We start from the raw sequence: 72,089 nt of genomic DNA, 5'->3' as shown, positions 1-72,089 counted from the left end.
TCTAAAACTTTTCTTAAAAAACCACATTTCGCTTTTTTGATTTAGATTTTGTACAGGTTTAAAACTTGGCAAAACTTTAGTCTCTCACATTTTTACTGTTTAATTTTGCTTTTTTGTTCCCAAATTAGACAATATTAATTAGAACATTAGAAATTCTTTGTAAGTTAATGTATTGAAAAGCGAGCGGGTTATTATCCATTGTTACTAGCAATATAAATAATTAATCACCAATCCACTACCACCATAGTAGTTAAGATAAGAAAAGTGATAATTAATTTTATTTGCGATTCAATAAACAACCGCCTATAATGTTTCAAGTACCTGATTTTTATGGCGCCAATAAAAACGGGGTGGGATTTGAAACTTGAATCGCGAAAAGCTAATATCTCAAAACACAGAGAAAACCATCGCTACAAATTGCATGTTGGCAGCTTTTTTTCCTTCGCTCTATAATTTTTATTGCGCGTTTAATTTCTACCAATTACTCGAGTTGTACTCCATTTTTTGTTTAATTTAAGCAAAATTAAGCGTGATTGGAGATCTAATTACATCCATTTTTTCAACGGCTATATAACGGGTGAGCCCGGACGTTCTGAATCACACAGTTCAGATAGTCCTACTGTTAGGAGCTAAATAGAAATACAGTTTATCTTTTTAAATCGTAAACTACAATCAGATATGTACGGAAACTTCAAAGGTGCGAACTCAAATCAAGGATTTACGTACAACAATGTTGACCAACCGCAAAGTTACAACCAAAACTTTTCAAACAACTACTATCAACCCGAACCGTTTTGCAACGACGTCAACTTCAATTCCGCCGACAGAATAGTCAACGAGGATTTCGACGGGTTCAGGTCAGATTTTACTTTGGAACAGCTGCAGCAAAACGACACCAATCAGGTCCTGGAGCCCCTGACTGGCAACGACGTGGTTTATCAGGAACTGACAACCGTGAACACTTCGAAACAAAATAACAGCCGCGCCGAGTTAGCAAGCGAGCCGTTGCCTAGTGACCGAGTGATTTGCAGCGAAAGTCATTCAGGCAGAAAAAGGCCGTGTTTTGAAGATGCTACAACACAAGTGAGAAAGTATTTGTATTTTGCGTTTAAACAAGGTGTTTGTTGTGTGTTATTTGTTTTCTTTTCGTATTACTACTTGTGCTCTAGCTGTTTGCGTTTAAGAAAATATTAAACTGCATGCGAGTCAACTTTAAATTAATATTATATTTTGTGATTAAAATAATCGTTTTGTTATATTTTATAATTATAAAAAGTGTTGTAATAATATTTTTTAGCAGAATGCGAGCAACAGTTCAATTTTTGGAGAAACTAACCCAATTTCAGAAAATGAAGTACCAAAAAAGAAAGGAAGAAAAATAAGAAAGTTAGTTATAATTCAAAAGTCATTTTTTTCTATAGTAGCCTTATCAAATAAGGGAAAAAGTAAGACAAATTATTTTTACTTATTAAATTGATCTGAAAGGTATTTTATACAATATTTAAAAGCATTTACTAAAGGTAAACATTTAATTATGTTAGTTTAGTGAAAATTAATATTAAAGCTTCATTTAATGTTCTATTATTACAATTTAAAGTTTTAATGAAACACAAAATTAATTGCAATATTAGTTTGACTTATAAATATTAAGTTCGATTTAAACTTGTTTATTTTAAAATAATTATTTAAAAAATAAAGCTAATGAACTTTATTAGTTCTAATTGAATACTACGCAGTGTAAATACAAAAAAAATCAACGATTCGCTTTAACACTGACACATAATAAAACTTTTAACGTGTATAACACTCTCAGTTAAAAATATAAAATTAGTTTGAGAGTGTTGTATTTTAGCTTTTAGACAAAATTTTAATGATTTCTACAGACTGGTTAAAGTTTTTTCTTTTATTCGTTTAAAGTAATTAAGACATTAAACAAAAACTTTAATTTTACCCGAAAAAAAAACACAATCAACATTGGTTTTAAATAAACTTCTTTCTTTGTAAACATACATTTACAAAAAAAGTGAAAAATATACTACTTTGCAAAATAAAAGCGAACCACTGTAAGCATACATATATTGTTTACTGAACGATAAAAAGAAAAGCGCCATAAATTTTTGGTCTAAGAACCTCGCGTACGTAAGAACCGTTTGTAACACCACATGCTTTTACTATCTGTTACGGGCTAATAAAAGCTAGTTTATTTCTGTTTTAAACCTCAACAAACAAATAAAAAAAGATAATAAAATAAAATAAACAATAATATTAATATTTTTTTCTAGCACACGCACAGTGTACACGACCGACCAGCAGTCGAACCTGCACTCCTTCTTCTTCTTCGTCACCCACAACCCCGACACCAGGGACAAGCTGTTCCTGTGCGACGTCCTCGGAATCGAAGATCCCAGGATCGTGCAGGTGCGTTTGTTTAGTATCTTACTAAAAAGCTAATGTTGTAAGTGTACCTTTTGTTTTTATTGTTGAATTTAAATTGATTAATACCAAAATGTCGCCTTAAACACCTAGTGACTAGCGTGTGTAAATTGAATAACATTTTAAGTCATCTGCCTTTTAAGATTGTTGCAAAACATTGCAACATACAAAGTTGGTTAGAAGGAATTTTATCTTGTTATAAGGTGTTTGTAGGCACACTCGTATCATTTTCGCTATCAGTCAATGTTTGCACATTCTTTAAAGCCGCCCTGCAGAATGAGTTATCAAATAAAGTGACTTTTTTTGTTTATATAACCTCTTATAATCATAACTACAGTACGCGAATAAAGAAGCTAATTTTTTTAAGAACTTTTATTTACTTATTATGAAATAAAAGTTTGACTTTTTATTTTTAAGCATATTGCTTTGGTTTTAAACAAACTTTTTTTTTGTTTAAAAACCATTCTCGATTTAAATGAACAAAACGTGTTTACTTTAGATTTTCAATACTTTTTACTAATCTAAAATAAACGAAAAATTTTTTAACACAATTTTTTCTCCCAGGTTTGGTTTCAGAACAGGAGGTGCAAGTACAGAAAGGAACGAATAACCAAGGAAGGTTTTTTTATTTCCGACGCCTGCATCATGAACAGATACCTACCCGCAGGTGAAAAGTTGTTCTTATATTGATTTTATATTAAAAAAACTATGTTAGTTGTAGGCTTTTATTGACTAAGTAAATATTTCTCATTAAAAGTCTTACCAAAAACACTCTCTGTTAATATTGAAGTTTGAATGATTACGTTTTTTTTTTAAACTTAGTATATTGATTTTCAATATTTTCTTACAAACAGGATGCACTTTGGACCTGCACAGCTACCGTCAGTTCATCAGCAGGCCGCGACAAAATTCTCTGGGATCAGCTCAATCGAGCCCCGTGCCAAATATGCACGCACCAAATATGTCACCACAAGAAGACGTCTTTGATTGGTTAGTGCTTGTTTTGTAAATTGTTTACATATAAAAAAGTGAAGTTAAATGCTTTATTTTAACAAATGTTCAAAAGCTATAAATTTAATAATAAAAGCAGATGCTTTTTAGTCATTGTTATAAAACAAAACAGTAAACTTAAAATTTCTAAAAATAAAGTTTATAATTAAATTGAAAAACATAAAAGTAAAAAACTGATAACCTACAATTAAAATAGGCATACGTTATAAGTTAAACAACATTTGATTTTATTAAAGTTAAGGTTACTACTAAAAAAGTACTTTTATAAATTTAAATAAATTCATTAATGTCATTAACTTTTTAAAAAAATTGCACTATCTACCAACCAAAATAAAGCTTAAAAAACCAGCAAACTTAATATGATTATTTTTAACAAATTAGCTCGAAACGACTGTTTTAAGTTAGTAATATCTGTAAAATTACGGTGAAGTTTTTGAAAGTCTAATATTGGAAATACCAAAATGTTTATGACGATTACGTTAATAATTAATTTTCATAATAGTTTTTAAACACTTCTTTTATTTCTTGTTCTAACACACAGTACTAAACAAAATTTTAATCTCAGGTGTAACCCATTGTTCAATATTCACAAAGAAACGTGATACTTAAATTTCAAAACTTGTTTTTCGGTCGAAAACAAATCTTCAAGGCGGGAATGAACACGTGTTTACTTTGGCCTCGGACTAACTTTGTTTTATAAAGCGATTATTCTTGATTGTGTTAAAAAAATTCATATCGTTAAATGGTATAAATTGGCTTCACAAAAATTTAAGTCTAAATTTTTACACATCATAACAGATGTACTTTTGTTATGGAATATTACTTGTAAATTTGAGTTTTATAGTGTTTGTAGCATATAACTGAAAAAAAAAAATTTTTTTATTTGTTTGTTTTTATAAATGTTGTTGAGTAACGAAAATACTATTATAACGAGCTTGTTGTTTTACTTGAATTAAAAATAAACATTGTGACTTGTACTTCTTGTCGTTATTTCATGCATACTGTTATAAACAAGAATCAGTTTTTAAAAAGTCATGTTTTGTTATTATTTTGTACTAGTGTTCTAAATAAAACTATTTTGACACTTCAATGAAGAGCGGATTACATTTATAAGGAACATCTAAATTACTTTTTTTAATTCATAGTTTTAAAAAAGATTTCAGTACTTTAACAAAAAGTTAATAATTTTAATTATATTTGTAGTTAAACACTAATCTTCTAACGTATTATTTTCAGAAAAAATCTCAATAAAAACGTTTATTTTTGATTACATATTTATCGTTTTGAATATATATCATTATCTTTTAAAATACAGTAACCTCTCGGGTCTTTACGCACTCGTGACGTTACGCACTCTCGTTTAGTTACGCATTTCAGAATTCTATAATATTCAGAAAATAAAAACTTACATTTTTTTTAATATTGCACAAACTAGGTTTAATGTATATTTTTGGATTAAAATATGTTTTTGAATGCTAACACACCTCTCTATATCTTTAGACTTTGTAAATTTATGTTCCTTTACTAATTGATAAACAATTAGTTATACCTCAGTATATCAGAAATTTTGTTAACAATCAGAGATTAAATCAAAATTCTGAAATAAACATGACTGTGTTTAATAATAAAAGTATAATAAAATAATGAGAGTTTAAAACACAAAGAAATAATACAGCAGTCTTGCCCTATATATTAATAAACACCATTTTATAATTGTAAAGAAATGCTTAATTATAAATTGAATTTGCCAAGTAAAAAAGAATATAAATATCACATATAAATAAAGATAAAGATAATTTCTACTTATTATTGAAATAGTAAAACTATTTCTACTCGTATTGTTATTTTATAGAAATTCAAATCCTTTTTTTAATATATGTGTAGTTTTATCTGTTGTTTTCATATTTATAAATTAAGTAGACAAATAGTTAAAAGTGGGAAAGTGCCCAGCTTCTTTTAACTAGAAGCAATATTAAAAAACTGCCATTATAGTGAGTATATTTGGTACCTCTCGTTTCTTTACGATTTCTCATATCTTTACGCACTTTTTCTGTGGACACAATGTGCGTAAATAAACGAGAGGTTACTGTATCTAAGTATATACGCATGTAAAATATCTGATCCTATGAAATGCAGTCAACTAATAGTAAACTTAAAACATGTTTTACAATTAAACCAATAGGCTTACCCGTCTTATTTTATTTGCAACAAATATTAATATTAAAAATAATCTTTTTTATTTTAATGTATTTTAATTTTTCTAGGGCTATGTAAATTTTACAATAGCTTTATGAACTAATAAATTTATTTATAATTATATTTTCAATTAAGACTTTTAGTTTTAAATAGTTTTTCATTACCAAAGCAAATACATTATTTTATCAGACCACGATAATAAAAAAGAGTGAATGATGTTATTCAACTACAAAGTTATTATATTTTTATTTTTTCAGGTAAATGTAGTCTAAAACCAAACTAAAAGCATTTCTAATTAATCAAATGAATTAATTAAAATGTTAAATTATAAAAAATTAAACTGCTAACAATTAAAAAGAAAAATTCCACGAGTTTTGTCAGCCTAAATAAACATGTTCTAAACAGTAATAAAGGACATCACTAATCAATAATAAGAGTTCAAAGAAAACAAATCAAAAAACTGACTTGATTTTGTGTTTTAATCCTTTGTTTAGATTTTTAAATTTAATTTTGTATTGATTGTTAAAGATAACATAATCGCAAGACCTTACAAACTAAAACAATTAACCGTAATTTTGTACACTTTTTTTGATAAATGTATGTAGAATTTTTGTTTTTGTTATAAATTTGTAGTAGAACTATATTTTTACTTTATTTATTTACTTTACACCATTTATTTTCATGTGTTTCATGTTTTAATTTAAAACTTACTAAAAGTGCTGAAAATTCCTGCTTTCCGCGCTTTCACAAACCTCTTACGGTCAGTTCACTTGACATTTCTCCTTATTTAATTGCATTCATTTATTTTCATTTTCGAATCATAAGCGCCAACCCCTGCACTTTAAGCTCGATTTTATTAACTTCTTAACCGGCAATTCTTTCCTCGCAGTAACTATCTTTTCTCCGTCCTGCAAGTCAACAGTTTTGTTTTCATCAAAAGTTTTGCTTAATCATTGAGTTAAAATGATTTTTTTAGGTTATTAATTTTCCTTCTTAATCATGATACCAGTTAGACAAGCTGTCGCTAAAAGTAAAGACTTTAAAGTGAAAATATTTGTTTATGATAAATCTATATATTATTCATTTTATCTTCTTTGAACTCCTTAACTTCTTCTAGAAGAGACTGTTTCCACTACAGCAATTTTTGCCTTGTTTGTTGTCCTTTTCATCTTTTTTCAACGCAGCCTTCTAATCTTTTTCTTTGTTAGTCAGGTGCTTAAACCTATGAATCATCGTCCATAGAGCTTATTCTATCTGAGGTGTTCTCTATGTTCAGACACTCTAGGATGCACTTTTGAACTGAATACTCTGTATTCAAAACTAAACTTCCCTCCAGATTGATATATCTTAGTTACATCCTTCCTGTTGATTACGCAACTTTTGGCTGAGGAAGACTACTGTACTTGCTTTTGCTTAAAGGCTCGTGAACGTTTAGTCGGCTGTTCAATCACTGCGCTTTCGAAATTAACGAAGATTTTTTTTACTAGAAAACCTCACTGTAAACTTACTTATAACGTAAACTAAACAAATAAATTACAGTACAAAAGACTGTAAACGAAGTATGAAACACTAATTAAAATAAACGTAAACATACGTAAAATAATTTAGCAGTAACAAAACTACCATAAACATCTCTTTAAACTTCAAGTAAACGTTAATTATTAGATAATTACACACTTTTCATTGGGTTTTAAATGCATTACTAAACAATTAATAAAAAGAATTATTTAGAAATTAACAAAAAAGCAATATAAAAAAGCAACACGAAAGTTGTTCTTAACTGCTCAGACACTACACTTAGTTCTAGATCGAACTTGACACTACAAATTAGTTTGCGTAAATTAAACTGCAATTTGAAATCTACCCCTTGGTTTTAACTAGCACGTCTTGTTTGTTTGAAAGTAACTTTAGACTGAAATTTTGCATGATAGAATTATTCCTTTTATACTAAAAGTTTTGTTCGGGCGAAAATTTTAAGAATATTTGTAATTAGTTGCTGGTCCAGGCATAAATATATGTTTCAAACTTTAGTTTGAATAATTATTGAAACGCTTAAGCTCGGTTTTCAGTTACTTTATGAAGCTTCGTTTTGTCTACGCTAAATTTATTTAAAGTTTCAAATAACAATTTGTTAGCAACTTACGTGTCTTAGCTTTCAGGCACTCGAATACTTATTAGTTCTCATTAATCTTCGTAAGATTTTTGTTGTATTGATATTACTTTTAATAACTTCTTTCTACCTTCTAGCGCAGCAGCTTCTTTTGTCATTATTTTGATTGCTTCTAAAGCTTCAGAAAAACAATTTCCATCCAAAACCATTTTCTTAGTTAGTTTTGTTAAAGCATTTTAGTAAAGTTTCCACGCTAGTCTTAAACTCTTAAAACCGTTAACCGATTATATTACATTATCTGCTTTGAATTTATATGAAATATTTTAAAATCTGGCTTTGGTGACAGAGTCACAGTCTATAGCTATTTTCTGTTAGTAGGATATTAGTTTATTTTGATTTGATATTTTTAGCTATATTTCGATCATGATGTTCAAAAAAAAAATTGTAAAGTACATAGTTTTAAAATATGTTTTTATATATGATGTATTTCTGTATGAAAAGCTACCAGACGATAAATATGATTTTTTTTTTGATAAAAATCTGTGAAAAAAACTTGGAACAATTTTGATAAATGTTTGAAGCATGTACAAACTTTAACTATTTTTAGAAAAAAAGACAACATTTCACTTGCAAAACTTGAACAAAACTCTTTTTTTAATTCGTGTAAAATACTTGACAAGTTGTCGTCAGTCAAATTATACTAAACTTAAGTAGAATACAAACAAAAATTTTTAAGTGTAAGCAATCGTAATGTTATAGTAAGTGCTATAAATTTTGCTTACAAAAATTAATTTAAATTACAGTTTAAATGTACAATTCTAGTTTAAACTTTACTAAACAAAATAAAATAATTTCTAAGAAGTTAGTTCGTTATTTTTTTTTATATAATTGCTAAAAATAAAACATAATAGGATGATTCAAAATAGCTTCACTTTAAAAACTTATTTGTTATTGACAAAATAATAACTTTTTTTTTTCGACAGTTTACCGTACATCAGACTTAAGTATCAATCATCTATTAACGACAGAAAATTTTGTTTCAAACATAAAGAACTAAATAAATTTAGTTAAATATATTAGTTATAATAGTTTAAACTAAATGGTTTAATTAAAAGCTTAAAAACTTTTTATTTTATTTTGTAATCAAAATACTTTTTGATACTTTTGAGAAACATTTTAATTATATTTAGCAAACAATTTGTTACTATAAATCAATAAAACTTATTTAAAATTTATCAATTTATCAATTATTTAATTGTTTTATTGTTTTAAGACTTGTACTCTTTAACAAAATTATTCTAAAAGAAAACTATATTTACAATACATAAACTAAATATTAAATAGCTTTAATATTACAAAAAATAATTTATTTTAAAACTAAAAAGCGCTCAAAATGTTTAGTCTTAGAACCTGCTGCTCGAAGAAATCTTTCTGAGTCGCTAGCCATGGATACCTTTTAAAGTTTTATCCAGTACATATTTACTTACTAATGAAATTATTTTTAGACATTTATATCTATTGCTTTTTATTAGTATGCACTGAAAAGTTTATACAAAAAATATTAAAATACAAACAGATAATGGTTTACAAAAGCTGTTTATAAACAATATTGGCTAAATTTGTTTTTAGTTAATAAAACATGATTAAACTAAACTTAATAACACTTTTATATATACAAACTATAACAAAATTTAAGTTATATCCTGATACTATATATTATGTCTATTAAAACTTTTATGTATATATATATACATAAATTTTTTGTTTCGGATTCAATTAATTACTTTATTCATTGATTTTAAGTTGTTTTATTTAAAAACAAACATTTATACTAATCTTAGAAAAAAAAGTTCCAAGAAAACCATATTAACGGTTAAAGCGTAACTTAATGTAAAATTTTGTTTATAAATGATTCACTTGGTTGTTATAAAGTAAATAAGTAATATTTACTTTGCCAAATTTTTATAACTTTAAATCTTAATAGTTGATATACATAAAACTTAAATATACAAAGTTTAAATTACTTTTATTTATATATATTACAGAGTTTAACAAAAATAAAAAGTTTAGTTTGTTTTAAATTAGTAAAGAAAAATCACATGTGGTAAACACCTATGTGAAATATACTATAAACAAATGTTGATAAAATCTTTTTTTATGTTTAATCTAACTAATTTATTTTAATTTGATTTAAAATACATCAGTCTTAAATCCTTCTCTGATAAACGTTTAATGTAAGTCCTTTAGGGAGTATTTTTAAATAAATTCCTTGTTCAATAAAAACTTCGTGGTGTATTAGAATATTTAATAACATAATTTCGACATACTATAGGTGTAAAACATCTTATTTTTTCATATAGTCTAAACATATAGTCGAAATAACTTACAGTCTAAACAAAAAAATAATGAGTACATATAGTTATTAGTAGGATGGAAGTTAGGATTTGTGTTTAGTATCTACCTTTAAATAAAAAAATTATGATTAAAAGTTTGATAAAAGATTATCTTTATTTATTTCATTTATATTGAGAAATGTCTATGCCGAAGTAGCTAAATCAAACTATAAATAATTTTATAAGTAAAAATTTTGGTTTTTCTGATTCACTGTATTTACCAAACAACTTGGAATGTTCAAATTTAAAATTTTAATAAACAAATATTTTAAAATATACTTAACTCTTATAAACTGTTATTTTGGATTCAACAACTGTAAATTGATTTAGCTTTTTATTAACAGCTAAAATCTAACTCTGTGTGAAAAAACAACCATGTGAAAAATAATATAAAGAAACACTGATAACATCGTCTACACGTATTTAGATGACATCCATTTGTCTTAATTTCGTCTGTAAGCCTTTCGGGAAGTTACGAATAAAAAAGATGTTAATCGTTAAAAATACCCATGGTTCTTTTATGATACAGAATATTCTCGGCTTTAGGGTTGTGCTATAAAAAAATGTAAAATTTATTAATTTTAAACGGTGTTTCAATCTTGATGTTAAATTTTTGTTATCTAATAATTTCATTTTGATGGTGACTGAAAATAAAAAGGAAAAAAAAATAGAGCATAACTGTTTAATTAATTTTTTATAACACGGTAACTTTATGATGAGCATTTTTTTTTATTTTAATAACATTTAGATTAAAAAACGGTAGAATTAAGAAACAATAAGATAAATAAAATGATTAAGTCTTAATTAAAATGCTACTTCTTAATATTTGCAATTTTAGTTTTATAATGCATAATTTTAAATATGATCTAAAAAAAAGTTCTTAAATTTTATTACTCTACACGGTTTTCAGAGAGGTTCAGTGCTGTTATATTATAAAAGTTTAAACGTAAGCTTTTGATTCAATTACGAGATAGAAGTTTGAAACTAATTGGGAACTTTTGGTTAGTTTAAAGTACATGATTAAGCTATTGTTTATATAAACCAATTTTGAAATCGAAATTTATAACTGACTAAAGTAAATTATGTTATTATATTAGGCTAGGTAGTTTTAATACAGTAGTGGTAGTCAACGGTCAGTTTTTGACAAAATAAATTTTATTTTTAGTAATTATTTTTCACTTTAAAATAAATTTATTCTTAAACATAAGTTTTAAGACATCTTAAGTTAGTAAAAAATACTACTTTCTTATTTTAGTAAGATTTTAGTTAGACTTAAGTATTTTAGTCTCATAAATAAAAACCTTAAAAATTTAAACCAAATAAGATTTTCAATTGACTATTGATTTATAAAAAGTTTTTATTTTGATTTTAAGCTAAGTGTAAAAGATTATCAGAAAAAGCTTAGACCAGGGTTTCCCAAACTCTTTTACTAAATCGCCCCCTTTTTAGAAATCTGAAAAATAATCGCCCCCCACGATTTTAAAAACTATTTTTTGTCTTGAGTACAAACTTTTGAGCCTAAAAAATCGTGTTCGAAATGTAATTTAGTCTGGTATTTCTTATACACGCACTTTTGGGATGTGTTCAAAGTAGTTTACAGGGCTTGAGAAAATAAGTTACTGTTTTTTTCTTATAAGCCCAGTAAAGTGTATTAAAATACTTAAATATTAAAAAGCCTTGTGTAATCAGTAATCAATCCTGATGAAATATGAATTGTTTTAAAACTAATTAAACTTTCAGGGTAGTGGTGGACAACCGTTGTAGTCTGCAATTCATATTTACTAAAAAATCTTTTCTAGTTTCAACTCGTAAAAAATGTAATTGCAGGCTGCATAATTTAAAAAATAAAAAATATGAAAATTAAAAAACTCCAGCAAAATTGTAATAAAATGATTTACTATTATTGTGATCTAGGAAATACTAAAGTATTTGAAAACCAAATTGAAAGTGTATTTCAAAATCATAAGCATCATAAAACTAAATTTTGTTTACTTTGCACAAGTAGTTTTCAAGTTACTTAGCGGGTCGAAGTTTGATTGGATCTGGACCTCACGTTACCCATTTGAAATCTTAACTGAAACCTGACATTATAACTATCTCTCATTTAACGAAATTCGGACATTTAGAAGTGATTACTAAGTAACTTATTTAAGCCGCACAAAATACTTAAATTATTTTATAAATAGGCATATTCTAAAACTAAATACCAGAGATTAAAAAACTACAAAAGAATGAACAGCTTTTACACATAATTTTACACATAATGAAATAAATATTGAAACATCATTGCTTATATAGTTTTAGGAAGTTTGACCGACTGGTTTATTATCTCATGAATAAGGGTTATATCAATAGCTTCTGTTAATGTAGTAAAACTACTAATTTCAATGCTAAGATATATTATAAGCAAGTTAGTTGTAAAATTAAAAATATAATTTTCAAATTTTTAAACTATATGTTTTGTAGTAGAACACCATTAAATAGTATTTGACTCGAATAACCTTAAGGAAACTAAACCTTAATTTTAATTTTTTTTTTCTTTATTTAAATTCAAAAAAAATCATATGTTTTACAGTTAATTCTGTGAACAGAAAGTAATCAATTAAAAAATTCTTTTAATTATGTTAAAACTTTGTTTTGTAACTGTAGCAGTCTTTTTGATGGATTATTTAATATTGTTTAATTTTATTTTTTCTCTATTTATTAGCCTATAATAATTTACCAGAAGAAAATAGTGAAAAAATAAAAGCTAGTGTTGAACTATTAAAATAAACAACAATAATAAATCAAGCTAGAAAATAAATTTGAGTTTAATAATCTTTTAAATAAAAAATTTGAAGTCATTTCAAATAGAGACATCAAATCTATACTCTTTTAAAACCAAAAAATAATTTTTGAAATAAAAACATTAATGGATATCAAGGTGTTTTTTATTTATACAGATTTAACAAGTAATAACAAAAATATGTCAAATAAATTTCTTTCAAACAAATACTTTAACTACTATGCTATAAAATCTTTTAGTGTAATGTAATTCGACAAATATAAACTACAAAAATAACCAGGTCAAAACAAAGCTATTAACATATTTAAAACATAAAGCATTTTATAAATACAGTAGACTTCCTCTTCAGTTCGCACTTTGAACAAAATCAAAAAGTTTAAACTCAAAAATTATTGCCACTTTTTTTACAAAATGTTAAATTTAAATATGTTATATGCAATAACGTTATGAATAAACATGAAATCAACTAAAACATAAAACAAACATTCATAAAAAAAATGAAATCTATAAAAGCTATTATATATTGTGCATTTCTTGTTTTATTAATAGTTAGTTAGTAATAGACTTTATTTAAGTTAAATTTAAGAAAATGTAAATTTGCAGTTTTTTTGGGTAAAAAGTGCGAACTCAAGAGGAAGTCTACCGTAATTAATATTTATTAGGCATTATGCAAACCTGTTATAGAATAAATGACTTAAAAGAATTTTTTATATAAAAAATTTACTTAAATATAAAACAAACCAGGTTAAATAAGAAGTATTTTAAAAGATCAAATAAATTAAAAAAACCTACATAAAATATTGTCTGCTACTGAATTCTAACATAATGCGAAGGATGAGGTTCATGAATGCTTGCAAGTTTTTCTAATCTGATTCTAAATCAGTCAAATAACGCTTCAAGTCACCTCCTTTACAAATATCTAGATTAGATATTTTGCTTAAGATGTTGATAACTAAACTGAAAGCTTTCTCAACAACATAGCTAGGAGGAAAAACTATACACAATAATCTAAATTCCTCTCAAATGGTTGGACACTTTTGCCTTAGTTTTTGTTGAGTCCAAAAGCTTTCATATCGTTCTTTGGAAAAAAGTACTTTAAGTTCAAGGTCAGTTTGTAAGTCTGAGAGGGTTTCCTGTGAGTCGTTTACTTCAAAAAGATCTGCCACGAAGGGATCCATATTTTTATCTATATGATAGCTTTTTGGTGTCAAATCGAAATTTTACTACTTAATATGTTGAAATTGTTAAAAATTCCAGATTTTTTAGATTTTTTTTTGTCTAAATTGTCAAATTCCAGGTTTTTCTAGGTAAATTGGCAACCCTGTATAGTTTTTTTTCGAAGTCTTACTTAGTGACTTTTCGAAAAACAATTGGAAATATCATGAGGTGATAGTTAATATAGAAAACATAGATTTTTACAAACCATTTATGATACTAAATAACATATATGTAAGGTTAAAAAATAGTGAGAGGAATTCCGATCGTCTATGATCTATGCAATTGTTAAATAAGAAAATATATGAATGAAAATATGTAATTAACTTGAAAGTAGGAGTCATAAGTACTTGAGTTCTTTTTCTATATTTTACATAAACACAATAAACTTTTATGTTTAAGTTTTACCTCAGGGTCAAATATTTAATAGCAAGCTAAAATTAGTGAAATAGCAAGATAAAAAGTAAAATTTTTATGAAAACCCCAAATTTTAAAATCGCCCCCTTTTTGCCCCCTTACTATTTATCGCCCACCCTTTCGCCCCCTTACTAATTATCGCCCCCCAAATTACTAAAATCGCCCCCAGGGGGGCGATATCGCCCACTTTGGGAAACCCTGGCTTAGACAGTCAACATAATGAAAATGTACGTAAACCAAAACCAAAACTGTTTTGTAACTTTACGTTTTATTTTTTTATGTAAGTTGTTTTTGTACTTGAACAAAAATAAAAATGTTTAATTCCTTGTTTGTTATTAAGTAACTAACTTAAAGTTAGTTGTCTTTTGAAGTTATCTTAAAATAAACTTAAAAAGATATCTTATTGGTGAAAAATCTATAAAACACAATACTAGGTAACTGTTTCTTGAGCTGAAAATAGACTTTGTAATGGTTTTACAAGTACTAGTAAAATTTAACATAAATCCTCATTTATGAACTTTTTAAAAATTTACTTAAGAAGTTAACTCAGTAAAAACTTATTAATTTCATATATTCTCGAAACTTGTAACATTTTGATAAACCATTATATGCAAACAAAATTCTAATTAACTAAACTCCATTTACTGAGAGAAAAAAACTCAAATAATGTTTACAATTTGTATTTTTAAAGCACGCTTATCGAGAATTCAGATTTTTTTTTACGGGAATACGGCAACCTCAGTTTACATTATTACGTTTTTCTTAAATATCCTCTCATAACTAGCTTTACATGGCACAAAAAAATACGAGAATGATGCAGAAATTTGTTAGTATTCGCCAAGCACTCGATAAAATTAATTGCCGTAGAACTCTTTTGTAAAATGTCAACTGGTCTTTGAAAATTGTACGGGAGTCTTTTACAAGGTCTGCAGTTTTGTATTCTTTGAACTTAAATTTTTTAATACTTTGTTAATGATGACACAATAAAATATATTTTACTGAAAATATTTTATCAGGGAATTCTTTTATAAAAAATTCAATCTTTATCTTCACTTTTTTTACAAATTTTGTTCATAATGACTTTGTTAGGGATATACTCGTGAAGTTTAATTTTATAAACGAACTAGGCACACAAATTGTTTATTATTTTTTACTGTATACTGGATCTAAGATTTTAAGAGCTGCTGATTTAAAGAATTTTAAGATCAGTTGTAATTTAAATTTATTATATGTACAAAAGAATACCAACACGCAAAGTGTTTTTTTAATGTTATGAAATAAAAATATTATTTATGAAAGAACTTTATTTAAGTCTCAAAATTAAAACAATTTTTATAAAAAAAAATTTCTTACTGTGGAGAGTTCTATATAAATAAAAAGTGTCAAGTTTTTAAATAATATTCAATATTTTTTGCAGAAATTTTACAGTTTTAAAAATCAGAAAAATACTGCCGGTTTATTGAAACAGCTTGTTGTAAGTTACAAGAAAGTTGACAAATCACTTTGTTTAAAGAAAAGCAAATCATTTTTTAGTTATACGCTTTAAAGCTGCCCTTTTAGTAATTTTAGTAAAATATTTTGGAAAAAGAGTATATTTTTCAGGAAGAATTACAACGAAATTAAGTAATAGTTTTTGCATTTCAACGTGTAAATTTCCTTGAAGTTAAAGTATTACAATATTGTTACCTATATGTAGTAAATTTTAAATAGTTAAAAACAGCTAAGTTGTTTAGAAAATAATAGTTTTAGCTTTATTCCGCGAGAAATTCTTAAAAGTAAAGCCCTCATAAAATGAAAAAGTGAAGCACTATAACACTTGTAATTGAGCCATATTAGAAAATCTTGTTATATAACATTAACAGTTACCATTATAAGCAACTAATTCATAAAACGAGTAAAATATTTATAAGAAAAACTTAAACCAAACCTTGAACTTAAACTATAACTTTAAAAAAACAAGCTTTTCAAAAACATAAACTTAAAAGTTTCTGAGTTTTTTTTAGCTTTTAAAATTGTAACATATCTAACGTTTTACGCAGCTCCATAGTTTTATTAGTTGTTAAGGTTTTTAAAGGGTTTATCATCTGAACAAATTAAGCTTTTTTTTTCAGAACACAAGTCAGGTAACATAACCAGCAATGTGTACAACATTTATTTGAAGCTAAAACTTAGCAGACTTTAAAAAAAGCTTTTTGTGGTGTGTAAAGTATTGTTTTATTAACTTTTACTTAGCCTTTATCTTTATGTGTTTTTTAATAATTGTTAGACACTTAACTTGATTATTGAAATCTAATATTTAATTTATGCTTATGTAATTATGCAAAATTATATTATACAAGCTATCAAAACTAAGTTTTTAAAAGAAAGTAAGTTAATAAACTGTCAGTAAAACTTTTTATTTGCTTAACCTTATGTTTTTTACTTTAGTTTTTTTAGTTAGTATCGATTTTAAACTATAAAGTTCACCTCAAACACACCACTTTTAAATTTTGAAGTTATTTATAATGTTCAGTTCTTACAAAATAAAAATTTATGCTACATTAAGAAAAACTACATTAAGTGATCGAGACAATACAACTATGCTTGTCCTTTATGATCTGCAACTCTTCAAAACATTTACCAAGGTGTCTCTTCCAATGAAAAAAAATTTCTGGTCTACAGAGCAGGTATACTTGTTTATGACATTCATGTCAAATATTTCTAAACACCTTATTTAATATCAAAGTATTTAGACACTTTTTTGTTGGTCTCTGCTTATATGATTTTTAAGTTGTGTAATTGTTTTTATGTTATTATCAACAAACAACTTTTCTTTTTTAAAAAGTTCTAAAATACTAACATTAAACGTTTTAGAGTTATTGCCTGAAAATTAAGTTGTTAATTGATTTTTTTTATATGCTATAGTTTGTATAAGTTGATCTAGGTTTTAGTTCTTAAACAATGTTTTTGAAAGTTCTTTGAAACAGACAAAGGTTGTTCAAAAGTTTAAATAAAGCAATTGGTATGAACTAATAGCGTGCAAATGAATAAAGTATATACCTTTTACCTACGATACTCTTCGAACTCTGCTTTACTGCCTGTGGCTTTTCTAAGAGTACCAAGTTTTGTTCTTGTTATTCCTATATAGAATATTTTCATCAATGATGTTGTATTCACACAAACTCATTACAATTTTGTTCATTTCTTTTTTATTCTTATTGATTATTTCCCTAACTTTTGGTTCATATAATGGAAGTTTTATTAAGTTTTTGTCTAGAGCATCATTTATTATTTTTATGTAGTCATCATAATCAATTACAATCGTTTTACCATCTTTATCAGAATAGCCTGTTACTATATCTTTATTTTGTGATTTTAATTTTAGTTTTCTCAGAGATATTAATTGTTTCTTCTTTTGTACCTTAGTATCACATCATTTTAAAAATTTCTAAGCTTATTTTTAATGACATGTATGTAAGATTTTACATTTCCAGATACTTCATTATTCTCAGGTTTTGAAAACTTTTGGACGTTGAGTTTGTCACTAAAACTGTAATTAATATAATCTACTACGTTCTTTTTGTTTTCAAAGAAATCTTTTCACTATAACGCTCTAATGTGTTTCAGTAAATTTTCACGTTCTTTTTGAACAATTTTTTTTTCCCACTTTGGAGTAGGGATAAATTGATTTCCAAAGAAAGTCTTTTCTTTGTCTTTTTTATTTAATTTAATAATTGTTACATACTAACAAAAATATTACAATCATTTTGTTGTTAAATTTATGATAGTATACTGTCTTAACAAAGGGGTTCTCATTGTCTTACACACTGGAAATAAAAATGGTTTAAAATTTATCTAATCGTTTTAACTTATATCATTAGCTTAAGAGTATGTTTTACATTTGTTTAGTATTCTGAACTGTTTTGTTTCGTTCTAATATAAGTTCCGATTCGAAAATATAGCTTAGTTGAGGACCTTTTTACATGTATTAAAGCATAAAGTTCTAAAAAATATTCATTTAGCCAGGTATCATACAACATTTTAGTTAATATTTAGAAGTGTTATCATAAACCAAGCACTAAAATATTTGCTTTATAAATTTAGAATTGAAATGCTAACAACCATCAAAACAGGTTGAAAAAAAATTTGGTAATGTATAATTTGTTATATTTATAGGGTTTGAAAAAATCACAAAAGTACAAGTTTGATAAGTTAAAAAGTAGTTTACTAATTCTGTACTATAATCGCGTTATCAGTGATGCTGATTAAAATAACCTTTTATTTATACTCATTTCTTGAGCTTTTTTAGTATACTTAAGTTAAAATGAGCATTTAAACCAAGAATTATTAAGATTTATAACTAAATTATTAGATTGTGAGAATTAAATTAATACTGAACATCTCTAATGGAGTGGTGAAACTTTGTTTTATAACGGATTCTTTTCACACAAATATTTATGTTTAGATTTCAATTCAACAAATAAATATTTCAACAGGTATTTTTTTTGTGTATGTGTAAGTTACTTAAGATTAAATAATTATTAATTAAACAAATGCAATGTTTTAGCACAAAAAATCTTTATATCTAAACCAACACCTTATGAAACTTTTTTTTTTGTTATCAGACTACACTGTGCTTTAAAACTTATATTCTCAAATTTTTTATGAATTTATAGTTAAAACATAATAAAAAACAACAAAAGTACAAGTGCGTGTATAAAAATATGTTTATTTGGTGTTTGACACAATGAGAAATTCATTGGACACTGCTCGAAAAATACTGCATTGAACATACTTTATTTAAAAATCACAAGTAAATTACAAAATTAAAACAAATATATCGAATCTAAGTATTGAAGATCAAGTATTGAAGAATAGCTACTGCATTTGAACGTTTTCCACTCATAAGTTTCGGGCTGCTTGTTATTCAAAATAATATAAATGAAATAGTTAGTTTATTTTTTTGGAGAAGTTTTGTTGTGTAAACAGTTTTTAACAATTTAAGAACTAGTGTAATAATATTTTCAAAGGGTTAGATGTTTAAATAACATTGACAGCAAAAACTTTCGGAGGAACTTATTCGTGCTGGTTGAGCTTGCCGAGCCTCTCCTTGTGCTGCTGGATTCTCTCCTGCAGCCTCTTGATGTCTTCCTCGTGCTCCCGGATCTCCTGGTCGTGGTGCTTCTTCAGAGCTTTCAGCTGCTCGCGCTCGAGCTGCCTGAAGTACTGCGCCTGTTTGTAACATTGTTTTCAGTTCTGAAAATTTCTGACATACCAAAATATTATTTAGTACATAAAATTTTCTAATTTACCATAGCTCCAAAATAAATAAATACTACTTGGTAAGAATAACCACAGTACGTACTTTTATTGTATAAGCCAAAGCTAGAGTGCTGTTTTTACACAAAGAACATGACATACATTTGCAAAATTACTGCTTATTGTTTATTACAATGGTGATTTTTATAAAACTATAGGATAAACAATTATATGACTGTATTAAACAATTTAGACTATTAAAAAATTTAACAATTTCAGTTTACCAAAACTTAGAAGTTTATCCTTTTAAAATAGTTGAAACTAATAATGTCTGCTTGTCAGAATTTTTAGCTTAAGAACAAAAATGTGAGTTTGTGAGTGTATGGTCAATTATTTTTATATGGTATATGGTTGTAATGCATTTATAATATTAATCAAAGTACTTTTAATACTTGTATGTAAATTTTAATTTTTGTAATAGCTTTATGATTACTTGATAATAACATAATTGAAGCTAATGTTTATAACAAGGTGGTTAAAAGTTTTTTGAAAAAAAAATTCAGGCTTTCTAAATTTCTTTTAGACTTTTTAAAAAACTAGTTTTTTAATCCATTTATATAAAATTAAACTTCAGTAAATATATCATGTATAGTATATCAACATCGAAAATACAATGTTAAGCTACATTTAGGGTTGCCAAAGGTTTTTTGATCATTTTTTCTAGGTTTTTATAAGAACAACGTTTTTGGTCAATTTTTAGTTTTAAATTGAGTTTTTGATAAAAAACTATCTTTAAAGTATAACGACACTGAAATGATACAGAAAAGCTATTTTAAATGTGTCTTCGAATAAAAAATGCTTTTAGTGATAATTCTATTTTCTCAATATGCCAGATTTTTTATATCTAATCGAAATTTTATTACTTAACATGTAAAATGTGTTTAAAATTTTAGTTTTGTAATGATTTTGGTTTAAAATCTAGTTTTTTCTACCCAAATTGTCGAATGCAATGTTTTTCCAGTTTTTTTTTTTGCAACCCTGTTGTGAATTGTAACTTTGAAAAGTTATTGAACTATTTATGTGTTTTATGTGTTTAATAAAACTTTTATGTGTTCTAAAACTGTGCTCAAATTGTTTTTTTTTTATGCAAAACATCCTCTTCTCTGTTAGGATAGCATAAGCATTATATTAATTTATATAATTTTTTTTTTCTGCAATGCTAACTTTTAATTTAGCAAACAGAAGGTATTAAACACTAAAATTCAAAATATATAACTTAATTACTAACAATTGGCCCTTAATATAACTTAAGATATCTCATTTCTTAGTTTAAAAGTCAATACAAGTAAAAATAGTTATTTTTAAAGAAGGGCTTGTAATGTATTAAAAATTTGTAAAAACCTTTAAAGAAAACTTAAATTCAAAATATACCCGAAGAATATGAATTAAAAAAATCTAACAAGTCTGGGTCAGTATGATTTTCTTTTTAGTTTAAGACTAGCATGAATTAGTTTAAAGTTTAATAAAAAAAAATTTATTTATTAAGGCCATAGGGGGGGGGGTAAGCCATGTTTTTTACAAGTTGATCTTATTTTATATAGTTTTTACTAAGCTTCAAGTTGCTTTTTACCGTTTTTAAAAATTCGAATTAGTTTTTGAGATATGACCGGCCAAAGTCGGGCCGCATAACAGGTTCCTTATGGGGAAGGAAAAACTAAAACGGCAAAAAAAGACTAATGCATTCAAAATCTATCTCCTCCTTCATTTTTTAAGCAATCTTCTTCAAACTTTCACAGTCTATTCTTTATACAATAACAAAAAAACTTTATTTGTGACTTTAAAAATTTCAAGTAAAAATACCTTTTTTTGAAAAAAAAAAAAAAAATTTGATAAAAAATCACTTTTTTTCTTTTTTTTTGTCATAAAATTTTTATTTTTTTAAATTATTAAAATTCACAAATAACGTTTTTTTCTCATAATGTAAGGAACATTTCCTGAAAATTTGAAGAAGATTGCTTGAAAAATGAAGGAGAAGATAGATTTTAAAGCCCGTTTTTAAAAACTCGAGAAAAACGGCTTTAAAGTTACCCTTTATATACCCTTTATAAAGACAACCCTTAATATAACCGGTCATAAAAAAAAAGTTACTTAATATTTTTAAAATCTAAAAAAAGCATCTGAAAGATTATGAAATTTACTATAATATAAGTCTATATGTTATTTTTGGTCAAAAAATGGCTTCTACCCCTCCCCCCCTATGGCCTTAAATTCTAAGATATTTTTAAGCATACTCAGTTTTGGTCAAAGGCCTCTTCAAAGGGCTAAAGAGGTCTTTGCATGGTTGCCACTGATCAAGCTGTGAAAAATTTTCTGACTTTTCTTGACTTTTTACCAAAATTTTCCTGATTTTTCTAAATCAAACTCTTAAATTAAACTTATCCTAAAATACATAATCTAACACTTAAAACTATATAAAGCTTTCAATCTAATTTTAATACAGGTTAAATACAACAGTTTTTTTCCGGAATTCCATCATCAAACTTACAGTACTTAAGTTACGCAACTGTAAAAAAAAAGACATAAAAAAGTAAACTATATATCTGTTGTATAAAATATTTCCTCTTATCATTTAGTATAAAACTTGTAAAAAATAAATAAACTCTTATTTACTTTAAAGACTTAAGTTACTCTACAAAAATACAAAAAACAAGTAAACTTGAACTTGGCATATACCTCTCTTATAACTTATTTTATAAATTTTAACAACTTTGAAAAAATTATAAAGAGATAAAGTATACACATCAACTTCTTACATAAAATACTAAACTAACTGCTTAACTATAAAGAACTCAATTATTTACTTAAACAAAAAACACTTTGAGTCTAAAATTATGCTAGATAAACGTTTGTGTATATATCACAGTTTCACTATGAAAGTGTCCTTGCTACAAATCATTAATACTAAAAAGCTTACAAAATCTGCTAGTTCAATTAGAGTCTTGTTCAAAATGTTGATAGAAAATTTTTGCAGTTTTATAAAGGATATTTGATTAATATATACCAGGTGAAGGCATTGGAAATTAAACTAAATATTTTTGTAAATTTCTAGGAAAATTTTGGAATTTTTTTCTGACTTTATAGGACTTTTAATTAATTTTTACCATTTGAAGGCTTCGGAAAAAAAAGATTTTTGTAAATTTAATCTGACTTATTTTTTAATTTTAACAAAATTCCTGACTTTTCCTGACTTTTTTTCAAAACCCCTTATTTTTCCTGACTTTTTTTATTTTTTTTAACTTTTCCTGATTTCCTGACTTTTCCTGACCGAGTGGCAACCATGTCTTTGACTGTAACTGAGTATGCTTTAAAATATCTTGAAAGAATGTAATAAATATAATTTCTTCTCTAGAAGTTGAGATCTTTTTATTAGTTTTCAAACAATCAAAACATATAATAAAAAAATTTAAATGTCTTAAGCAAGTACTACTTTTTGAAAATTAATTAGTTTTTTTTTTCACTAAAGTTCAATAACCTTAATGCTTAAGGTGATGCAAAACACTAATGATTTGTAAAAAATGCTTAGGTTTTAGCATAAGAACAACATAATTTCATAAAATTTTTAATACTGAAATAAAATGTTTTTGATAGGAAGTTATAAACAAATATTGCTAGTGTAATATCAAGGCAAAGAGGTGTAAACTACACAAGCCAGATTTTTTGGAGTTCAAAATGTTTATTTAACTTTTGAGATATTGTAATTTCTTTAAAAGTCTCCAATACAAATTTATGGACCCTTTACATTTTAATTGTGAAATTTCTCAGGAAATTAAAAAAAATATATCTTCTATGCTACATATTGAGCTTTTAGAGAACATTAAATTTTAGGAATCATATTTTTTTATTTAAATGGATTAGAATTCAATATTAAAATTTTAAAAGCATTAAAAAAATAGCTATTTATCAAATAAAGTTTTTATTTTTCTAAATAAATAATAAAAAACAGCAATAAAAATATTTAAATATTTATAGTGGATTTTATGTAAAAATCTGAAGAAGATAGATTTTTTGTTATTAGTTTTTTGTTTTGCATTTCAAGTTAGCTTTTTCTATAGGGAGCCTATTGAGTTCACTGACTTAGATTTCTTTTATATCAAGTTATTTTCAACAATGTTAAGCGGTTAAAAGTGTCTGATAAATAAGATAAAACAGAACAAATAATATCAACTTGTTAAAATCAAGGTGACCTACCCCCTTAAAGTCTTACTTGAAATTTATAAATTTTTTCAATTTAAGTTTTTAAAGAAATTTGTAGTGCAAAAGTTATTCCAAATTTTGGGTTAAAATTACATAAATTTAAAAGTTTCATATATAAAGAATCACATAGAGAGTTAAAAAGACTACTGATAAAAATAATCTATAATTAATTATCGTTTGTACTTAAATCATTTTTTATGTTAACTAGAATGTTAATATTCTTTCTACTTTATTTATTTTTAGAATTTAAAATGAAAAATGGTTATTCAAATATTGTTGTTGTTTTTTGAACATATTTAAATTTTATTAGACCTTAAAAATAGGTTTAAAAAACTAAAAGGAAAATAAAAAACTATTTGTTAAGTTTCCAAAAATGAACAGCAAAAAAATGGTTTTTTTAAACTTTACCTAATAAAACTATACTACATAATAGACTGTATCTAAAATTTAATTTTTAGTAATATTTTTAATAATTCAAGTTTTATACAGAGTTGTTACTTTTTGGGGCAAAAAAAAAGCAGCTTCAGTGACTAAAGACTAGCCTGAAGCAAAGCTAAAAACTAAAAAAATATTTTGAAGATCAAGCTAGATCACCTGAAAACATCATTGTAATAACAAAAGGAATCTACCCTGAGACTTTGGCAAAAATACAAGCTAGAATATCAGCTTAAAATTGAAAATATGAGCTCAAAATGAAAAAAATATCAGCTTAAAATTAAAACAAAAGACAAAAACTTTAAAGAAGCCGGAGTTGGTATGTTTTCTTTTCAAACCAAACTGAGTATGTGACATTTACGTTTATACTGTGTACAGGGGTAGCTTGAGAAATGTACAGTTCATTTTCAAAAAAAAAGCAAATTATATTTGCTGAGTCGGTAAAAAAAAAACCTTTTTCATGTTGTTTTAAATTTTTATCATTAAAACTTTATTTTTAATTTTTTTTTAATGTTTGGGTAAGGTGGGTTAAGGATAAGGGTATAAAAACATTTAAAACAGCTTAAAAAAAATTGTTGACTTAGCAAATATGCAAATACTTCCACATTTCTCAAGCTACCTGTATATAGTTGGAATAATGCTTAATCTAATTTTTAAGAAGTTCATACACCATTTAAACTTAATGCTAAAACATAAAATAATTAGGCACTCAGGTTAGTGAGAGATTTTCTTTTAATGTATATTTAGATTAGGTTTTAAGGGCATAGGGGGAAAGCACGTTTTTACAGCTTGATTTTATTTTATATAGTTTTAAGTAAGCTACAAGATGCTTTTTACAGATTTTAAACATTCAAAATAATTTTTGTGACAAAGCAGGTCAAAGTCAGAGGCAACAATAGGTTCCTAATGGGTGGCGCAAACTAAAACAGCAAAAAAAGACTATTTTACTTAAAATATATCTTCTCCTAGGTTTTTTGAGATAACTACCTCTTACTTTCAGGAAACCTTCCTTGCAATATTTATAAATATCTGTTGGAACAAAACTTTTAAAAATAAAAGAATAACAAATTTTAGAAAAATAAACAAAAGAACTTTTTCCTTGATGTTTTTTTGTCATAAAATTTTAATATTTTTTTTTTTTTAATTTTGTTCTGACAGATTTTTTTTAATATTGCAAGTAACATTTCTAGAAAGTTTGAGGTAGTTATCTCAAAAAACGTAGGAGAGAATGTATTTTTATTTATTTGCCGTTTTAGTTTTAAACTTTCATATGGAACCTATTGTTGTTTCCAACTTCAACCGGCTATATCTTAAAAAAAATTGAGTTTTAAAAATATGTAAAAAGCAACTTGTAGCTTAATTTAAACTCAATAAAATAAGACTAAATTGTAAAAAGTTGATTTACCTCCCTCTATGCCCTTAAATGAAATTTAAATAAAAAAATGTTTACTATTTTAAACAATAAATTTTTTACATGTAAAATAATTTTATTTTATTGTCTTGAACTTAATTTTTTTCAACAATTTTATCAATCATACTATTAGTTGTTATTAATAGTTTCCTAGATCATTTATATTCTAAAAAAATGTCTTATACTACTTAAAGCTTTCATTTAAAAGTCATGTTAATTTTTGTATTAAAAATGTTTAAACCCCTCATGGCCTTAAAACTCTTTGTAAAATTAAGTATAAAATTTATTTAGTTTAAAGCATAAAACAAACCACCACATTTTATGATAACAAAAATATAAGAGCTAATCTTTGCATAAATAAATTAAACATAATGAACTTTACAAAATATGTGTACAAATTAAATTTCACAAAAAAAACAAAGTTATATAACTAATTTTCAAACAAATAAATATATTGTAGATCAAAAACAAAAAGCAAAAAATCCAAAAATTAAGAGCATATTATTTTTATTATTCATTTAATAAATGGTAAAAATTATTTAAAATAAGTGTTTTAGCTCGAAGATACTTGTAGTTTTCACAAAAGAAAATTATAAAAACTTGGTTACTTACAAAAATTAATAAACTTAATATAAACATTACAGGTCTAAAATTACAACCAACACTATAACAAGTGTTCTACAAGTTTTTTTAGAACTATTTTTAGCTAAAAATATCATAATCATTAAGTTTTGATCAAGTAAATTGTTACCTGGTCAGCAGCACCCTTTTTAGACAAAGTATCACCAGCCTTGTTTCCTTCATCATTACCAGACATGCATCTTACAGACACAAAATTTGCCTGTCTTGGCATCCTTGACAAGTTACTCAATACTTGCTTTGCTAATGACATTTTTACTTTTGCTGTTAACAAATTTAAGAGATCGTAAGTTATTTCAAAAGCTTTAAAGTTATTTAATTGCCTTTTAATATTGCAAAGTTATTAAGATGATTAATTCATCTGATTACTGTGTCATAAACGTTAAACAAAACATCAGTAAGCATGCAGTGCATGATGTGCAAGCAATTGTATTTAGAAAACTTGAATCAAAACTGTTATGACTGTACATGTGTTAGAAACTTGTAATTTAAGATATTTTATTATTTAAATATTACAAAAAATTTATAAATGTTTAAAATATGGATAAAATTATCTGTACTTTAATTTATAAAAATCAATTCATAGAACTGTAGTTGACCACACAAGTATAAAAAGTTTCCTAAAAACTACTGCTTGTATTAATCAGTGTTTTTAGAGTAAAAAATCCAAATTAATTTCTCAAGACATATCTTAAACTTTGTTAAATATACGAAAAAAAGCCTCAAAAATTTTGTCAAATGACCCGGTTTACGAAAAAACCTTTTGGTTATTAAGTCATACACCAGGATACAGTTTAATGGCATGTCCAGGACACTTAAGTTTAGACTTTATACTTGACAGTTATTTGTGATAAAAAGGTAAGTTTTATTTTTTTTTTTTAGGTCACTAGATAAGTTATCTGAAATTTACAAAGCTTCAAAGTTGAATAAAAAGCTAAGTAAAAATATATATCTAAAATACATTAGATAGTATTTGGATCAAATATTTTGAGCAATATCAATGAAAATTTTCAAGGGTATCATTTCAAAAAAGAGGTATGTTGAAATCGTTTTTGATTCAAAATTACAACTTGCAGCACTACACATAGAAAATGTTTTAAATTGTAATGATGACCAAGGTCGCAAAAAGTGTTACAGTCTATCTGCAAGTAAACTATATTTTTTTATTTAATCAATTCCAAATAAATAACTATCCCTCCGATAAAATACAGTCTAAATTTTTCGACTTTTATTAAAAATAGACCTCATAAAAAATGTTATTATTGGTTAACAACTTTTTTAAGTTGCAGCTTTTAATTTCCTTAAAAAAAATTTCGGATTTACAAAGGTTCACTCCACGCTACGTAGGTGCACTACCTCATTAAAGACTTAAGAGTTTTTTTTTATATAAACGACAGAGAGGTAAGTAAACTTTTGCAGATATTTGAAAACAGATATTTGTTAGTTTTTTTATACAACCCTTGTTTTACAATGTTTGTCCTAAAAAAAAAGTTTGCAATGTGTAAGTACAATTTAACTTGCTAGTTTGAAAGGTTTAAACTTCAAACCATAGAGTCAAATTAAGTAAACTAGTAGTTACAAACATTAATCAAAATTGTAAATTGAAAAATAATGTGTGCGGAGCAGATTTACTGGAAATAAAAAAATTAAAAGTTCTAAATACTAAACAAAAGTTTTTTATTTATTTTTAAATAACATACGTAAGTAAATTTTAGTGATAAACTCATAGGCAATCTAACAACAATGCTGCACAGTATAATATTTAAAAATTCCTATTAAAAAACACTAATTTCTGTTTAGTAGTCATTGTATAACTTAAATCGTCATTTTTGTGTTGAACACTTAACCATAACTAAAAAGCGTTTTTTTAGTACCTCAAAATACAAAAATCTTACTGAGACAAAGTTGTATTAAGAATATATAAGTATAAAAATAATAGAATATAAAACAAAACTTGTTTTTTGATAAAATAAAACAATATCTTATTAGTAAATAAGCTTTTTTTGATATTAAAGTTTTTTAATTTACCTAAAAAACCGAATTCTTTAGAGTAAATTGTTTTTTAAAATATCAAAATTTTTAACTGAATTATTTGATTTGTTGATTAACAAAAAGTTTAGTAAGACCTGATTTATAAAAACTTTAGGAATTTTGCTATCAGTAAAAAAGATAAATAGTATAGTATACAATAGGTTTTAATTAAATTTAGTTCTCTGACAAATTTAGTTTTTAAATAAAAACTTAGATATTAAACTTTTATTACTAATACTATTGCTTTACATAACACTGTCAGCAACTTAAAATAATACTTTGTTATTATTCATTGTTTATTTAGATGAACTTATTTGTTAAAACAGATAAAGTTAATCATAATTTAAAGTTTACATAATGCGTATAATTTAGTAAAATTGAATATTTTTAACGAGTCTATTTAAGTATAAAAACTTTATCTACTATTATAAGTAAATCTAATTAAGTTTAATAAACACTTAATTTTTGCATGGTGTTTTTTATGATACTGTTGTAAAATTCATGAATTTATTTTATTTCTATAAATAATGTTCTGTTACTTTGTAGTTTTACTGCACATTTTAATGTTTTTTAATTAAACTTTTATTTTGTGCGCGTTTTAAAACGTTTTTCATATTTTTAGTCTCTATAAATTTATTTTAATTAAAAAAATAAATGATTTAGTTATTTTACGCCCAAATTAATGTTTCACAGGGTAAACATAAATTTATTTGTTTATTTTATCCTGTCTTAACTTTTTTTTTTTTAATTTATATTTTTGTGTGCAAGTTTATAACAGACTATACATAGTTTATAAATTATTATTAGTTTAGAATATAAAATATTGTGTGTAGATTCAAATTAATAGTGAGATTCAGTCCATTTAGATGACAACACTTAAAAACTACAATATTTTAGATTTTGTTTACAAAGTAACGCTATGACGTTTTTAATAAGTTTCATATTAAATCAATTAAAAAAAGTGTAGCATTAGTCATGGTTTTGGTTTCTTTAATTTATGTAAACTTATATTATAATGCAACAATTGATTTGAAGCTACTTAACGAAAAAAAATTAAGTAGTTTAATTCCAAGTAATTTTTTTTTGAGCTCTTAGTGATTTTATTTCTAATTATGCACGAATAAAAAAAAGTTAATAGTTTACCTCTTTAAGATCTATTATAATGTTTTTTGAACGAAAAAATTAAATAGTTTCGTTTAAAAAGTTACTTGTGATTTGTTTCGCTGTACAGAAACGAAGAAGTTCTTTACGAATTGAAAATAATAAATACATTCTTAAATATTAAAACTATTTTATTTTTATTTGTTGTAGTCTTATAAAAACTTTTAATGGTTCTACAAACAATAAAACTTTTTTAATAGTATCTTTTATGAAACATAAACTTGTTTTTCGATGCCTAAAACTATAAAAGTGAAATACAATAAGATAGTAATGTTATAACATATTGCCTTTAAGTCTAGGATCGTAATTTTTTTTTCGTTATTAAATTTTAATTATGTACTTAAATTGTTTCTAAAACTAAATACATTCATTACTAATAAGATTTCTAACTTAAAAGTGTATTCAAAATAACACTAGTATCAAATCAGGTACTAATTTTGAATACGTTTAGTTGTTAATCATTAAATTTGATATGCTTTTATTTTTCGTAGAAAATTCATGAAAAATATATAAAAAAAACTATAGTTCGTTTAACTAATAATTAAAATTTATAAAATAAATATTAAAAAAGTGTAACAGGAAGTTTTTGCTTATATATTTTATTCTAATTGGAAGGTAAGTTTATTAATTATTATTTAGGAAGTATGATAAACAACATTTAGTTAGTACATTTTTAAGCTTGTATAACCTTTTATTAAAAATTAAAATGTTGGAATGAAGGTAGTCTTCCTCTTTTGATCAGTTTTTAAAATTTGATGAAATAAAAAAAATACTAAATGGTTAGAAGCTATTAAAAAACCACTGTATCAGTCTTTTACAAAATACTTTGAAAAAATCTTTAGTTTATTAAAAAATAAAAATTATAGATTCTTGTTCAAACAGATACTATTTAAATAAGAATTGATAATGTTAATTTTTTAGTAAACAAAAGATCTTTTCAAAGTATTTTGTAAAAGACTGAGACAGTGGTTTTTTTATAGTTCCTAAACATTTTTATTTTTGTTTAAGCTTTTGTAAATGTTTTATTTTTTTTACGTTTTAAAACAACCTAGAAACTCTACTTGTATAACAAACATTTAGTACAAATGCAAGAAAATTCAAAAAATTATGTTTTAAAGTGAAATGTATCGTTAATCCAGTAATTTTTTTTTGTCCTTTAAAATAAAAATCAAATACGTTCGTGTCCAAGTTCAAAATTAAATATATTTTTTTATTTAATTGTGCATGACAATAACTTAAACTTAATTTTTTAGATAGTTGTTTTGCATATCAAAAATACTAAACTATAAAAAAAAGAGGTCTTATGGTCATTTTAAAACTTTATTAAAATGCAAATTTAAGTAAAATTTAAAAATGTTAATAACATTTTTTCAAATATTGTTAATTTTGAAAGTGAAATAGCCTTGACGATATTTGACCCTGTTTTCTTTTTAACTTTTAACCTTGTTTGCTTTTAAGAAAAAAATGCTTGTTTTATAATGACCAGTTTTCAAAAAGACATAAATTGTTCTACTTTATTGAACGACAGAAAAATGACGCTCAAAATATTTTGTGATAGGACCTGGTAAAGAAAAATATTTTGGTTATCGAGTCGCTTACCAAGGATACCTACAACTTTTTGTTCAGGACAAAGTGTATAATAGATCGGACTCAGTAGTCGGTAACCGTTTATAAGTCGCGGGCCGCACTGTATAAAAAAAGTCTTATGCGGGTTGTAGTTTAAAAAAAATATTCCTAGCAATAAACAAAAAAATACTATTTTAAGCCAAAAATGCAAAAAACATGCAATAAAAGCGCACTAGTTAAAAACATTCATTATATATAAAGCCTAATTGTAAGCTTTTACAACAAAAAACGTTTCTTGTAACTATTTTAAAATATATTGAGCTAGCTTTGGCTTTGTGGGTCGCATTTGTCCCCAGGGCCGCAGTTTTACAACCCCTGAATTAAAGTATACTCTTTGTATCTCAAGAGTTAGTTAATTTTATCAACACAGTACTAGTACTAAGTAAAAAAGTACAATTTTTATGTGGTATTTGAAACTTTACTTACTATGTTGTTAATTTTTTTATTATAGCTTTAAGTATAGGGAATTCGGTTCTCTTTAGCAGGATTGCCAGATATAGGAGTTTTGAATACTTAATAAGTAGTTGTATAACCAATTGAGCTTGTGGGTTACGTAATATATAAAAATATAGTAATTATTAGACTTACACTACTATAATTTTATGATTTTCTAATTATTGTTATTCATATTAAATGTTATCAAAACCTTAAATCATAATTTAAACGTTAATGAAAGTTGTTTAATAATTTAAAAATAAAATTATATTTAACTTTTGAGATTTTAAATTAGAAACTATTTTATTTCTCGAAAGTATATGCTCAAAGCTAACAAGTATACATGCGCGTAAATTGTTGCATCAGTTAATCACGTGACTTATCGTATGATATGATGCAAGCGCGAGTCACGCTTCTTTTAATTCTCTCTTATTATCCGTGCTTCGCTAACTAATTTCTCTTCTATTCTTTACTCCTTACGCATGGATGAACGAAACTCATTCAACTTTTACTGACTAAAAATGACTCATCAAACGTACATTGAAGGTCAGTTACAGTTGTTTGGTTTAACCTAAACCTTTAAAAACGAGTAATTTTGGTTATTAGTTCAAAATTTTGTCAAAATGGCATATTTGCTTTCAACTTAAATGCCAAACAGACTAATTTTTTAGTTCAAGATAAACTGACAAATTAGTTTTAAACACATTGTTTAAAAAATTATATTGTGATCCTGATTATATTTAATTTATTCTTCAATTTTTTTTAACCTAGCGCCATAAAACAAAGTTATTAGAAAATTCTATACACTTAAAACATAGGAAATAATTTTATGTTTAAATTTAAGCTATCATAAAAAAAGTAGTATATGCTAAGTGATAGAAAACAAAGTGGAAGTATCCCCGTATAGTATTTATTTCAAAAAGCTTTTAATAAATAACTAAATTTGAAATACATTTTTTTCATAAAGCCTTAGTAAGTAAGGCTAAGTTCGCTATAGTTACTTAGTATGAGTAAGACACTGTATACTAAAAACTAAACGTAGATAACTTCATTTTTTGTAACCTGTTCTAGATAGCTTAAACTTGTCTTCATTTAGGATAATCATTCTTTTTTTATAATGTCACTTTTACTTACTAAACTTTGTTAAAGAAATATAAACAAAATTGCTTTGTTAATGCAATATGTAATCTAGATGCTAAAGTATACTTAACTTGTACACCTGATCAAAGTTGTTCAAAAACATTTGTAAAATTAGCAATTACAGTGATATCGAACTATATTTTCTTTAATCTGGGTATAAAACGATATTTTTATTAAACGTGTCACTCTTTAAGTTTAAAAAACAATTTTGATAAAAATGCAACTATACATATTTTATTACACCTATTACAAATACACTATTCTTAGAAAAACACATTATTAAAAACATCCACATTTTAATAATATAATATTTAGGTTTAAATATAACTTCAATATTTCACTGAAATACCAATTAAGTAATGTGTTTAAAACTTGTCTATATTTGAACGGTTACATGACTATTCAAATTCGGACAACTCAAATTCCGACAATTAAAATTCTTAAAAAAATATTAAAAGGACTATATCTCAATAATTAATATAAATTTGAAAAAAATAAAAAATGTATATGTAGATCTTAATAATATCTAAAGCAAATTTTTTTCTTTTTTTCAAAATCTAAAATACTTTTCAAGATATTTTAAAATTACTAAAAATAACTATGTTTTTTACTTTATATAAACCATATCTCAAAAAATATTTAATGTTTTGCAAAAAGAAAAAAAATGCCTGTAGATATTAATATGATTAACATATGCATTTTTTATTTAAGTCAAATACACATTACTTTTTTATTTTTAGTCGTTTTAATTTTTTATCAAGAATTTGAATTGTCCGAATTTGAATTGTCCGAATTTGAATAGTCGTGCACCCATTTGAACAATTTCTTTCGACTAATGTTGTTGCTGACTCAGCAATGCTGAGTTATAATGTTTAATCAATTTAAAACTGAGAATTTATTTAAGCTAAAAAACTTTATTTTTAGAAAAAAAAAAAGAATGTTTAGTTCTGTAAGTAACAATTTGTTACCAACAAAAACTATAAGTTTCACTTTTATAAGCAAGAAGTAAAATTATCTGCAAAATATTAAGATTAAGCATTAGGCTAATTTTAATCTTAAAGATGATTCAATCTTTTTGTTCATTATAAAGTTTATATTCAACAGTTACCTTCTTTCATCATGTTTGTGAGTGTCATTTTTTTTCTTATTGAATAAACAGTTTCATAAAGCCTAGAATTGTGCCCAGATTGACAATAAAATTAGATATGAAAAGACCCTAACATGAACTAGCTTCTGTAACAACAACATTGCTAAATTTCAAACCTATAACTGAATTCAATTTCACCTTGTTTAACTGCTAAATCAGAAAGAAAAAATAGGCTAACATCCACAGGCAACAAAAATGGTCAATGGACCTAGTCTTAAGAAAATATATTGCCAAAAGTTGTTTGGTAATTACCTAGGATGATGTTGCACCAATATCAAGCTAAAATTATATTAAATTTAATGTTGTTTTTTACCATAATTATAGGCTTAAAAATCATATTTTATAAATACATAATAAAACTTATTTATCATAAACCAATAAAACTTATATATTTAATTGCTTTTATTTTCAATATAAAGCAAATGATACAATAACTTATATACATTACTATACTGTAAAATAAAATCAATTAACTGTTTTAGTGTATAACAAATGAATATAATTCTAACTATGTACTTATATAGCTTGTTTAAAAGGAAGTATAATTTAAATCAATCATATAAGGCTTAAAATATTGATTTTATTGATATATTGATATAAGGCCTAAAATTGTGGTTAAAAAAGATATTAAACACAATATAATTTCAGATTGATATTGGTGCAACATCATCCTAGGTAATTACCAGTTGTTTTTTATACTTGTTTTGAGCTGAACAAAAATTAATACAATAAAAATCTTAAACTTTAGAAGTAATAAGAAAATTAGTTTGTGCATTTCACAAATAATAATACAATTAACATAACTATCAGTTAAAATTTTAACTTTGAATTAAAAAAATTAATAATTAATTAAAACTATTTACTCGCTAATGTACATTTATAACATGGAGTTTACTTATTTTTTGCACTTTTTTAATCCTACGCTTGGTTAACCCCTAAAATGTGAAATAATGGTGTGTAGGGAGCTTTATATAAAAATGTTTAACTTGGTAAGTTTTGATAATGTTTACAACTAAGGCTCACAACATGCTGTTTGTTTTGAATCATTAAACTTTTTTTTTTACTATTCTAGCAAATGTCATTGTATGCATATGAAGATTTTAGAAAAGTTTTAAAATTTAAAACAGTTTTCTATGATGATGAACTTTATAATAAGATAATATGCAGAGAAATACTAAGCCTTTGAAAATTTGAGAGAAAGGAAAAGGTATATGAAAGAAAGTAAATCAGTAGGAGTTACAATTCTGATGAAATTTGTAGTCAAGTTAGTGATAATAAAAGAGAAAGCTTAAGAGAAAATTAGTGGAGCATAACGATCTTTTTTAAAAACAATTTTTTAAATTAATTAGCAATAGCTTTTGGTTTGCGCATCCAATAAAGAACCTATTGTTGCTTCTGACTTTGACTGGCTATATCTCAGAAGTTATTTTAAATTTTAAAACCTTAAAAAGCATCTTGTAGCTTAGTAAAAAGTTTTTAAAATAAGATCAAATTGTGAAAAAAATATTTTAACCCTTCTATGCCCTTAAACAATTTTATATATTAAGTATGGAAATTTTAATTTGACACAAAATAACCATGTCATCATCAAAAAATATTTTTGTCATTATTATTAAAAAACACATTCTAAAATTAAACTTAGCTTTAAACTAAAAATAGACCCAAAAATGTGTACTTCTAAAAACCTGGAAGAAATTTGGCAAACCTGGAAACAATTTTGAAAAATAAGTGGCAACCCTGATTAAAAACAAATTAATTTTGAGCATAATGCACTAATTTAAAACACATAAAAATTTTAATTTTAAATAATCATCTTTCATATTTCCAACTCACAACAAGGTTGCAAAAAACCTAGAAAAACCTTGAATTTGCAGGTATTGTAGAAAAAAACTGGACTTTGAACTAAAATCATTAAAAAACCTGAAATTTTAAAGAAATTTTATATACGAAGTAATAAAATTTTGATTAGATACAAAAATCTGGCATATTGAAAAAAAAAATTATCACCAAAAACAATTTTCAATTAAAGACACATTTAAAGTAGTTTTACAGTATCATTTCAATGTTGTTATACTTTTAAAACAGTTTTTTACTTTAAAATTAATTTTAAACTAAAAATAGACCTAAAAATGTGTACTTTTAAAAACCTGGAAAAAATTCAGAAAACCTGGAACAAATTTCTTATAAAAAATTGGCAACCCTATGTTTAAATAAAACCAATCATTTTTTAAAATTTTATATCAAGATTAGAATAGTTTTTATAGTGTGGCAGTATTATAGTGTGTCATCTGCAAAATTTAGAACCCTGAAGTAATATTCTTTAGTAGGGGTAGGGAGTACTTGGGTGATGTTTGCTGGACTTATGAGTACATATGATTTGGATGTGTTTTTGCTTCATTAAGAAGAATCTGATTTTTTTTTCAATTCAAAAATATAGCTAGCCGCCCAAAAAACTAATTTCATCTTAAAAAATCACATACTTTTTTATTTTTTGACTTAAACAGTAATAAAATCACTTATACATCCTAGACTTATAATTTATGTCTAAATGAAAGCTTATACTTATTGGTATATATTTAAAGACATTTTAACTGCTTGTGATGTATTATGATGCCATAATCACCCTAAATGTGCAAAATTTGTCTGTAAAATTGTATTTTTTTTCTAACATAAAAAGCAAATTCTTCTGCTGTTTTACTTTATGTTTTTGAATTAGAATATAAAATGTGTCGAGTCAGCTAGGCAGAAAATATTACTGATGTAATGTTATTTCAATTGCATGTTATATATATATATATATATATATACAATACATTTTAAATCACTTTCTGTTAATGATGACGTTGTTAATGATAATACAACAAAAGCAGTTGAAATGTCTTAAATTTATGCCTATGATTATAAGCTTTCATTTAAGATATAAATTATAAGTCTAGGACATATTTAAGTAATTTTATTACTGTTTAAGTCAAAAAATCAAAAAAAAAAAAGTGATTATTGGGGTTTAAATGAGTTTTTAAGGCAGCAACTTTTTTTTTGTTAAGTTATAATTTTTTTTCTTAGATTTGTTTTAATTAAGCAAAAACACATCCAAATCATATGTACTTATTTGAATTTTACAATATGACCAAAAAAATGTGCTGTAATCCCTACCCCTATATTTTACAGACAAATTTTGCACATTTAGGGTGATTATGGCATCATAATACATTACAAGCAGTTAAAATGTCTTTATATATATATTAATAAGTATAAGCTTTCATTTAGACATAAATTATAAGTCTAGGATGTATAAGTGATTTTATTACTGTTTAAGTCAAAAAATCAAAAAGTATGTGATTTTTTGGGGTTAAATTAGTTCTATGGGCAGCAAACTTTTTTTTTGAACTTTTTAAAATTTTGTTTTCAGATTCTTCTTAATAAAGCAAAAACACATCCAAATCATATGTACTTGAATGAATATTACAATATGACCAAAAAAAAGTACTATGTACTCCCTACCCCTATCCTTTAGTTATATATATCTAAGCAATAAAATCCAACAAAATTTTACTTTAGCATTTCAACATTAATATTTTGATAAGTTTATTTTTACCCATTATTTTTAGTTATTAGTTTTTTAAGTTTTTGACTAATAGTACTTTTTTTTTAATTCTGAAAAACTCAGACAAACTTAGGCTAATTTGATGTAGCTCATCATATAGCTAATTTTTAGTCACTCAGGCTTGCTTTTTTGCTTTAAAGAGTTGCAGCCCTCAAATAAATATATTGTTATTTTTCACCTTAAAAAATTAAAGTACGAATTGCTAAGAATATGCTCTCAAGCAATCATATTGTAAGAGAATAAAGAACTAAAACCAATTACTTATCATGATAATATATTTTAGTTTTCAATAAATTTTTAAAGTTTAGAAATTGCTTTATGGGAAAGCTAAAAAATTGTTATTGCTATAAGTTTTTTAAAATATATATATTTTTTAAGTGTCTTATTCAAAGTGGCAGTTCTTAAATGCAAATACAAATATATTATAAGTTTTGTTTATTTTCAGCTATAATTAGTACAAAATGTCTTTGGAAAATCAAAAACTTACTGTTTACCTTCTGCTTATTTGTATCATACAACAAGCAAGACTTCAGTTTATATGCAATTGTGACACTAAAAGTCAGGTTTGCCAGGTTGATTGTTGCTGTGATGAAGACTGCAGCAGTGAAGAAAAACTGACATTCAGCCAGTGCATAGACACTCCTCAGCCATCAGACCCATCTCTGTGCAAGTTTGACTCAGTGGTTTACAATGTGCTGAATCAACCAAATGTTACTGAAGATGACTTTTCTAGCTTGTTTTGCTTGGATAAAAGAAACCAGGACGAAGTTAACTTTGTTGAATTAAATTGTGGAGAAACAGACTGCTTTGAACTTGCATCTGACCAATTATCTTTTCAAAATGTTGCTGATCAGACTTTAGTACCACCAGAAAGTGGCAGTTTCAGTGCAGGAGATTTAATTCATATAAATCTGGGCAACTCTGAAGGTATTTTTACTATCAAATCCTCTTTGAATGGCTACTGTTCAGATGATACTGTCAAATATTTAGAAGATAAGTATTCAAGCTGTGTTGTTCAACTGGATAATATTACTGACACATGTACTTCAACCTCTACCCTTGTTCCTTTTTTTTACTATGACTTTTTTGTTGGAAATTCTACTTCTGTCACTGTTAACTCTTGTACGCTTTCTGGAGTTGAAGTTGACTGTGCAAGCTATCCTATTTTGACAGATATTAGTTGTCAAGCTATTAGATCAGTTTCTTACACTGTTATCATCAACAACAATACTTACACAGATATTTCTAAAATTTTGGTTGACTTTGTTTTGGATGATTTACCATTGTCTGAAAATACTTTTAAGCTCAGTTTCTCAGTTAAGTTTTCATTAGAAGAGCCACTGCCTCAGACTATCACTTTTAGTGGAAATCCAGGTTACATTTTAGGTAAGCCTCTAATTGGGTTAACTTTTAACTCGAATGATACAGCAGTCCTTCAAACAAACACTGGCAATGCTCTTAGCTTCATAAAGCCAGATTCAACTGGTTTGTGTAACAGTGAGTCAGTTACAAGACAACCTCTTTTGTTCAACATTGACATGAAAAACCAGTGTCAGATTATCTACTCAGCTGGCACATTGTGCAGCACTTTACTTACTAATGTTCTGTTCGCACTTGAGCACAACACAATTTTGTTCAACAATGACAAAGTTTACGTCAGCATGTTGGGCAACTTCACAGTTTCTTTGCAGTCAGGTATTAGGGACGTTGTTCCAGTATTGAGAGAAGGTGTTGTGCCAGAATACTCTTCAACCACCACTGTTGAACAAGGGTGTCCTGGCATGATCATAGGTGCACAGTACACTATTTTGTATTCCAAAGTTGGCAGTATTGAAAGCCCTGAAAATGTAGTGGTTGGAGTGAGGTATAAGTATGAAACGGCTGTTTTCTTCACAAATCCCTGTTTTACCAATGATTGTGCAACCAAAGAGAGCAAGCTCATTGTAAACATGGCAGCAGATTACGCTGATGTTTCCCCACCTGCTGAGTCTTTGTTTGCTCAAATCATTCCCATTGAGTTTTACTTTGGTGATGACTTTTTGTTCCCTTTTGTTGTTGGAAGTTCCAATAGTTTTAAGTTTTCAAAAGCATCTCTACTTTTGTTCGTCACTTTTTGTTTTCATACAGTTGTTTATTAAAATGTATTAAGACTAGATAGACACTTTATTTTATTTCTCAAGTATTGTTATTGTTAGTTACAGTATCTTTGTTATTAAAAAAATTAATACTCACTTTAGAATACTTGTTTTTAAACACTGTTTTGACATTATTAAATTTATTATAAGAGCCCAAGTTTATTTAGAAATAATTTTAATTGCTTTTATAAAAAAGTCTTACATGCAAATTTTAAGATACTGTGTATAAGAAAAGTTTTAACCTATATTTAAAATAATGCTATATGAATTCGTCATTAATTAATATTGTTTTTTTTTTGAAAATTGAATCATACTACTAGTTTCTTATTAAAATTTTTGTTTCTTCAATAGTGCTACAAATGATTCTAAGTTTTAAGTTTATAATGCTGTTTCCACATAACCACTGTGAATCTATTTTTTGTTTTCCACATTTGCAGTTATATTTTGTTACCTCATTAATTGTAAACTGTTTTTAAAATTTTTAGATCGACTACTGAAGATAATAAATAAAACTTTTGTTTGTAATGCACAACATTTGCTTGTAACTTAACGTTATGTCAATAGTTTAGTGTTTATTATTATTATCAAAAATAGTTAAGTTTGTTATTGACATTTAGATTAACTTAGTATGGTAATATTTAATTTTTGTTCAAGGTTTAAATGAAAGTATTTTTTACACTATTTTACCTGAACTAGTTAATGATACTTCTCTTACAAAGGAACATATATTTAAGACCATGCTTGTTTCAATCTTTATCTGTCTGTTGTGTTCAGTTGGCTTGAAGGCCCAGTGTGTGTGCGACCTTCAGCAATCAAGTTGTGAGATCGGGTGCTGCTGTGATTCTGATTGCAGCCAAGCTGACGTTTCCTCGTTTGAAACTTGCACTGACGAGCCTGTCATGACAAAGAAGTGCATTCCTTATAAAATTGTTAGGGCCAACAACAACCCCAATGTTGATGTCACCACAGAAGGCAGTCAAACGTGCGTGACTGACAATTCACCCAACACAGATCTTACCCTGTTCAGAAATGCTGAGTGCATAGAGAGAAATGACTGCGACTTTTACCTGCCACCTGTACCAAACTCAACTGTTTTTGATGGCAGTAGTCTCAGTGGAACTTTCTACAAATCAGGGGTCCCCATCTACACTATTTCTGTTAATAGCACTGCTGGATTTCTGAGTCTTCCCACTAGCTCAGAATATTCTAGTGATTGTCAGATGGAAAGCGTCAAATATTTATTGAACACCTCAAGTACATGCCAGATTAGTTTAGATACTGTCCAAGACTGCAACTCAACTGAAGAGCTGCAAATAAACTACTACACAAGAAGTTTTTTCATTCTTAAACAGCTAGAGTTTTTGGATTTGTCATCTGGAGTCAACTCAACAGGTTTACTAATTCTTGACTCCAACTGTACGGATGAAGTTAGTGGTAAAGAAATTGATTGCACTTCCGTTCCAACTTTATTGCCAAACAATACTTGCACTGGAGCTGTTAAAGCAGTTTCATTTCAAATAAAAACTGATGGTCTGAGCGGTATAACAGAAGCATCTGCTATCATAACAATAGGTTCTTTCACGGAAGACGATTTGCCTCTTCAGAACAGCTTCAATGTAGAGTTTGTCGCTGCAGTTGCTGAAAACACTCCTGTTGTGGGAATCCAACCAAACTACGGGTACTTGTTTGGTCAGGAAATTAAAACAGAAAGCCAGTACACATTAAGCCTGGTTGGCTATAGTGGCTCAAACACTTGCAGTGGTGACTTCAGAAGGCCGCTTAGGTTTGGTGAGAGCGCAGCTTCCAGCTGCATTGCCACTTTTTCTCGAGATACCTTGTGTACAAATTTGCAGGACAGTCTTACCAATTTTTTGAAAGGAACATACTTTCCAGCAAACAATTCCCTCATTGTGCCAATATCAAACCAGCCCTTTTCTGACGCCATTCAAGTTATTGTAGGTGAAATACCAGCAGCAGCCAATACGACCAACACTATCAGAGAAGGGTGCACTAACTTGGCTATTGGTGCTGAATACAAAATTTTGTACTCACAAAACGGCAGTGTTGGAAACTCGCAAACTTTCATTTCAGCAGCCAGTCTCACTTTTCTTCTCACCAACTTGACTTTTGTCTGCCGCTCCACAGATTGCTTAAGGAGTGGCTTGTTCAAAGTGGACGTTGTTACCTCAGTGACGTTTGATGACATCACACAGACAAGGGGAAGAGAGGCTGACCCGATACCGGCTGAGAAGTGGTTCAGTTTTGTGTGGCCCATCACAATTTCATTGAGTTCTCCTTTCACCGACTTCTATGTGATTAAAGAAGTGATCCCAACAGTCATTGTGCTGGTACTTCTCTTCCTTGACTTGTTTATTTTTATAAATAAGCAGTTCAAGTAGAGTTGTGATAGTTATTTCCGGATTTAAAAATAAGCTTTACTTAACTATATGCAAATAAGCTATAGTAAAAAATTACAAGTTTTTTATTTTTTGGTTTTACTCTTCCAGCTTATTATTTTTATAAGTTTTATGAAAAATTCCACAGATTTTTTTTAAACATTTTCATTTTAGAATGCCTCTTTAATTATAAGTTACATAAACATTTTAGTTTCAATTGATTGATTTCTGTCAAGTTTTACACTTACCTCTTAAACTGTATCTTTTGTACCAAAACTGTATTGCGAATATTCACTGTGATTTTAATAATGCTTAGTAATTTTTATATGTATATTTTTTCAAAAATATGTTTACCTAGACTTGATAATTCTTTATAAATATTTTTGAATGTTTTTACTGGAAAATAAGTTACAAGTTTAGACTAGGAATTAATTTGTTTGTTGATCAAAGTTGTTATACACATAAGTAAAAATAAGATATTGTTAGCTAATTAACCAGTATTTTACTTTTAAACTCTTAAGCTAATTGTTTTGAAAATTTGTATTGCTTTAAAAGTAGTTTAAAATTAAGTTTTATTTCATAGATTTATTTGTTAAGTAAGTTATAACAAACACTGTTTAATTAGTTTTAATTGTTTTACCTTGTAACTGTAATGACAAAAAGTCATTAAAACTACTTTGTTTAAAATACTTGTCATTTAAAAAAGCAAATATAAAGTAGTAGTCTAGTTTTGCATAGTTTTTGATGTGTTGTTATATTAGTTTTAAAATATTTTAGAACCAAATTTTAATCAAGGAAATTTTTATTTTCAGTCAAGATCTTAGAAATTAAATCAAATATCTGAAGAATTTTGAATTAAAACTAATCATGGATAGATATAATTTTTTCAAAAATAATTTATTTAGCTTTTATAGGTATTTAATTAGTAATTTAAACTGTAAAAAAAGTTGATTTATTAGTTTTTTGCAAATAATTTTTTCAGGGTTTCCACTCAAGCTTACATTAGATTAGTTTGAAATATCTTAAAAACTCAGGCTAATTACAACTTTTTTGAACGTGTTTGAAGTTCTTGTTTAAAAAAACTGGCGTGTTTGAAGTTTTTTTTTGCGAAGCTCAGTATAGTTTAGATATATATTTTTATTCTCAGGGTAGTTTTTATGACTATACATCTTTTTTATATAATTATCTTGTTTTTTGTTATTGATATGGTATTTTTGGATGTTTAAGTTTGATAAATAGTTTTTTTCAGTTTTGGAATCTTAAGGTTGGATTTTTTACTACAAAGTTGGTGCATTTTTTATTTCTATACACAATTTTCTTAAAGTTCCTTTACTGAACTTTAAACCTTTGAGTATATAAATTATAAAGCTGGTATAGTATAGAATAAATTTGATGATTTAAAAAAAAAACATTAAAAAAAGCTTTAACAAGTGGCAACCCTGTTTGCTTTTATACTTTAAACACATATAAAGTTGTGATTTAACTAGCAGTTTGTATGTTATTTAGCTTTTATAAATTGTTGTGGTTATTGATACTAATAAGTGTTCTGGTAATTTTGTAAGCTAAATTAATCAAACTTCTTAAACACTGTGTAATAAAAACATCCTTTTACGCCAATTATTTTTATGTAGCATAGAAAATAAGGTAGTAGAATGTCAAGTTTAAGTAATAGAAGCCGTGATTGTGAACCGCAGAAATGCATTGGAGTTTTCACCTCCGGGGGAGATTCACAAGGTAACCAAGTTTTTTTATTTAAATTTCTTAACTTTTAACTTTTTTAACTTCTAGCATGTTTTGTTCCTTTATCTAACTTTAGCTCTATTTATAAAAAGGTGATGGATATTTGTATTAAACCTTCACTCATCTCAAAGTAAAATACTTGGCTTAATGTTATTTTAGAGCTTAAAAAATAGTGATTAAAAGCAAGTATAGTTTAAACTATAAACAAGATTTTGCTTCATGTAAGAAGATAATAAATGTAGAGATTTAATAGTTGGCTTAGTATAAAAACACTATTTTTATTGGTGATTCAATCTTCTTTATTTCATGTATTAATTGACAACTCAAGGTATGAACGCGGCAGTTCGTGCTGTGGTCAGAGTGGGAATCGCCAGTGGGGCTAAAGTGTATCTCATCAAAGAGGTTTGAACATTATTTTATACTAAATTGCACTTTGTCACTCAATTAAATGTTGTGTTTGTTCAACAGGGCTACCAAGGTATGGTCGACGGTGGAGATAACATTGTCGAGGCTACCTGGCAGTGTGTGTCTGGTATCATACAGATGGTTTGTTGAGTGTTTAAATCAACAGTTTATTTGAAGTTTTCTATGGTTTTATGTTTATTTAACTACTCATTTCAGCTACTAAATTAGTATGTTTGTAACATTTTCACGCTTAATATTCAACAAAGTCTTGGTATTTTCAATCCAGGGAGGTACGGTGATTGGAAGCGCAAGATGCAGTGACTTCCGTGAGAAGAAGGGAAGACTGAGGGCCGCGGCCAATCTGGTGGAAAGGGGCATCAACAGCATATGCGCTATTGGTTAGTTGTATTGAAAATTTGTTGAAATTGATTGCTGCTTCAAGTATGAAATTAAAAGGACATGTTGTTCATTTTTAAGGTGGATATTTAACTTGTTGTGTTTTGGTTAGTAAATTAGAATGAAAAAAAAACAGTTGCTTTTGAATTTGGTATGTTTTACGTTGTATATTGTTTTTTTTTTTGCACTGAAAATGTTTTTAATGTAAAAGTTAACAGAAATTAAATTTTATAACTAAATCTAAGTTATATAGTAAGTAAAAATAATTTTAATAAATAAATGTTGTTTTACACATCATTTCAACCAAAAAACCGTCTTACTATTTTATACATTTTTGAATAGCTTTATATGTGATTTAGATCGTTTCTTATAAAAAATAATGAAATCTTAAGTTTAAATTGTCATAATCTTCCTAGTAATGTTTATATAAAAGCTTAGTAAGACAATATAAAAGTTGTACATGTTATATTTTTACTGGCAATAGTAAGATAATACATAGATAGTTATATAATAAGTATGTTATATAATCTTTTATAGCGCGGCTGCCAAAAACTTGAACTTGGTTAATTAATGTCTGTTCTAACCTATGTTATAAATGAAAACTTTATATTATTTTCTAGTGTTCATGTACAGGCAAATGACTAATAACGTTTTAATTAAATAATAAGTTTGTTCGAATGTTTTCTTTAAATCTTATCACGTATAAGTTATCAAAAAAAAAATCACTTTTTAAATTTAAAACATAATTTTAAGCAATACTATATTGTAAATATCAGATAAAAATATAATAGTACTTCCTTAGTTTAGTATATGCTTCTATACATGGTGAAACTTATATTTTGTGAATGTTTTATTGTTAAAAAATTCATAAATATTTTTTAAACTGTTTCATTGGTTAAATTTTATTATAAAAAGGTTTTGTATTAATATAACTTTTTTAATATTAATAGTCTTAGGAATTGATTAATATAAACAATTTGTATTTCAAGCAGCTACATTTAGATTTTTTTAGTAAAACTAGTTTATTTCTAAATGTTTAGTTTAGCAAGCAAAAATGATTATAACGTGTTTTATGCAAGTATTTTAGTTTACTTGCTTTTATAAAAAACCTATAAAATTCCAAACCCAAGTTAATTCATTTTCTACCTTAAGGGTAAGCAGCGTTTTTAAGTTGGCGGGCGAAATATGGAAAGTTTTAGTTTTTAGCGGGCCGGAGCATTTTAATTTCATTTAATTCTCAAAATTTATTCAATTATTCAATTTATTTCTAAAAAATACCAATTCTATGTCAAACTATTTTTACTATATATAATGTAAGTTTTAAGTCTACCATAAATTGTGTCTTAGATTTTTGTTTTTTATTTGTTTTTGTTCATTTAAAAACTCGGAATATCGTAATTTCAAAATTTGGTTTAGCGGACCAGTTTCACATGCTAATGAGCCGCAATTTTAACTTCACGGGCCGGTTTTTAACACGAACGGGGCCAACCCATACTCCTAGGTAGTACTGTCATCACCACCTATTAGTCACTAAGTTTTTATTTTAACTGGGCCCATGCTACTTTTAAAAATATTTAGCATGTATTTTTTGAATTACCCCTCGTTAAACACAACTACTTTGCAACAGGCGGAGACGGATCGCTCACAGGGGCGAACTTGTTCAAAGAAGAGTGGAGCGAACTGCTGCTGATCCTCGTCGATCAGAAGCAGATCACCAAGGAGCAAGCCGATTCCAACCGGGATCTCAACATTGTCGGCCTGGTGAGACTGATGTTGTTGTGATGTTTAGATAAAAATCTATATACTTGCATTTTAACAAACAAACTGTAACAAGTTATGTATATTTTCAAAAAAAAAAAGAAGCATGGGTATTTATACTTAACATAATTTAAACCAGAAAACGCATTAAGGAAAAAGTATAAGTCTAAAAAAGGACTTAAATATGTTTTATTTTTATTATAAAGTTTTAAAAGTGCAGCTTGACAACAACATGTGTGAAAATCATTGTAGCAAACTAATTTCAACAGGTGGGATCAATAGACAATGATTTCTGCGGCACTGATATGACGATAGGTGCCGACAGCGCTCTTCACCGAATCATGGAGTGCATTGACGCGATCACTACCACCGCTCACTCGCATCAGAGGGCTTTCGTTCTTGAAGTTTGTTTTTGTTAAATATTTATTTGTAAGCTTCAAAGCAAGCGATAAATTCTGTACAATCCAATTTTTTTTTGAACTAACAACTGTGTCAATATTCTTCTTTTAAACTTGATGAATCATTAGCTGTTATATCAATTTATTAACTACCTAATTTACGTCAGTGGTTTTTAAAATTAAACTATACCGTATTGTATCTTTTCTAGAAAATTTTGCAACAAACATAGAATGATTTTATCAGTGCAACGGTTTGTTTATAATCCCAAAATTGTTTATAATGCAAAAAGTGTCCCAAATTTCATACAAATTACATTAAAATTTTATTAAAAAAAGTTTTTCATACAAACAATTACAAGTGAACAATTTCCAGGTGATGGGAAGAAACTGCGGATACCTGGCTCTTGCGGCGGGACTCGCATGCGGGGCCGATTGGATATTCATACCTGAGCAGCCTCCGCAGGACAACTGGGAAGCGGCCATGTGCGCCAAACTTGCTAATGTTCGTTTCACCACTGCATTGTTCATACACTAAAACTATTAATTTATGTATTTTTAATTACAAACATTTTGATTTTTTTGTTAAACTAATTTCTTTCAAGCCAGTTTTCCTTGCACAAAAAGCATAACATTTTTATCAGTAATCAGAAAAGCTACCAAATTATGTTTTGTTAAGTTAGTTAGTAAACAATCAACAGGCGCGCTCGTGGGGAAGCAGGATGAACGTGGTGATAGTGTCGGAAGGAGCGATCGACATGAAGGGGAGGCCAATCACCAGCACGCAAGTGAAGAACATCATCACCGAAAAACTTCAGCTCGACACCAGGATCACCGTGCTCGGTTGGTCGTTGAGATGAATTTGATATAAAGTGTGGCGAGTGTAAAGTGTTTTGTGTTAAAAGTCCTTGTAATTAGTTCGATTGAAGTTTGTGACATTTTTTAAAAGTTCTAAAGTTTTTTCATTTTTAACCTATTCTTCTTTTTTTACAATAGATAAACTGTATGTGTTTGTGTTTTAGTGTTTTGAAAGTTTAAGAGGTGATAATTGTTTATTTTAAGATTAAAAAAAAATATTTTAGAGGTTAAGGCAGTATTTTACCTTCGTAAAACCTTACTACCTTAACCTCTAAATAAAACAAAAAGTAAAAATAGAAGAAATTAAAAAAAAAAAAAAAATAGAAAAAATATATACCATTATTTCTTCAGGTCACGTTCAAAGGGGTGGAGCCCCATCTGCGTTCGATCGTCTCCTAGCAACAAGAATGGGGGCTGAGGCATGTTTGTCGTTGCTACAGGCAACCGAAGATGAACCATGTAACCACGTGATCACATTGGATGGAAACAAGGCTGTCAGGTTGCCTCTGATGGAGTGCGTCAATAAGGTTAAAAAACTTTAAGGAGTTTCACAGTTACAAATACAGTGATTACTATACTTAATAATAAACTAATTGATAATTTTTTACAGACACGTCAAGTCGGTGCTGCCTTAAAAAATCTCGACTTTGAAAAAGCTGCTAGCCTTAGAGGAAGGTTGTATATTTATAATAAGGAAAAATATTTTGTTTAGATTATCTCTTTAAGATCAATACCTTTAATTGCTAGAATTTAAACGAACTAAACAAACTATATTTAAGGTTTCAATAAAATGATTATCAACTTGTTTTTTACGTCAACTTTTACTCTAGCTTAATAATTTAGAGTATGATAAATGTGGATATTTTCTAAACTAACAAATGAAACAGAACGTTTCTGTCAAACAAGAACATATACGACCAGCTAGGCGCAATCACAAAGTCTTCCGACGACAACATACCTGCTCATATCAAACAGGTCTCATAATTGTTTCAGTGTTTTGAAAATCATCTTTCTTTTAACATTATTTACGTTTCATTAGCAAGCTCATGTAAGTTATGATAAGTACTTTATTTTTATTAGAATGGCTTTAAAACTAATTTGTTTGAAGACTTAAAACTTTACAAAAAAAAACTTACTTCTAACTAATCTTCTAATCACATATTTCAAATACAGTTTATAATTTTCATATTCAGGTTTTATATTTGATTTAATTTTTTTAACAGTCAATTTTTTTAAATATACACTGAAATGAGGAATTTTTTGTATTTCTATAAACTTTTTTATGACATATAAAGCAACTTCAATTTACTGATTGCAAAAACTTCACATTTTTCATTACTTGTTTTAACATGAGTTTCATCATCCGTTTTATTCAGTTTTTAGAATCTGATCCGATTCTGTTGAACACTTCATATGCCGAACAGGTTAAATGCATGTTTGAAGGCAATATTTTAATTAGTCACTAAGTGGATTGTGTAATTTTTAATTAGTTTTATTTGTTGTCGGATAAAGTTTTATATTAATAAGTGCTTGGTTGTTAAGTTAAAATCAGTATATTTCAACAAGTTTAAGTTATTTACTAAATAATGCAAATAGACAAAAAATTATAAGACTAAGATCTTAAACGGAACTGGTAAATGAAGTTTAATATTTTTTAATATATATTTTTATTTTTAAGATTTATTGCCTAGGTAAGTTTAAGTAAACAAAATTTTGGTGATCTTAGAAATAAGTTGAAATTTATAGTGGTTTTTTTTAAGTAGTTTTGCATATTGATTGTTTAAATCTTATAAATAGTATTGTAAATTTTATTGATAGTTTTTATGAATTGTTTTTTTTTGCTTTTAACTTTATAGTTGAGTAATCTAGTCATAATTTTGTTTATATGTCAATTTGTAGCAGGGACATCTAGTAATCAATTATTTGCATGACCACTGAAAGTTTTATTTATAATTTTTCGAATGAAAGTAGTATACTTATTTAATTTACCTTTATTTGATTAGGTGGTTATAATAACCACTGAAAGAGTAGTTTTACAATATATTAATTAAGTTTTTAATCACATAATTTATACTTTTTAGATCAGAAAAATACTTACCGAAGTAAAACAATATTTATTAAACGTTTATTTAATAATAATTAAAGTCCTCTGATAAATATACAATAATATCAAGTACTATTTAATTCAATTTAGAAAATTCCAACAGCATATTTAATTTTTGATTTCAATATAGAGAGTACACTGAGTGTATGTCTTCCTAATTGATCTAAATAACCTCTAAATGTACATGTTAATAAATAAAAAAAAAATGTTAAAATTCCATATCAACCAATCAACAGCTGCCTTACACGGTTGCCATAGTGAACGTTGGGGCGCCAGCTGCCGGAATGAACGCGGCGGTGCGGGCTGCGACGAGGAGCCTGATAACATCGGGCATGAAGGTGGTTGCCGTGCAGAACGGATTTTGCGGGTTCGCCAATGACGAGGTTACTTGATAGTTGTTAACTTATAAAAATAATTTATAACAACTTATTGACTGTTTAGTACAAATAATGGACTGGTAATTAGAACTTTTTAGAAGTTGCTAGATTGCTGTTTTGATTATTACTACTTTTAAAGTAAACATTTAAAAAAACACTTACTAAAAATACCAAAAGGCGTGTGACATATCAATTAATTAATGTAGAAAGTTAGAAGGGAAAATTATTTTTTTAATTAACAGATATACGAGTTGAAATGGGACAGTGTGGACTATTGGGTCGGGTCTGGTGGATCCATACTCGGAACTAGAAGGTTTGATGTTATTTCAAAAGCACTTTTCAATATTACTATCCTGAATCAGCTATTACTTGTGTTTGAAATAAGCTTTCAAAGTTTCTTTATAGATATATAGAGTGGACTTTAAAGTATGTAGTGGCTTGTATTAATAAGCTAAGCTTAAACGTTAACATCTTTGTGTGACAAAAAGGTTGGCACTGAAGTAGTTTTCATCCTAAGTATGCTCTTTGATTATAACTCTATTTTTTTTTGATATTCTGATTACTTGAATTTGTTTTTACTTATTTATAGTTATGTCAACCTATTAAAGCAGGTTTCTAAAAGCTCAAACGGCATTAAATATATCTTATTTAGATTGCTTGAAATCTAGTTCTTTAATTTATTAAAAAAAACACTTTTAAAACTATGATGTTCAAACAGAGCATTACCGTCGCAAGTAGGTATTGACAACATTGTGGCTAACATCAGAAAACACAAGATATCTGCAATTATCATCATTGGTGGCTTCGAGGTTAGCTTTTTACATATTGGCTCTTACAGATATTTATTATAAGCATGAACTGTAACCTACAATCTTTTTAAATAATTAATCGTTATTGCAGTGTCATGTTTCTTTTATAAACTTTAATATATCAAACTATACAAAACTATAAGTTCCATAATATTGCGTTATTTTCCTTCTTTATTATAATTAGAATATTAAATTATTTAAATTACAATGAATTGTTCTATTTAAATGTCTTACAATTTAAACTTTTATACAAACTTGTACAGGCGTTCCACGGCGGGTTGGAACTGACAGAAGCTCGTTCGAACTGTCCGGACCTGCAAATTCCCATGGTCGTCCTGCCGGCCACTTTGTCAAACAATGTCCCTGGCAGCGATCTGTCCATCGGTGCCGACACCGCCCTCAACTGTGTGTGCGAGGTAACAATAATTATGAATGTTTTTTCATGGTTTTAGAGCTTAAATGTATAAGATATTTAATAAAAATGATGTTCATTCATATAAATCTGTTTTTATTTTGGCTTATCAACTTGGTTAATTTTCAGTTTTGTTAATTTTTTCACTACCACATTAAACTGACCAACACTAACTTATTAAACTCTGGTTTTATAAAACTTTTTAACAAATTATTCTTTTACATTTATCATGTTTTTTATTTTACCCATCGCTTGCTTAATCATTTTTCTACCAGCACATTAAGCTGATTGACACTAACGCATCTGATGAGTGTAACAAAACACTATTTTACAACTTATTAACATATTACTCATACAACAGTCTTGCGACCGCATGAAAATGTCGGCGTCGTCCACCAAGCGGCGCGTGTTCGTCGTCGAGACCATGGGCGGCCACTGCGGCTACCTGGCGACGCTGTCGGGGCTGGCGTCGGGGGCGGACCAGGCGTACATATTCGAGGAGGAGTTCACGCTGAAGGACCTGCAGAAGAACATCACCCACCTGAGGACGAAGATGCAGGGGTCGGTGCAGAGGGGGCTGGTGATCAGGAACGAGAACGCCAACAGCAACTACACCAGCGACTTCCTCACCCGCCTGTACAGCGAGGAGGCCGACGGGGTGTTCGACTGCAGGCTCAACGTGCTGGGACACATTCAGCAGGTTTGAAATTGTTAAGTTGATTTTCAATACATATTTTTCAACGTGCTGGGACACATTCAGCAGGTTTGAAATTGTTTGTTTATTTTATTTTCAATACATATTTTTCAACGTGCTGGGACACATTCAGCAGGTTTGAAATTGTTGATTTTGTTTTCAATACATACTTTTCAACGTGCTGGGACACATTCAGCAGGTGATTTTCAATTTCAATTGTTTTGTTACTCGAGATTGATATTTTTGTTTTTAAGTATGTTGAAAAGTTTAAATAATCACCAGGTTGTTTTTGTTGTAAGTTTGTGTATGGTTTATAAAGTTTTTGCTAAGTTAGTTTTCTTATTTTGACATACCATTACTGCTATCAGAATGCTTATGAGTTTCAAAAGTCTTTAAGTATAGGTTTGTATAAAGTTTTTTTTTATGTAATATAACATTATTTTCACCTGTACAAACAAACTAAGTTAAATCTATATGAAAAGGGCGGATCCGCTTCTCCGTTCGACAGAAACTTCGCGACGAAATGCGCGGCGAAAGCAAGTTTCTGGATAAAACAAATGCTGGTCGAGCACGCTACAGGTAACTTGATTTTTATGACTTGGCAAAAAATAAATCAGCTGCTTGAACGCTGACATGAAAACTCGTCATGCATATATTTTGTTGCGAAATCAACTGTCACACGTTGCAATAATGTTGATAACAGGTGGAACTCAGTGCACCGGAGACGAAACAGCGTGCCTGCTCGGCATGAGGGGAAGGAACATGAAGCTGCAGCCGCTCAAGCAGCTCAAGCAACAGGCTGATTTCAAGTTGGTTGTTATTATGTTCTATGTTAAAGTTAAATGTAAACAGTTGTTTGCTACCTCAGTTAGTTCTGTTGACAGAGTTTTCAAGCCTGTAGATTGCTAAATACCGAATAATAGTTGTTTAGAAATGAAACCAATTGTGCTAAAAGTTTGCGCTGAGTAGATGTATAATAAACGGATATAGATAATATGCACTCATTGTTTTGTTACCACCCTCATAAACCAATGACTTTACTAGCATACACTTGAGAAATTCACATTTAACTCAACAAATTCTCACACTTCTGGTCACACAACTAATTATAACGACAAACAATCTAAAGGTACAGGCTGCCGAAGCAGCAGTGGTGGATGCAGATGAGGCCGCTGCTGAGGCTGATGGCGAACTACAACGACGCCAGCAGCTACTACCAGTCGACCGTCAGGACCACTTCCAAGGAGCTCCGCGACAGGCACATTGTTTAACCGCTAGTGGGCGTCTCAGGGTATTTTAAAATTAACACAGAGCAATACGTTGAGTAGCGTTAGATCATATGAGTTTTTTCAAACTGCTTTTTCGATGTTGTGTTGTTCTTTGTTTTATTAAAACTTTATTTAGTGTTAATTTTTATTAGTATTTGGTCGAGTATCATTTAAAGATCATTTACTTTATTTTTTACAAATACTCAAAATATATTTTTCTTGTACAAATTTCCTAAATACTTTATCACCAGTTCACTTAGATAATTAGTTGATAACTTCAACAATTTTAAACTTAATTTCAAGTGTTTTAAGTGTTCTATTAATTTGTAGTCATTCGCACAATCTTCTATATGCAAGTTTCACACACACCTGATAGTATTGAGCTTAGTTTTTACGACATACACAATTATTTTCTATATATTTAAAGCCTGACACATTTCTTTTTTTCCAAATTTATTTGAACTTCCTACTCCCTGTCGATTAAAGTTATAGGCTTGGTGTAACTATTTTGGTTAAAGTTAAATTTTTGTGAACTGATGCTAAATCTCTAAATTGTGTCAAAATATTTGCATGGCTTCTATAAGTATTATACGTAAAATTTTTTATACGTTATTTAGGTTTGAAATTAAAAATAATTCTGCTTTTTTATATCGTTTTATTATTTATCGGTTGTTGAATAAACTACATATATTACGTACAGGTAAAATCTTTATAAAGATCCTAGTATTGATATCACAACTAGTTTGAATAAAATTGCCTTTTATTAAATATCTGGGCAAAAAATTGTAGTAAAATATGTTCTAAATAAAATAAATTTTAAAATATTTAATCAATTATAACTTAGTAAAACTTAAACAAAGAATATTGTTACTGAATTTTAATTATCAGTGTTTCACGGTAGAAATTTTTAAAAGACCAGCTTATCATACTTAACTCTTTTTCCTTCTAAGATGTTTTTAATTATAAATATACTAAACTTCTATTTGAACTTACATTGAAAAACGTCAAGTGTGTTCAGGGTTGCCAAAAAGCCTGGAGTTTGACAATTTAGGCTACAAAACCTGGAATCTGAGAAATTAAAAATAAAATATATTGAAAAACCTGGAATTTTCATGTTTAGTACTAAAATTTCGATTTTTCACAAAAAGTATAGATGAAAGTTTATGTCATCATCAAAAATATTTTTCACAAAAACACATTTAAAGAAGCTTTAAGATATCTTTTCAACATCCTTATACTATTTAATACAGCTTTTTGTTATATACTAAAAATAGACTCAAAAACGTTTAATTTTAAAACCCTGAAAGAAGTTTTGAAACATTTTCAAAATCATTTGGCAACGTGTGTGTAAAACAAAATTTAACCTGTAAAAATAAAATACTAATAAAGTTATGACAAACGCAACGTATTGTTTTTTTCCTCCAATGTGATAGAAATGTCGATTTGTTAATTCACTTATTAGAAGACATTTTTATAATAAAAACAAAAGGTCAGAAAGAATAAATACTTTCCTTCAGTCTGCTTAAATTCAAATGTGAATAGTGTCATTGTGGCCATAAAAACTATTCGAAAACGACAGTTTTACTTATAAATAACATACTTTTGTAAATCATTCATAATTGATAAGTCTAGCAATGTGACAGCAACCCTAACTGATAGCTAACAAAACACTGTGTTAAAAAGAATTAGTCTCTATCAGAATTTTAAAGTTTGTTAGAAGCATGTTCGCGACTTATAATTATTGTATCTTTCTTTTATTCCTCTGATAGCAAAAAATTGATGATACTTTTATAAATGTGTGTTGACTTAATCTTCTTAAGAAGACTTTATTTTTTTAACTCTAAAATAATTTCAATTTTAAAGGTAAAACTTGAAGTAAACTAAGTTTCAAAGGTTATTTGTAAACCTGCAAAGCGATTATTTTATTTTTTAGTTATGATACAAAAGACAATATTTGAAAACTTTTTTTATCAGAGAAACCTTCAAAAATTTAAATCTATCAGTCGTATAACTTAGTCTTATATATTTTTTCTATTTGTTTATCTTAGTTGAGGTGAAAAAAACATAGTTTAACAAAAATTTTTTAAATATAGAATGTGTTACTTATATAATAACTTTTTATTTTATGCTTTTTTTTTAGAGTCAAAATAAAATATGTTATAGTTAGTATTTGCAAATAGAGGTGTATGTAGTTTTGGTTAAATTATGTAACCAGACTTTTTATAACTTATTTTGTATGTAAAGGTTTTTCTAAAATGTTTAAAAGTTATGCTATTGCGAAAAATTTTTAAGAGTAGTGTTAAGTTATAAGTAGTGTTAAGCTAAAAAATCACCTTAAGATAAAAAGCACAAAAATAGTAAACTGCATTTAAGGATATCATATCTTTTAAAAAAGTTTTTAAGCAGACAGATAAGTGTTGGTAAGAATAAAATAAATCAACTTTTAGCAGAGTTCATTGTCTTTTGTTGCTTCTTTTATAAACATTCCATTCTCATTCACACACCAGCAATGTTCTTTCCAGCACTTATAAATTAATTTTGATTTTATATTATGTTAAATTAGCATAATGATACTATAATGTTTACTTGTGATCATCGCGTAAGCATGCGAAAATTGTAAAGTAATAAACTATATAAAAGTTTTGAGATAATTGTATTGTGCTAAGTGTATTTAAAAAAATTATTATTAATTGTAAATTATTTTAATAAAAACAAAACTCACTATCTTACTGTTAGTTGAGTAAAAACCATTTTTACAGACAGGTTTCCAAAACTTGTATTTTTCATTGTTCTTTTTCTTCAAAAACTTTACAACGTGAGCTAGACAAGGCCACTGTTAATGTTTAAAACGGTTAGTACAGCAATATTCATTTGTATTTTTTTCTTCCAGTTTTCTTATTTGGTAGGTTTTTTGTTTGATTTATGATCAATGTTAACGAAATCTTGAAACTTTTTTTTTAGTTTTGTGTGCATAAAGTGTTAAGTTTTTCCATAAAAAATGGTTAAAATTTGTTAACGTATCTACAAGAAGTTGATGCAAAACAAAATGGTTTATATAAAAAATACGTTTAACTATTAAAAGTTCACTTTTTTAAGTTAAACAAAAATCCAATAAAAAAAATATTTATAAACGTACTTTTCTATTTCTCCTTAGGAACTTTTTCGGTGGTTCGTTTATTTCTTTTATTATTTTCTTGCTCAATTGCTTTTCTTTGTTTTGTTCACTCAAACCTTCTTTATAATTAAGTTTGTTTATATATTCATCTACACTTAACTTATTGTTTACTTCAGTTTGTGAAAGAAGGTTAATTTTCCTAAATATATTTTAAACTGCATTTTTTTTGAATTATTTTAATGCTAATTTGGGCTTAATGTTTATATTGAAAAAGGGCTAACAACTCGTTAAAGAGTTAAAAAACAGCTAATACGCAATTCTTACTTTTTCTTAAAAAACTTTGAGAATTGATTCTAACAACAGCATATAACTTTTTATCAAATACTTAAATACAAATAAGTGTTTTTGTTTTTATTTATAATAAAAAAGTTTCTCTTACCTATAAAACCACCACTTTCGTGGTCATTCAACATCAAGTCCAGGAGTTTCGGATCGTAAAGATCATTTCTAATCAAAAAGTATTCTGATTTTTTCTTCCAAATAAAATGTCTGAGCGCTTCCCTCTTGAGCCTGCTCTCCCAAGTAAGTATTACAGTAACCTCTCGGATCTTTACGCACTCGTGACGTTACGCACTCTCGTTTAGTTACGCATTTTAGAATTCTATAAAATTCAGAAAATAAAATTTTTATTTTTTTTTAGTATTGCACAAACACGTTTAATGTATATTTTTAAATTAAAATAAGTTTTTGAATGCTAACACACCTCTCTATATCTTTAGACTTTGTAAATTTATATTTGTTGACTAATTGATAAACATTTAGTTATAGCTCAGTGTATCAGAAATTTTGTTAACAATAAGAGATTAAATCAAAATTCTGAAATAAACATGACAGTGTTTAATAATGAAAGTATAATGAAATAGTTAGAGTTTAAAACACAAAGAAATAAAATAGCAGTGTTGTCCTATAAATTAATAAACACCATTTTATAATTGTAAAGAAATGCTTAATTATAAATTGAATTTGCTGAGTAGAATAAAATATAAATGTCACATATAAATAAAGATAAAGATTATTTCTACTCGTATTATTATTATTTTATAGAAATTCAAATCCTTTTTTTTAATATATGTATAGTTTTATCTGTTGTTTTCATATTTATAAACGAAGTAAACAAATAGTTATAAGTGGAAAAATGCCCAGTCTACTTTTAACTAGTAGCAATATTAAAAAACAGCCATTATAGTGAGTATATTTGGTACCTCTCGTTTCTTTACGATCTCTCACATCTTTACGCACTTTTTCTGTGGACACAATGTGCGTAAATAAGCGAGAGGTTACTGTATTGCGTTTTCCAATCGTTGAACTTCTAATTTTGCCTCGTTTATTGTCATGCGTTCAGAGTAAAACTTTTCGGATTGTTTTCTCGTTAAAACTCCCTCGATTAGCATTTTTTTCATATCGTTATCAAATGAAAACTTCAGTTCGTCCAAACGAAACATTTCTTTCAATATACTTTCAACAGTTGTGTTCTTTAAATCATGATCATCTATTTCGTCATAGCTGAAAACTTTTAGGAAATTGACATTTGAGTGTTGTTGCGTTTTAGAAAAGTGAAAATTTATAAGTCCAAATAAGTTAGTCAAGTTAACTCTCATTTTTATAGAAAAAAAAACTGAAACAGTTGTTTGAATTATGAAACTTATAACACAACGCAAGTATATAAATATATAAAGTTTAATACAATAAAAGTTTTAGCTTTTCAGTTAAACAAATCGTATTTTAATGGTTTTTATATAAAATATTGTAGCCCATCAATATAAAATAGTTTCACTCATTAGATATGTATAATAATTCAATTATATACATAGAATTATCTTGTAAATACTTAAGTATTTTGTTTAAATGATATTTTACTAAATTAAAATAGTTTTATAAATACTTTAAATATCTTGTATGCAACAAACTCCTACTGCAGTCTATGCATATAAATACTTATTATAAACCAATTTTCTACTTTATATGATATCTACTTAAATCTATATTTTGCAATGTAATATCAAAAGTAATCGTCAAAACATGTTGGACTCTACATTATATAAAAAGCGACAAAACATTAATGATTTATAACGATTGTAAAGATAAAACTGATAAGATAATCTGTAATGTACGCATCAAGTAACAAATATATTATCAGATACGTGCGTAATAAATGTTTTTACTGATATGTTAAAGTTCTTGTATAAAATAAGTAATTTACTTTTATTCATACTTGAATAGTTGTGTTTCTAATGCAAATTAAATATTTACCATATAATGTTTTTAACTTTATGACTGACTATAAAATGATAAAAAACTAAATAACAAAAAAATAAAAAAAAACTATGAGCTCTGTTTTGAAATTCTAGGTTATACAGCTTTAAATACTTTTAATTATTATAAAGAAAGTTTATGTATTGACTGACATTTGTAGATGTATATATAAAATTCAGTATTGAATAAGAGGAGCTTTTTTGAACTACTTTACTAGTTATGTAATTTATATATCCTAGCCGCTAACGATTTTTAAGATTTTTAAGATAAGTACCCAGTTCCTTTAAGATTTTTAAGTAAGCCGCTAACGTAAGCTAAAAATAAACTTTATTAATTTTCAAACCAATACTAGATTGCAATGATTTATCAAACTTCAAAAAAACACAAGTGATGTTTTTCTATAGCACATTGACTTTCTTTGTTTTATTTATTAGTTTTTACAGTTGTGTATTATTTTATTTATTTCTTAAACGTATAACACTTTTAATTATTAAGAATTAACGTTATTACAGTAATTTTAAAGTAAAGTTTTAAAGATATTAAATTTGATAATCAACTCAAAAAAAAGAAATAAGCTAACTTTATGCAAATTTTTTATACATATTTTTAAACGATTTTATGTCGACTAAAACAGGACATCTGGAAGAGTTAGTGACGTAACATAAAATTTCTAACATTTTAAAAATAGTTTGAAATATATAATGGATATAATTTTTAATACGGGTGGGATGGATAACAAAATCAAAAACTGCAGTTCGAAGAGAGCGGAGCTTTCTGAGGTTGGCACGTACAAAGAAATCGTAGCCTTCGAGGCATGGAAGTTAAAGGAAGATAGCACAATCGCGCGCAAAGCGCGCTGCTGTGCTTATTTTGCGAAGCAAAACCTAAAGAAAGCGGAGCTTTCTGAGGTTAGGACGTACAAAGAAAGCGAAGCTTTTGAGGCATGGAAGTTATAGCAAGATCGTGCACGAAGCGTGCCTTTTTTGCGAAGCAAAACCAAAAAAAAAAGGGAGCTTTCTGAGGCAGGAATTTAGAATAACGAATTTAGATTTGTTTAAAGTTAAAATACTATTTCTTCTTTCTAGTAGAGTAATTATCGTTTAATGCTTAGTTAAAACGGCAGTTTTTAAAGCAGTGATTAAAATTTTTTAAGGCAGGATTTTAGGTTGACAAATTTAGGTTTGTTTTTAGTTAAAATTAGTCGAGTAATTATGTTTTAATACTTATTTTAAACGGCAGTTTTTAAAAATTAAAGTATTTTTTAAGAGTATTTGAAAAATAGTACAAAATTAAGAATTTCTACTATTTGTAACATTTTAATTATAATTTTATTTACTTTATTATTTATTAGTATTTGATTTATTTGGCTACCACAAAAGCGCGCTCTGCGCGCGGTGTGCGATACTCTTTGCTAATTATTACATTTTCTTACATATGTAGTTTTTTTTGTTTTATAGTTAAGTTAATAGATATATTAATTTTTTTCTTCAAATACATTATCTGTTTCAATCTAGTTTGTTCTAATCCTTAGTTTAAACATAAGTTTTCTAAAAACTTAAAAGTTTTTAATAGTATTTCAAAATTATCATAAATTTGAAAAATTTCAAATTAATAGTTATTTTTTTACTTATTATATTATTTATCTGCCTTATTCGGCTAGCACAAAAGCGCGCTTTGCGCGCGGTGTGCGATGCTCCTGGCTATTTATTAAAATCTGTTTTCAATTTAAAGTACCTCTTAATTGTTTTGTAGTTTACTTCATAGATATATTTAACCTGAAAACCACTCTAAGAAAGTAATTTACAGTAATCCATATAAATTATTAAACTTATTTTGTTATTGTTTATGGTAAACGACGCTGTTGTGTTCTGGCAAGGTTTTTATAACTTTGAAATTATTTGCAAATTTTGTTTGCCTACTTTTTAAATAAACTTATATAAAACGAATTTTTTATCAAAAATATCAAGTAGGGTTTTTATGTTTGAAATTAAAAAGATGATCAGTTTGATTATTTTCAAATTCAATTTTTATTATGATATATGTATATACAAAATATATACAATACTCATATAAAATATTTTAAGTTTCTTTTCTATTTTGAACATTACTTATGATGATTTTAGAACAACTTAACACTTAACAACTTTATTTTTTCGTTTTGCAAATCAAAGTTGACTAGTACTAATTTTGTCAGCTAGTTGAACTCCTAAATAAATTATTATTTTACAAATCTGATTAGAGCCTATTTTAAGATCAAACTCTTCAAAATACAAACTTTTGTTTAATGGAGGTTTTTACAAGTAAAAAAAACTGTCGATGATAAGACACAGTTTAGGAAAAAAAAAACAGTTTTTAACAATAAACAAAAATAAAAATTAAAAAAAGGTCCAAGAAAAAGCAAAATGATAAACTGCGTAACGAAATAATTTAGAATAAGCATGAACTCAGAAGGAAGTTGCAAGTATCCAGATTTCTGTATCTTTCAAAAAGAAAATTATTTGGAGTTTTGTTCAGAGTTTTGTAGAAAGCGTGTTATGGTAGCTTACATCATAACTGCGTTCTTGGCAATCTTGGTAAGCCTGGTTACCATGGTTGTCCTGGTTACCATGGTTATCCTGGTTACAATGGTTGTCCTGGTTACCATGGTGGTCCTCGTAATCATGGTTGTCCTGGTACCGACGGTTTTCCTGGTAACCATTTCCATGTCTTTCTTGCATTTCAATAATTTCATTATTGGGGAAGCTGTAAAAAGAGGAGATACTTTATTTACAATACTCACAAAATTTTTGGTACAAAACTTTCGTTTATGCCATTAGACAAAATGCTGACAAAAGTTCTATACTTGTTTGTTTTTTCAGTTTTACCTAAAACAATGTTAAAAGTTTATTTAAGAATTAAAAAACCTCCTTTATATTTGATTGTTTATAATTTTTGTCGTAAATAGTCAAAACAACTTGATGTTTTACTTTTACATCAAACTTCTTTTATTAATTAAATTGATAAGCATGAATAAAAACATCAATTTACCATTCATTTCCTATAGCAAAATCTTCTTGTGCACATAATTTGTCAGTAATATTTACACTAATTAAATTATAAGCAAACGATCAGTTTACTATTCTTAGTTTTCTAATCTATAAACAAAGCATTGCATTTATTGTTAATACAACTAAACTTTTTAGCGTCAATATAAAAACTCTTTATATTTTTTGTTTAGTTAGAATACAACTGTAAATGAAAAAGAGACACAAAAAAACTTTTACGTCCAATTAAAAGTTTACTAAAATTATAAAATTAAGTTGTTTTTGAAATTAAAGTTGGTTTTTATTGTTATAATAATTCGTATTACTGTTTATTTTGCTTATTCTTTTGTAAAATTCTGTAGACTGTGCACATGATTTAAAAAAACCAAATTAGTTTCGATCTAAACAAAACTTAGATGATAGTTCACATAATAAATTTTAACACAATAATAGCAGTAGTTACTTTAAAAACTATAACTTGAGTCGTTTGTATCGTTTTCAAAGGACTCTTCACTGAGATTTTTAAAGTAAAATGCGTTTAGTTTGTAAACTACATTTTACAGAGAGAAAAAAAATGCTACAGCTAGTTAAAACTGTAGCAGAACAATAAAGCACATATACGTTGCGAAAACATTAAAATTACACAACATTTAGCATTAGTTTCTATTAAATTATATTCAAACTATCAAGTTATACTAAGAACTCACGGTACGCTCTAGCGTCTGCACATTCTCACCAGACACCACACGATATCAAAGAATGTGGCGAGCACGCACAAAACATCTATCGAGTTCGTGTACCTCATGTAATACGTTTTTTCCTGAAGTTTATTTTATATTTATATAACTTAAAGTTTATAATGCTTTTTTAATACTTGTGCTATCTGCTAGGTAAGTTTAAAAAAAAATGACCCAAAATGTTCCTTAAAAAGCAAAAGTGTTTCATGCAACACCAACAAAATCTTATTCAAAAAATAACAAGTAAGTCCACCCTGTAAAATTCGACGAAGCAATTCACGTGTCCTTTGGATATCATCAACTTTTCGCACGCTCTAGTGACTGCATTTGTTCTCGTTTCAGGGCTTTTCCCGCACATGTAGTACCCAGGCACGTCCATGTTGAAGTAGTAGTGGCTCGTCTTGGTGTACGGACCGTCCTCGGCCCTGTTCAGCTGTCTTTATTTTTTATTTTTTCAGTTTTGTTTTGTATTTTGTTTGTGACAAGCTCTGCACTTAAACAAAACTTATATAAAGATTTGTTTAGATTTAACAAGTTACAGTTGTGTTTGTACACTAACTTAAAAGTATGTGAGAAAAAAAGATTATTAAAGGTTTTCTTTAAACTTTGTTTTTTCTTGAGATTTTTTTTTCAACTGTGTATGAACAAAAAACTTTCTTCAACCCAATAGAAAACCTAAGAAAGTTTATACCGACGATTTAATTCTATAAAAAAAGGAAACTACATTCATAGCTATACAAAGTGTTCTTCTTATGGCAGAAGTAAATCTCAATACCCAGCCTTACAACCAAGTGGAATATAAAAGCCCATCTAAGTTGTCTGTGCTTTATTATCTAAAATAGTTTTTTGTTTTGTCAACAGATTTTAATTAAGAACATTCGATTCATATTTAGTGCATGTAATACTTTTGTATTTGTAATATTTATTTTTATTATAAAAACGAAAAAAAAGGAAAAAACGAGAGAGTAGTAAAAAACGAGAGATGCTTACTTCGCATTCTTCCTGTTTCATCCTTAAATTAATTTCACTCTCAGCTGTCTCTTTTCTAGTCTCCTTCTTATTTTGTTGGTAGTGATGTTTGTACGCGTAGAACAACACCACAGGAAAGAGAACTGCCATGAACTGAAAAAAATATTTCAGTTTATCTCTAGATATTGATCGATTTGTCTAAAATTAAAAACGAAGCTTTTTAATATAAAATTAATTACATTATTATTATTTGGACGATTAGAAAGTAAGCAAGTTAAATTTTATTGCTTTTTAACATTTATAAAAACGACGTTTGAAAACTATTAAAAAAAACAAATGATTTATTTAAGCGTTGGAAAAGCTTTTTATAACAAAACACTAATTTAATAATTAATAAATTTGAAAATATTCAAACATATAATAAGTTTTAAGTTTATCATTAATAAATAAACAAAATAAAAGTTATTTAAAACGTTAGCACGATATATTTTAAATTAAAAACCCGCTTCATTGGTCAGTGATATTATTCGTATTATCTCATTAAAGTTTTGAGTTTAAATAAAATTTTTAAAGCAATTTTTCTAACAGTGTAAGCAACTTGATATACAAAAATATTCTGACAATACCTGGTATGCCCACATTGTGAACATGGACGGTCTCGCGTACTCGTCATAACACATGGCCTTGCATCCGGGATCCTGCGTGTCGCACCTCAGCTGTTCGCCTCCGTACACTGTTGTGACTTTAATAGTTATTAATACGTCATAAAGTAACTTTTAAATGCGATTTGTTTTATGTAAAGTTGTTTTTATTCTTGGTGCTGACAGTGCTAAAGTCGCTGAAAACTTTAAAAATTTTGTTCGTATATAGTTTTAACGCTTTTACGCTTTTGCTTATGTGCACTAATGTGATGTCATAATAATTTGCTAAAGTAAAATCTTTAATCAATAAGTCTCTGTTCAATACACTGATGTGACGTCATATAAAAGTTAGAAAGACTATATGAGTGAACAAAAGAAAAGGATGTTAAAAGTTTCAAATTTTCAAATGAAATAAACTAACGTTTTTGAATACTTTAAGTAAAGAAGAAACCACAAAAAAAAGTTTATCTTTTTAAATAATAATTAAAATAATTAAAAAATAATTTTATGATTTTTCTTAAATATTCAAAATTTGTAAAACTACAGGCTGTTGAAACTTGATGAAAATACTTATATATAAATTAAATTTATAGTACATCATCCAGGATAAACAATGCTTTGTTTGCAAAACAAATTGAGCTCATAAATAGTAGGCGTTTTAAAACTAATTTTTAGTTTTCTTAAAAAACTTTAAAGTTACACAACGATTCTAAAAATAATTATAGTTTTAAATAAGTAAACTTAACAGAGCCTATTGTCAAACATTTATAAATTTAATTATGCTTAGTTAAAAATAATAAAACGTTTAGTTGATCAAGCTTGTTTTGAAAGCAGTGAAATATTTAAACCGTTTAAAATGAAAGTTTAAGCTAATCAATATAAATCTTTTTTGGTTTAAAACACAAAAATAACCTTTGTAAATGAGTGCATTGTATATATATTTTTTCTTTAAAAAAGTTTCTGAAGTCGATAACTTTTTAGTTCCTTACAGCTAACAAAATTATAAATTCTAAAACAAAGTATAAAAACAGTTTTTACGGTTAAACAAACTAAATTAACGGTAATATTTTTCTTAAACACGCTTTAGAAGTAATTTCCTAAACTCCTATTTCATTTGCTTTTTAAACTTTGATCTTTAACTTATTTGAACTTTAAATATTAAATTTATGCTAAAGTCACTGCTAATTGCTTCATCGTTTAAAACAAACTGCTTTAAAATTTTGTTTTCTACTAATGGTGAATAAAAGTTGTTTTCGGTATATTTAAATTATTGTTAAAAATTTTATTTTACTTATCAGCTGAAACCAAAAACACCATATAGTTCACTATATTTAAAAGTACAAATATTTTAATGTATCAAATTTGTAGAAACATAACTTACTTAAAAGAATATGAATGAAATTAACGATTCATTTTTTAGCTGAGTATACAAAGCATCATACGTAAGTTATAACTTTAACTGTTAGAAATTTTAATGAGCTAATTAGAGTAAAACATACTGATTATGCATAAGTTTTTTTACATCTATTTATAATAAGAAATATGGAGGTTTTACAATATTTACAAAGTTGGAGGTTTATGTAAAAATAGTTTAAGAGATAATAAACAAACTGAACATCTATTTTTCTAAACAACTTAAGTTATGTAAAAAGAAACTAATTAGAACAAAAAATAAATTAGTTTAAACTAATTTAGAAAAAATATGAAAAAAAGTTCAACACTTGACAAGAAAGTGTTTGAAAAATAGTTGAACGACTGTATAAAATTAAATGTTTTATTGTAATCATAACTAAGTTAGTAGTGTATTTGAAAAAGTTAAACTTATAATAAAAAGTGTATGTTCAATATAAAAAGTAAATGAAAACATGGTTATGCTAATAACTTATCATGAATCAAAAGCTTAATATTAAATTTTATAAAAAAAGGAATTTTTATTTAGGATTGTTATTATAATAAAAAATTCGAAGTACTTGTATTCAAAATGAGAAAAATTTTAGTACGGCAAAAATAGTTGTAAATACATATAACTAACTCACCCTTAGTAAATAATTCACTATTGTTAGCTACTACTTGGACAACTACTGATAGAAAAATAAATAATGTAAATATCAGTAATAATAAATATATAATTAATAATAATAACAACAATAATAGTAGTAAAAATAAAAGTAATAAGAACAATAGTATTAATATAATAACAGTTTCATAATAATACTTATGATAATACTAACAATAATGATAATAATAATAAAAATATTTATAATAATAGTATAAGTTTTAATGATAACAATAATAACAACAATAGTAGTATAAAAACAATTTAAAAATAATGCTAATAACAGTAATAACAGTAAAAATAATGATAACATTAATAACAATAATAATAATAATAATAATAATAATAATAATAATAATAATAATATTAATAATAATAATAATAATAATAATGATCAAATTTAAAATTTTTTGAATACTTTAATAATAAAGGTAAAAAGTACTTAGCATTATTTGTTATTTATTATAAAGCTCCTTAAAAATGTTATCAAGTTAGTTCGAAACTCTTCAGCAAAAAAAAAAAATGATTAAAGTACTACATAACAAAATTAATTTGAAAATAATTCTTTAAAAAAAAAAAATAATAATTTAGCATTTTTTTGTTGCATTAAACTATAGCTGAAAAATATTTTTTTCTGATTTTTTATTTACACGAAAGACTATCTATAAGACAAGAAAATTTGAAATCTTTAAGACAGCAGTGTATACTGCAGTTTTATTTTTTAACCCCACTTAATCATTTAAATTAGATAAAAGTATTCTATTGGATGTAGCTTGTTAAAAGTTTTTTGTTTGTTTTTGTGAAAAAAAGTTGAAAAAGTTACCTTAAGGTAGATAAACAATGGGCTTATCCGCTGTAAATATTTCATAAATCCATATTGTTATTTTTTTTAATTATAATTGTTAACTTAATTTTTTTTAGCTTAAAAAAACAAAATACGGCGGTTATCAAAAAATTAGATCATAAAACAACTGTCTTCATTAAACAAAACTTTTAATACATGTTTCTGATAAATTATGTTCAACTGAAAAACGAAAGACGAAAGAACTATTTTTGAACTTAACTTTTAAACCTTCTAACAATTTCAGTTAAATACTTTAGAATTATTTCTTAATAAAACACTTTGAAAGTTAAAGCTTCAAAAAATATTATTCTAAACTAGTGTAGATGTAAAACAGTGCTTTAAAAACAAAACTTTGATAATTGACTAAGATCTTTTTACCAAATGATTTTAATTGATCTGAACCTAAAATTTAAATTGTTAATAAACATTATAAAACAAAAGATAAGGAATTAAAGACACTATTTTTTACAAAGTGTAAGGTTAGATATCAAGAGTCTACCAGGATGTTAGCAGTTTATACACATTGAAACATTATAAACTAAAAATTTAATATTTTCGGTGTAAAATTATAAATTATAATGTTCATCAAATGAAAAATAAATATTCACATTTTATCAGTTAAAACTTACTTCTCATTAACTTACTAGTTATGACGTGATGTTGCGTCAAATTTAGAGTTCCTAACAAGCAACCTAATAAGTCTTAAAACCAAATAAACTTTAAAGGTTTTTAATTTTATCTTTTATTATCATGAACTAAGCGTACAATTATGAACAAAACGTACACGGATACCTTTTAACGTCTAGTCCAGGACAAACTTGGATTAAATCTTTATCCAGAGGTCAGAATCTGTTTCAGTTCTTTTAGTATACTTTTCTATCATTTGAACTTTCCCATTAGGTAGTACTGTTGATGTTTGAAATTCGTACAAAAGTGTAAAATCTTTTGTAATGGGTCTGTAGCTGTTTCGAAGTATAAATTTTTTGATAGCCGTCGTACTTTTGTATTTTTTTACTCAAAAAGTTTTTTTCATTTATGATAATAATTAAGTTTCACAAAAACAAATAGTAAATTAGCAAGATTATTTGACGAAGCTTTTAAAACTGACAAACTGTTTACTAATTTTCCGTGTTTATACACAAATGTCCTTAAACCAAACTTTTTGAGCGCTTTTTTTTATTGTTCAATAAACAATATATAAACATTAGTAAATCGAAATCTTTCTAACAAAGTTTAAAACAAGTCAGAAAAAGCAAAACAAAAAAAAAAAAAAGTTTACTTGTTAGACTTGGTTTTTCACATATTTACTAAAAACTTTTTTAGGGTTTCATAGTTGTACTTTTTGGTTTGATTTCTGAAACCTCAGAAAATTGTTATTCTTTAGAAATAATTGCTTGGCTAGCTTAAGTTTGTTAAATTGTAGTTTTAAGCTAGAAAAAATTGTAATTTTTCACATACGGTTTTGACTTTTATTTAAGTTTCTTTGCTAACAATTTTAAGAAAAATTGCTAAACTTCTTCTTCAATACAAACTAGCGCAAAGGATTAACTTATCTTTTATATTAAAGGTATTAAAGAGTTAACAATTGTGATTAAAAATATAAAGTGAGCAAAAGGCCTAAGATGGGGTAAAATTTTATAGAAGTTTGTTTTGGTTTTAACTAAATAATTTATAAAGAGCTACACTCGGACTAATTCTTTGTTTAGTTTTAAATTATTTTTATTTAAAGCAAAAATTTATGTTGCAAGCTTTAAATTATAAAAGGTTGTGACAAAAGTATGAAGACTTTGTAAAGCTAATTAATACTTATTTCTAAAGTTTTTATCTTTTAAAGTCGAGGCAAAATGAAACTATGTGCTTAAAATTTTTAAATAAAGTATATCATTCTTTTGTTACTTAATAGTATTTTAGTAACTTAAAAATTATATTAAAAGTAACTTGTATCCAGTTTTTAATTCAAAAATATACATAAAATTTAAACAAGTAAAAATTTCAAACGCATATCATTGTATACTTTTTAGAAGGCAACCAATGCACATTGTAAGCCTACACGCTAAATTCGATCCATTGTTTAAAATCCCACGCAAGTATCTTATTTTTTCTTCAATTCGAAAAAATCTACACGTTACACGTTTAATTTTTTTTTCTATATAATATCTAGTCAAACAAGATTAGTTTTAATAGAGAACAACTTTTGCTGCTTAGTGTTTTAGAAAGAAGTTTAGTTTAAAGGTTTGTTGTAGCTTGGATATATAAAAACAAATATTTTGTTTTTCAATGAACTCCGTTACAAAAATTTTTCTAGAGATCTAAAGTTATAATTAATTCTTTTATTCAAATAGAATACTTAAACCTAGGTTGAAAACTCTAGTTGCTGCACTTAAACCCAAAAGTTTAACCTGTATCGATATTTAAAACTACTTAATCCATATAAAAACTATAAACGAAAAACATTTTTATACAATTACAACTATAATTCACAGATATTTGAAGCAGTTTCTATTAAAAAATACCGTTCTATTACTTTAAATTTTTTGTTTTGATATTCACTAAGTAAATATATAACCCGAATTTAGGAGCAGTTTTAAACATTAACAGAAAATTTTTTTACGTATTCATAACTCGAAACTTTTTACAGACAAACACTATGAAATTTTTATTAGCAGTTTTTCTTTTGATGAATGTTATTGCTTCTTTAACTGCAGCTTTGTGCCCGGATGGGGTCTCTGAATGTCCCAGTCTCAATACTTGCTGCAAGCTTAGCACAGGCGGATACGGGTGCTGCCCCCTACCGGACGCTGTTTGCTGCTCTAACGGAGTCAATTGCTGCCCTAGCGGATATTTTTGTGACATCGGGTTTTGCAATAAGTAGAAAAAAAATTGTTGTGCCTTTTTAGCATTGTGTTGATAATATTTTTATTTATTCATTTAAGCAGTTTTTATTTAAAAAGGTATTTAAGTAAACGAAAGAAACAAACAGCATTTATTATTTTCGTTTGTTTTATTTACTTGCAAAATAAAATTTATTTTAACTTTAAAAGTTTTTATTAACTAATTATTTAGTAAGGGAAATTATTACTAAAGCTTTCTAGAAATAAAGACGAAATATTTTTAAGTTGATTAAGAGTTTTTAACTTTTACTATTTGCTTACTTCTTCTTAAAAAGAAGCATTTTACTTTTAATAAAGTAAAAGTTAAGATAAAGTATATAACTGGGCCAAATAAATTTGATAGTTTAAATTTTAGAGTATCCAAAATTAGTTTATTTGATATACTTGTAATTATTGAAAACTAACTGTTCTGTTTAAAAAATTAATAAGTCTTTTTATACTTGGAATAAGCTATAAAGACAACATAATTAAAGTCTCATTCAAGTAAAACTAACCAATTACTAATAACTGCAGTAATCTTTCGCACTTTTCATGAAAAAAAACTACACTTAACATTTTATAAAGTGTTAGTTTTTTGTCATGTGGCAGATAAACTTAGTAAAAAAACTTTTGCTAGTAATCTATCAGATCGAGGATGCTAATTTAAAAATAATTTTTAGACGTTATGGATTTATATTTTCCAAGCAAAAAACACTTTTTTAAACTTATTTTCCAAACGATTTACTTAAAATAACCTTTACTGTTAAAAAGAGTGTTTGAAAAGAAACGTTAATTTAAAAAGCTTAAATTTGACTACCAGTGAAAAACTATTTAAACAAAATCCAAGGGTTTGGTTTAACAAATCCTATCAAAGTACCCACTAGGGTAAATAGCATGGGAGGTACATTGATTGATCACTTAGTTGTTCAAATAAAGAAAAAGCAAATAGTTTTTATATATTATCATCGGATACATCAGACCACTTTATATTAAATTGAAAAGTTGCAATTCAATTAAATGGCCTGAAGAATAAGTACATCAAAGACTTTCCAAGAATTAACACCAATAAACTTTTAACTTAGCTACTCAAGTTTTCAACAAACATTAAACAGTCAAAACTTTTATATCAAAAAATTAAATACTAAATTTAATTACTTAGTAGACAAAATTAAAGATTTTACTGACTAAAATGTTCAGACTAAAAAACTTCCAAAGCAAAAATAAAATCTAGACCCTGGATAACAAAAGAAGTACTGAAGTTCATAAAAATAGACTATGTAACAACCTTTGCAACCTTTAAAACCTAGTTAAACTACAAGAGTACAAAAAGATATAGAAATAAACTTTAAAAAAATAACAACATATTCTAAAAAAGCATACTATGAAAACTTTCTAGAAAATTTTTACAAAAATACATCTAAAATTTGGAAAGTAATAAATAACATCACTAATATACTGAAGAAAGACAGCAATTTTCTTTATAGACTAAATGTGGATCGAAAATCTTATACAAAGCCAATAGATATAGTAAACAAACTTAACATTTATTTTCTAACATTGGAAAGCAAACATCAACAATAAAAGGTAACCCCCCAGGTTTTACTGACAATCTGAGAAATATTAGTAATAGTTTTTTTTGGTTTGATGCTACAGAAACTGAAGTATTTATATTATTAAGAGTTTAGATCCAAACAAAGCCAGTGATGAGGATAGTGTATTTGTAAAGATCCTTAAGTAATAAAAAAAACCTCCAATACTAGGCAAATTAATTAACCAAGAATTTTATGAAGGGGTTTTATCTAAGTAGCCTAAAACTTGCAAAAGTAATACTAACTTTTAAATCAGGATTAAAATCAGAAAATTATAGACCCATTTCATTTTTATCTTGTTTTATTCGCAATGCTGACTTAATAGTTGACTTTCACTATGCACACTTTTTGTTTTAGATTATAATCTAATAAAAAAATTACAAAAACATTTAAAAGTTTTGTTATATGATAAACTGATTAATCTAGAATTAGTTTATGATTATGAATAAAGTAACCTGTTTCAAATATGGAATATTTTTTAGTAATCAAACTGCTTTGAAAAGT

The 72,089-nt window shown here is 26.7% G+C and overlaps 4 protein-coding genes across 5 annotated transcripts; 3 read left to right on the top strand and 1 right to left on the bottom strand.

Annotated features, from left to right (window-relative positions):
* Positions 1-19,255: 19,255 nt before the first annotated feature.
* On the bottom strand, positions 19,256-26,797 carry LOC145840628 (uncharacterized). Its single transcript, XM_082947945.1, has 2 exons — positions 26,650-26,797; positions 19,256-19,771 (listed from the first exon to the last, which is right to left on the bottom strand). The coding sequence occupies exons 1-2, from the start codon at positions 26,788-26,790 to the stop codon at positions 19,616-19,618; spliced, it is 297 nt and encodes a 98-aa protein (XP_082804071.1). The 5' UTR covers positions 26,791-26,797; the 3' UTR covers positions 19,256-19,615.
* An 11,345-nt stretch (positions 26,798-38,142) lies between these two features.
* On the top strand, positions 38,143-39,964 carry LOC145841309 (tectonic-1-like). Its single transcript, XM_082948671.1, has one exon. The coding sequence runs from the start codon at positions 38,143-38,145 to the stop codon at positions 39,817-39,819; it is 1,677 nt and encodes a 558-aa protein (XP_082804797.1). The 3' UTR covers positions 39,820-39,964.
* Positions 39,965-40,553: 589 nt separating this feature from the next.
* LOC145841308 (tectonic-1-like) lies at positions 40,554-42,477 on the top strand. The gene has a single exon (XM_082948669.1). It carries the CDS (start codon positions 40,554-40,556, stop codon positions 42,213-42,215), a length of 1,662 nt encoding a protein of 553 aa, XP_082804795.1. The 3' UTR covers positions 42,216-42,477.
* A 1,364-nt stretch (positions 42,478-43,841) lies between these two features.
* Positions 43,842-54,119, top strand: LOC145840953 (ATP-dependent 6-phosphofructokinase, muscle type-like). Of its 2 annotated transcripts, XM_082948309.1 has the most exons (20): positions 43,842-43,946; positions 44,281-44,354; positions 44,421-44,498; positions 44,644-44,755; positions 46,381-46,514; positions 46,781-46,915; positions 47,283-47,411; positions 47,608-47,749; positions 48,116-48,291; positions 48,375-48,439; positions 48,652-48,739; positions 49,141-49,188; positions 50,105-50,251; positions 50,488-50,558; positions 50,964-51,054; positions 51,318-51,470; positions 51,828-52,166; positions 52,643-52,739; positions 52,864-52,969; positions 53,290-54,119. In XM_082948309.1, exons 1-20 carry the CDS (start codon positions 43,865-43,867, stop codon positions 53,429-53,431), a joined length of 2,409 nt encoding a protein of 802 aa, XP_082804435.1. In that variant the 5' UTR covers positions 43,842-43,864; the 3' UTR covers positions 53,432-54,119. The 2 variants fall into 2 exon arrangements, with proteins under 2 accessions (XP_082804435.1, XP_082804436.1); XM_082948310.1 differs by lacking the exon at positions 49,141-49,188.
* The last annotated feature ends 17,970 nt before the right edge of the window (positions 54,120-72,089 follow it).

This window comes from Thalia democratica, chromosome 7 (assembly GCF_965202585.1).
Source record: "Thalia democratica chromosome 7, ktThaDemo2.hap1.1, whole genome shotgun sequence".
Lineage (NCBI taxonomy): Eukaryota > Metazoa > Chordata > Thaliacea > Salpida > Salpidae > Thalia > Thalia democratica.
This window is presented reverse-complemented; position numbering and strand designations above follow the sequence as displayed.

Excerpts from the sequence above, each read along its gene's own strand:
- LOC145840628 (XM_082947945.1), bottom strand. The coding sequence starts at position 26,790 with ATGTCATTAGCAAAGCAAGTATTGAGTAACTTGTCAAGGATGCCAAGA. Across the intron at positions 19,772-26,649 it reads AAAAGGGTGCTGCTGACCAG|GCGCAGTACTTCAGGCAGCT; the intron begins GTAACAATTTAC and ends TGTTACAAACAG.
- LOC145841309 (XM_082948671.1), top strand. The coding sequence starts at position 38,143 with ATGTCTTTGGAAAATCAAAAACTTACTGTTTACCTTCTGCTTATTTGT.
- LOC145841308 (XM_082948669.1), top strand. The coding sequence starts at position 40,554 with ATGCTTGTTTCAATCTTTATCTGTCTGTTGTGTTCAGTTGGCTTGAAG.
- LOC145840953 (XM_082948309.1), top strand. The coding sequence starts at position 43,865 with ATGTCAAGTTTAAGTAATAGAAGCCGTGATTGTGAACCGCAGAAATGC. Across the intron at positions 46,515-46,780 it reads ATCTCAACATTGTCGGCCTG|GTGGGATCAATAGACAATGA; the intron begins GTGAGACTGATG and ends TAATTTCAACAG. Across the intron at positions 48,440-48,651 it reads GCTGCTAGCCTTAGAGGAAG|AACGTTTCTGTCAAACAAGA; the intron begins GTTGTATATTTA and ends CAAATGAAACAG.